Source organism: Miscanthus floridulus, chromosome 18 (assembly GCF_019320115.1).
Source record: "Miscanthus floridulus cultivar M001 chromosome 18, ASM1932011v1, whole genome shotgun sequence".
Lineage (NCBI taxonomy): Eukaryota > Viridiplantae > Streptophyta > Magnoliopsida > Poales > Poaceae > Miscanthus > Miscanthus floridulus.
Window position 1 is genome coordinate 42,808,781 of NC_089597.1, and position 72,089 is coordinate 42,880,869.

A 72,089-nucleotide genomic window follows, 5' to 3' on the forward strand; every position below is an offset into this window, starting at 1 on the left:
TTCCCATACTTAATTTCTTGTGAAGTTATTCAACTCTTCATGCATTGCATTCACCCAATCAACATCCTTTAAAGCTTCATCAATCTTCTTTGGTTCAATGGATGACACAAATAAGAAATGCTCGCAAAATGAAGCTAATCTTGATCTTGTTTGTACACCTCTAGAAATATCACCTATGATAGTGTCCAATGGGTGATCTCTTGCAACATTGGTTGATTGGAGTATTGGAACTTGATTGCTTGCACTTGCTTGATCATTGGGTTGAGATGATATACTAGCCACTTGATCTTGTTCATTGTCATGAGAGTCGCTTGCACTAAGTTGATTTGTATCATATTGCACATTTGAGTTAGAGAGCACTTGCACTTGATCATCTTCATCATCATTCACTTGACTAGGCCTCAATTCACCAATATCCATGTTCTTCATGGCATTTGAAAGTTGAATGCCTCTAACATCTTCCAAGTTCTCATTCTCTACTTGTGAACCCTTGGTTTCATCAAATTCAACATCATGAACTTCCTCAAGAGTACCACTATCCAAATTCCAAACTCTATATGCTTTGCTTGTAGTGGAATAACCAAGTAGGAATTCTTCATCACATTTTTTTGTCAAACTTGCCCAATATAGTGCCTTTCTTCAAGATATAACATTTGCAATAAAAAACCTAAAAATATGCAATGTTTGGCTTTCTACCATTCAAGAGCTCATATGGTGTCTTCTCTTTCAATCGGTGACAATAGAGGCGGTTGCTATAATAGCAAGCTGTGTTGATAGCTTCGGCCCAAAAAGATTGACTCATATTGTACTCACTAAGCATAGATCTTGCCATATCAATGAGTGTTCTATTCTTTCTCTCAACAAGGCCATTTGATTGAGATGTGTACTTGGTCGAGAATTGATGTCTAATTCTAAATTCATCACATAACTCATCAATTCTAGTGTTCTTGAACTCACTACCATTGTCACTTCTAACTCTCTTGATGGTTGTTTCAAACTCATTGTGAATGCATTTGACAAATGATTTGAATATTGCAAATACATCACTTTTGTCCACTAGAAAGAATACCCATGTGTATCTTGTGTAGTCATCCACTATTACAAAGCCATATTTGTTTTCACCGATACTAGTGTATTGTGTTGGCCCAAATAAGTCTATGTGCAATAACTCAAATGCTTTACTAGTGCTCATCATGCTTTTCTTAGGATGGGTGTTTCCAACTTGTTTGCCGGCTTGACAAGAGCTACAAAGTTTATCCTTTTCAAACACAACATCTTTTAAGCCTTTAACTAAGTCATGCTTAACTAATCTATTCAATTGTTTCATTCCAACATGACCAAGCCTTCTATGCCATAACCAACCCATGCTAGACTTAGTGAACAAGCATGTAGATAATCTAGCTTCACTAGCATTGAAATCAACCAAGTATAGATTCTCATATCTAAAGCCTTTGAAGATCAAATTAGAGCCATCTACACTTATGATTTCTACATCATCTACCCCAAATATGCATTTGAATCCAAGATCACATAATTGAGCCACGGATAGCAAATTAAAGTTCAAGCTCTCTACTAGCAACACATTGGATATGCTCATGTCATTGGATATTGCAATCTTACCAAGCCCTTTGACCTTGCATTTGCCATTATCACCAAATGTGATACTATCATAACCATCATTGCCATTGGTGTTGATTGAGTTGAACATTCTTGCATCACTGGTCATATGTTGAGTGCACCCACTATCAAGAACCCAATGCCTTCCTTCGGTTTTGTAATTGACCTACAAAAGAAGATCAATTCTTTTTAGGTACCCAAACTTGCTTGGGTCCTTGAAGGTTAGTTACTAAGCTCTTTGGTACCTAAATTGCTTTCTTCTTTGAGCCCATCCATGGTTTACCAATGAACTTACCCTTTACACCATTTGTACCCTTAGTAAGCACATAGAAAGAATTAATCTTAATTGAGGATACATTAACATTTTTGCTCTTGTTTTTGCATTCATGCTCTTTATGACCAACTTGCTTGTAACTAGTGCAAAACTGACCATTGTTCTTTACAAAACTAGTCTTGTGAGGAGCAAAGGCCGCCTTTCCTTTCTTGGGGGTATAGCCCAATCCCTCTTTGTAGAGAGAAGCTCTTTGGCTACACAAGCACATAAGCAAGCGGTCCTCACCACCATAGGCCTTAGCCAAAGTGTGAGTGAGCTTAGTGACCTCCTTCTTGAGGTTCTCATTCTCAACCATTAGTGAGGCATCACAAGTGAGATCATCACTACTAGATGAGGTGGAAGTAGATGTACTACAAGAAGGATTAGTAGGAGCAACAATGATAGGTATAGATAGTGATGTATCAATTAAGTCACAAGCTACACCTACATCACAAGTTTCAACATCTTTTTATCTTGTTCATTAAGCAAAGTGGAATGAGCCTTTTCAAGCTTTTTGTGAGCCTTGCCAAGCTTCTCATGGGCTTCCTCTAGCTTCTCATGAGTTGCTTTGAGCTCATCAAGGGCTTGCTTTAGGGCTTTTACCTCCTTATTCAAGCTCTTGCATTCCCTTCTCTTAATGTCAAAGTGTTCTTTAGCATCTTCTAGCATGTTAAATAATTCATCCTTAGTTGGTTCATCATTATCACTGTCACTATCATTTTCATTTTTATGTTCATTATCATCATCATATTCTTCATCACTTCCATTATCACAAGATTGTACCTTAGTGGCCTTAGCCATGAAGCATGATGAAGATTCAAAGAGAGAAGGCTTCTCATTTATATCAATGCTTGCAAGAACCTTCTTCTTGGTGATTTTGTTGTCATCACTATCATCATCATCATCACTTGATGAAGCATCACTATCCCAAGTGACTACATAAGAACCACCCTTCTTCTTCTTGAAGACCATCTTATCCTTCTTCTCTTTCTTTTCCTTTTTGTCCTTCTTCTTGTTGTCATCATCATTGTCGCTATTGTATGGGCATTGGGCAACAAGATGATCTTTGCTTCCACACTTGAAGCACCTTCTTGACTCTTCTTTGTTCTTGGATGAAGATTTCTTTCTTTTTGCACGGTAGCCCTTCTTCACCATGAACTTGCCAAATCTTTTGACAAAGAGAGCCATCTTCTCATCATCATCATCATCCCATGAATCATCCTCTTCACTTGATGTCTCTTGTTTAGCTTTACCCTTGGATGATGTGGCCTTGAATGCCACACTCTTCTTCTTGTTATCCTTCTTCTCATCTTTCTTCTCCCTCTTTTCTTCCTTCTCATCATCATCTCTATAAGCATCATCGGCCATGATATCTCCCAAGACTTGGTTTGGTATCATTATGTTCAAATCGGTCCTCACTAGTAAGGTGACCAACATGCTAAATCTTGCGGGCAAACATCTCAAGAACTTATTGGAGAAGTTCTTATCCTCTATCTTCTCACCAAGTGCTTTGAGATCATTGACAATCACTTCCATCTGATGGAACATGTCCGGCACACTCTCATCTTCCTTCATCTTGAAGCTTGCAAACTTCTCTTTGAGAATATATGCCTTTGCACCCTTCACAGCTTGAGTGCCCTCAAATGATTCTTCCAATTCCTTCTAAGCTTCATAAGCCATCTCAATATTCTTGATTTGCTCAAATGTTCTCACATCAATTGTATCATGAATGGCACTTAGAGCAATGTCATTATTTTGGAGAAGCACTTCTTCGACCGCGGTGGGATTTTCTGGATCCTTAATCTCAATTTTGGTTTCTACCACCTTCCACACCTTTCTATTGATTGACTTGATATGTGTGGTCATCTTTGACTTCCAATAAGAATAATTTGAGCCATCAAATTGGGGTGGCTTCTTGGTGTTATTGATTTGAGCCATTTTAACACCGAAGGTTGTTAAGCCTCAAATAACGGTGACCTCGGCTCCAATACCACTTGAAAGGTCCTAATGGCTAGAGGGGGTGAATAGCCTAATAAAAAATTCTACAACAACACTTAACAAAATGGTTAGACAATTATGAGACGAAGCAAGTGTTGCGCTAGCCTACTCAAAATGCAAGCCACCTACTATAATTCTAGTTTAGATAGTGTCTATTCACACAAAAGCTATGACACTACCCTATGTTAGTGTGCTCTCAAAGGCTAACTAAAGAGCCACACCAACCAAGCAAGCAAGCTCTCACAACTAGCTACACTAAAGAGCTTGTCAACTAGTTTGCGGTAAAGTAAGGAGAGTGATCAAGAAGGTTATACCACCGTGTAGATGAAGAAACCAATCAATCACAAGGATGAAAAACAATGAAGACCAATCACCTTGGAATCAATGATGAACACAATGATTTTTACCGAGGTTCACTTGCTTGCCGGCAAGCTAGTCCTTGTTGTGGCGATTCACTCACTAGGAGGTTCACACGCTAATTGGCTTCACACGTCAAACCCTCAATAGGGTGCCACACAACCAACACAAGATGAGGATCACACAAGCCACGAGCAATCCACTAGAGTACATTTTGGCTCTCCGCTGGGGAAAGGTCAAGAACCCCTCACAATCACCATGATCAGAGCCAGAGACAATCACCACCCTCCGCTCAATGATTCTCACTGCTCCAAGCTGTCTAGGTGGCAGCAACCACCAAGAGTAACAAGTGAAATCCATAGCAAAACATGAACACCAAATGCCTCTAGATGCAAACACTCAAGCAATGCACTTGGATTCTCTCCCAATCTCACAAAGATGATGAATCAATGATGGAGATGAGTGGGAGGGCTTTGGCTAAGCTCACAAGGTTGCTATGTCAATGAAAATGGCCAAGAGAGTGAGCATGAGCCAGCCATGGGGCTTAAATAGAAGCCCCCACGAAATAGAGCCACCGGCTCAATTATTTGGCTGACTGCGCATCGACTGGACGCTCCGATCAGAATGCACCGGATGCTCCGACCGTGAATACCGGATGCATAAACACAAATGACCGGACATAGAGCCGCTGTGTCCGGTCGAGTCTAGTGAGCCCCTAGGGTCGACCGAACATGTCTGTTAGAAACTGACCAGACACTGAGCCTCAGTGTCCAGTCAAGTACAGTAAGCATCCACACTCGACCGGACATGTCCGGTCACACCAGACTGGACGCTGCCAGCGTCTGATCAACTGTTCTGCCAAACACTATGTTTGCTGATTCACACTAGACGTGTTCGGTGTGGCGACCGGATGTGTCCGGTCGCTGAGTTCATCGCCAAATACCAGACGTGTCCTGTCACCATACCGGACGCATCCGGTCACTTTGTAACTAGCGCGACTAACTCCTTTTCAACTCTATCTTCTTCACCCTTGCTCAAATGTGCCAACCACCAAGTGTATCACCTTGTGCACATGTGTTAGCATATTTTCACAAACATTTTCAAGGGTGTTAGCACTCCACTAGATCCTAAATGCATATGCAATGAGTTAGAGCATCTAGTGGCACTTTGACAACCGCATTTCGATATGAGTTTCACCCCTCTTAATAGTACGGCTATCAAACCTAAATGTGATCACACTCTCTAAGTGTCTTGATCACTAAAACAAAATGGCTCCTACAATTTATACCTTTGCCTTGAGCCTTTTGTTTTTCTCTTTCTTCTTTTCCATTCCAAACACTTGATCATTACCATGGCATATTTGCAAAGGAGAAGAAGTTGGTGATGAAAACGAGTGAGTCGCGCTGGTTACAGAGTGACCAGATGTGTCCGGTATGGTGCCCAGACACATCCAATATTTGGTGGCGTACTCAGCGATCGGACGCGTCCGGTCGCCACACCGGCCACGTCTGGTGTGAGTCAGAAAGGCAATGTTTGGCAGAGCAGTCGATCGAACGCTAGCAGCATCTGGTCTGGTGTGATCAGACACGTCCAGTCGTCCATGGGTGCTTACTGTACTCGACCGAACGCTGAGGCTCAGCATCTGGTCAGTTTCTAACAGATGCGTCTAGTCGGCCCTGGAGGCTTACTGGACTCAACCGGACTCAATGGCTGAGCGTCTGGTCATTTTGGACTATGCGTTCGGTCATCTTGTCAGAGAGCCATTGGAGGCAATGGTAGAACACGTGGCGGTCAAATAGCTACCGTACACGTTCGGTATAGCGACCGAACATGTCCGGTATTCACGATCGGTGCGTTCGGTGCAGCGTCCGGTGCTGCGTCCGGTCGACCTGAAAAACACCCAGTGAAGGGGTAACAGCTTTATTTGTTCATGGGGTTATAAATAGAAGTCGTGGTCGACCTTTGGCTAAGAGCTTGGACAAAGGTGAGCACACTAGAGCCTTGGGGGCTTGTGTGGTAGTGCTTGGAAGCCCTCCATCTCACACATACTTGATAGTGATCATCTGATTATGTGAGTGAGTGATTCTAGTGCAATTGCATCGTGAGGTTGCATCGAGTGGCACTAGGTGATCGAGTTGCAAGCCAGTGGTGCTTGTTACTCTTGGAGGTTGCCACCTCCTAGATGGCTTGGTGGTGGTCTCTATCGAAACCCGCAAGAAGCTTATGTGGTGCTCTAGAGAAGTGCTTTGTGAGGGGCATTGTGCTCGCCCTGCGGGAGCTGCGAAGAGCAACTTTAGTAAAGTGTGTCATTGAGCTATCCTCACTTCTAGGGTAGGTTCTTGTGGTGCCCGACGTGCGGGCTTGGCGGGTGATGCCAATTAGCCGCCGAACCACCAAGTGAGCGGTTGACACAACGGGGACTAGTGTGTTGGCAAACACGTGAACCTCGAGAGAAAAATCACCGTGTCAACCTTGTTCTTCCTGTTGGTTTGCATCCTCGTTACACAAGCTTGTATTTACTTTCATATACATTATGCTTGTGTAGTTGCTCTTATAATTAGTTAGCTTGTGTAGCTCACTAGTTATCTTCTTGCTTGTGTAGCATAGAAGTAGCTCCCTTGTGTGGCTAATTTGGTTTTTGTAACCTTGTTAGTCACATTGCTTAGTTTGTGTAGCTAAGTAATTACACTCTTTAATTGGGCATTGGTTGCCTTGTTATTGAGCATTGCTAGTGAGCTTAGTTGGCTTTATGCTTTTGCTTACTAGCATGTGTAGGAGCTCTCTTGTAGCTTAAAGTACTAGTGGTATAGGTTTGTGTGACCTTGCTTCTAGAATTGGTTAGGAGAGCTCTAGCTATCCCGGCACCTTTGTTGCTTGATTAGTATCTGTAGGGGTATTAACCCCTATACCCTTATGGCTAGGTTTGGGCCAGCCTAGACCAGGGGGTCCAGCCCACTAGAAGACGACGCATGGCTCAGCCGATCTGCTCGGAGTCCCGCGCAAGGAATCAAGGCAGACTTGGAAATCAAGCAAGATCCTGGTCAGTTAGAATAGGAATCCTTATCCAGCCACCTATGGCAATTGTAACTGGTTAGGATTAGTTTCCAGATCTGTAACCCTACCCCCCCAGACTATATAAGGCGGGCAGGGGACCCCTCTCAAAAATCATCTCATTTGCACACAGCAATACAATTAGACGTAGGACGTAGGTATTACACCTTCACGGCGGCTGAACCTGTATAAAACCTCGTGTCTGTCTTGCATCACCATCTCGTTCGTAGCTTGCACACCTATCTGCCAATAATCTACTACCTTGGGCATACCCCTAGATAGACTACCGACCATATTTTGTCGACAGTGGCGTGCCAGGTAGGGGGTGTGCGTACTGCTCCCCAGATGAACAAGATGGTCATCATCCCTGGTTCCATGGCTACGCCGAACGGCCTCTTGTTCACCATCAACCAGATCACCTGGACCACTGGCCCCAACAACTTCATCGCCATGACCACAGAGGAGGCGTAGATCCAATCTGCGTCGACCACTACTTCACCAGCATCAGCTATGGCTCCGACCACGTTGGATCTGGCTCCGGCCACACCAGCATCGTCTTCAGCCACGCCAATAACCCGTCGTTCGCTTCCTCGCTACAAAGGGAGGCAGATCGACAACACTGACCTGCTCGACTCCATCGATTAGGTCGGCACCAAGCTTGCTAAAACCCTAGATCTGGTAGATTCGATTCAAAATCAACCTACCGAGCAGGTAACCACTACCCACAATAGATCTACCTGACCAGCTTGGGCCAGTCGTCCTGCACCACTCGGTACGGATCTCGTGGTCACATCTACTCCTGAAGGGTGCTTCATTCGTCGCTGACTTGCCCCCACAATGGGTCTCTAGCTCTCCAAGTGTGAAGCCTTGATGCAGAATTACCAGGCTCAGCCCTACGGCCTGCGAAACACTCCTTCCAACTACGCGTACAATATACAATGCTGCTCGGATCTGTGTTCTATACATCGACCTCGGCCAAAGCCACGCAACTTCATCAACATGGTTTGGATTGAGGAGTATCAAGAAGGGTCAGTCCACACAGTTCAAGAGGGTGGCTCAAGCCCCCTGTCCAGCATCGCATCTAATGGCTTCGTCCACACTAAGCTTCAGCATCATGAGAATGAAGAAGTTGAATACGATCTGGATATCCCAGACCACTCCCTGGGGTTCCCACGATTCCCATCCTTCCCACCAAGGCGAGGAGACTTGATTAATGTCGTTAGTAATAATGAACCACCAGTAGTTGGCAAAACAGAACAAGAAAGGCTAGCACGCGAAGTACGCAATATTGACCAGTTTAATCACAGACAAGCCAAAGCCAAGGCAGAAGAGGAGGCATGACGCATAAGGTTCCAGCCACGCGATCTCAACAATGCCTTTGATAGGGTAGGGGAAAAGCAGGTCTTCAGGACTCCAAGCGCCAATGTAGCTGTTGCTATGGCGACAATGCAACGACTACCCAATACCCTGGAAATCCAGGCAATTCGTGATGATGTATAAGCCTACCTGACGACTGCTATAGCCCAGACCGCAGAGATTGCAAACAAAGCCTAGGCTCCATCCATCTCAGTCGAATCAAGCCACAGTCGCCAGTACTCAAGTCGCCCACGGCCACCCAACCAACGTGGCTCGCGCAACAACGACACACCAAACAACCGTCAAGGCGGAAACATTGGTCATGATGGTGGTCGGGACGACAACCGCCGCGACTACTAGGACAACAACCGCCACCACAACCGGGACAATAATCGACGCTTCTCAGAGATGCGCATCAAGGTCCCATCGATCTCCGACAATGAGATAATCAAAGCTTTCATCGATGGTCTCCGCTTCCATGATGCCCTAAGGGACAAGCTCCTCCGCAAAGGACCTAAATCGGTCACAGCGCTCCTAGCTACTGCTAAAAAATATGTGGACACCGATGATGCTAAAAAGATAATCATTGAAGAAGCAACAAGGGTTCCACACTCCGACCACCCCCCACACCACGACGACTACCGTGGCAACCATGGTCGGAACAACAATTTTGATCGCCACAACCAGCGCAACGATTTTCGCGACCACCACGACCAGCGTAATCAGTAGCGTAATCGCCGTGACGATTATAGGGGCAAGCGTGCTCAAGAAGATGACGGCGAGGTCAACATCATTAAAAAGGTGGCGAACGTCGCAACTATGAAGAAGACTATGCCAAAGCATTGAAAGGACTCTACTAGTTCCATCCCAAGTCAAACCATACCATAGAGAATTGCCGTGTTCTCAAATCCATCTACATGCGCCAACAGGCTCCGGATAAATCCGACAAGCCTAACGATGCAGGGGAGCAGCATAACGAGGACAACAATGACGAAGACACAGATCCCCATCACAAGTACATCAAGCCAACCAACCACATCCACACCATCATTGGGGGCAGAGTGTCCATCAAGACCAAACAAGAGCGCAAGCTGCTTACCTGCGCTTGCTTGAACATGGCCAATGCCGACAACCTCATCGTCGATCCGCGGCTCCCTCCTTGGTGTCACTGTGGGATCTCCTTCAGCAGAAAGGACCAATGGGCTGCAATACCTAAGCCAGGGCATTTTCCTCTGGTTCTCGATCCTTGTATCAACAAGGTTCAGTTCGATAGAGTGCTGATTGACGGCGGCAGTTCCATCAATATACTGTTCAAAAAAAGTTTGTCAGCCCTGAAGATAACCCAAGCTGATCTCAAGCCATTTGAGGCACAGTTCTAGGGTGTTCTCCCTAGATAGAGCTCCACACCTCTCAGGCAGATCACGCTACCTGTGCAATTTGGTACACCAGACCACTTCCGCACCGACTACGTCAACTTCATGGTCGCTAACTTTGAAGGCACCTACCATGCTATCCTTGGCCGACCAGCGCTCACCAAGTTCATGGCCATACCTCACTACAGGTATTTGGTGCTCAAGATGCCTACTAAGAAGGGGGTTCTAACTCTCAGGGGCAACGTATGCGTAGCTTACACCTGTGAGGATGACAGCTTCAAAATAGCAGAGGCTCATGATCTCTCTATTCGCATGGCTGAGACTACGCTCGACGCCAAGCAGACCCCAGCCGACCACCTGGAGATCCTAGAGCTTGAGGCCCCATGCAAGAACATCAAGTCTAAAGAGCACAAAGAGATCCAGCTGGTCGACGGTGATCCCAGCAAAACGGCCCTTATCGGGGCCAACCTGGATCCTAAATAGGAAGACGTGCTCGTCAGGTTCTTAAGGAGCAATGTGAGTGTGTTTGTATGGAAACCCGCTGACATGCCTGGTGTACCTCGAAACTTGATCAAGCACTCCTTAAATGTCGATGGCAAATTGTGGCGCAAGAACACGAAGGAGGAAATCTTGATGAAGTGTATAACCTAGGAGGATGGTGAACATCTCCTAGACAAAATCCACTCTAGCTCCTGTGGCAACCATGTGGCCTCGAGAATGCTGGTCGGCAAGTCTTTCCGAGCAGGGTTCTATTGGCCGTCAGTCATAGCCGATGTAGAGAAGCTTGTCTGCCATTGTGAAGGTTGTTAGTTTTTCGCCAAGAGAATCCATGTACCAGCACATGAGATTCAGACTATACCATCCTCTTGGCCCTTTGCATGCTGGGGACTGGATATGATCGGGCCTTTCAAACTGGCCCCTGGAAAATTTACATGCGTCTTTGTGCTGATCGACAAATTCTCCAAGTGGATAGAGTACATGCCCCTGGTCAAGGCATCTTCAGAAAAGGCTGTCACGTTCCTCGACCAGGTCATCCACTGCTTCGGCATACCCAACAGCATCATCACTGATCTAGGTATTCAGTTCACCGGGAATGCTTTTTGGGACTTCTACGATGAAAGGAGCATAGTAGTAAAATACCTCTCGGTGGCACACCCTAGAGAGAATGGACAGGTCGAGCGGGCAAATGGTATGATCCTGGATGCACTTAAGAAGAGGATGTATAGAGAGAATGACAAAGCTCCTAGAAGATGGCTCAAAGAGTTACCAGCCGTGGTCTGGGGTCTCAGAACCTAGCCCAATCATAATACTGGCGTATCACCATACTTTATTGTTTATGGCGCTGAGGCAGTGCTCCCAGCAGATATAGCCTTCAGATCAGCATGGGTAGAGAACTTCGACGAAGACAAGGCCAATGAAGTGCGGGAGCTAGAAGTGAATAGTGCAGAAGAAAAGCAGCTCGATTCTTGCGTACGTACAACCAAATACCTTGCTGTTTTGCGCAGGTACAACAATAAGAATGTCAAGGAGCGTTTCTTCATGGTCGGGGACCTAGTCCTAAAGTGGAAGACAAATCAGGCTGGTGTCCACAAACTCGCAACCCCATGCGAAGGACCCTTCATGATCAAGGAGGTCACACGCCCTACGTCTTACAGGTTAGCTCGCCTAGACGGCACAGACGTACCCAATTCCTGGCACATCAACAAGCTTAGGTGTTTCTATGCTTAGCTACTAAGATATGTACCCCTCTTGTACTTTTGATTTATTTCAATAAAGCTATTATGATTTCTCCGACCACTCTAATGTGTCACTTCAAAGTCTATTGTTATTCTAACTCTATCAGTTAAAACCGACCACCATTCCTTCTCGGGTTTTCAGAGCAGGCCCTATCTCCGGTTCCCCCCAACACATGCATGGGATCCACTCTCTACGCTACGGGTGATCGGCAGGTGCTCTCTGGTTTGACTTGTGTGTTTCTATGTGTGCACAAGCTACGCACCTCACACTCCAAAAGCAAGTCAAACTAGGGCCATACAAACCTTTTAGGATGACGTGTCGACTAAACCGGTACAACTAAATAGAACGCCAACATGTTCTAACTTAGTTACACCAACATGATATCCGAGCTTAAACATGTTTTCTACAAAACAAACAAGCTTATGTTGATATACAGTTACATTATTACAAGCTTGCCTGAAAAGGTCCAAGTTTACAATAACCCAACTACATCTTCTTCTACAGCTATGGCCTACACTATTGGCTGGTCGAGGCACGCGGCGCCTGCTGCTTGCAGGGCCTGACATCATGCTCGGGTCTCGGGGACTCTGGCATTGATCGAGCTGAAGAAGATGGCCCTACCGATGCCTGGCTGGTCGAGACCACATGCTTCGTTGGTTGGCTTGCAGATGATGGCGCTTCTAGCTGACTTGTTGACGGCTTTCCTTGTATGGGTGGTGTCGCACCTCCACATAGGTTAATATCACCAATTATTTTCACCGACAAGTCCAGCTAAGTCATCCGTAGCTCCTCGGCCTTGTCTGGATCTACTTCCTTCGGGTATCCAGCCTCTAGGCGCTTGAGATCGATCAGGCGCCTCTTTGTTGCTAGTGTGGGAGGGCCCACGCTGACGCACCTACTGACAAGTGCCATGCAACTGTTTGCTTGACAAGACAAAAAGGCAGTATGACGTGCTATACCCGTCTACTTTTTTGATCAGACGCTCCGTCTAAAGCTAAGTCACGCTTTAATATTCTTCTAAATATTCTTTGATCTTCGTATATCGCCATAATGTTTCTCTGAGTTGTTTTCTCCATATTTGCTCTCCAAACGATTTTTTGAACCCCTGAACAGTCATGTTGATGCTTGGACGCCTCTAGAGATGGCCCTGTCTCCGGTTCCTCCCTACACGTGCTACGGGCTCCGCGCTCTACGTTATGGGTGGTCAACAGCGGCTCCTTAGTCACTCATGTTCCTCCTACACGTGAACGAGCTCCGCGGTCCACATTATGGTTAATGGACTAGCTAGGGCTGGAGACTCAGCTACACACTAACTGTTCGGCCGTTTATATTAAATATAAATATACCTTCACGCCAACTGATCGTCGAACTGCATACGCCGTTTCATCACCATTGCTAATTTTTCTCTAGAGTTTATATATTTTTACATCATGTACTACCCGTTCTACATGTTTGCATTGCAGGATCATCGTCTAGGTGATCGAATCACCTAGTGCTCGGGCTTCCCCACCGATCAACTAGTCGGACCGCTCGGTTCATGGACTCCGTCGCCGACCAGTTGATCGGACTATTCGCCACTCGTGCTTCATCGCCAACTACGCTGGTTACTCCTCGGCACACGGATACTTCGTGCTCGAGGACTAAGTGGCATATGGTTTTTTGCCACACTTTTTGTGCTTGGGGACTGTCCCGACCACCCTCGTGCTTGGGAACTGTCGCGACTATCCTTGTGCTCGGGGACTATCCCGACCACAATCGTGCTCGGGGACTGTTCCGACCACTCTCGTGCTTGGGACTGTCTCGACCGCCCTCGTGCTCGGGGACGGTCCCGACCACCTTTGTGCTCGGGGACTTTCCCGACTACGGTTATTCTCGGGGATTCATCATTTTCCCCATGCTACGCTCGAGGACTGCCCCGACCACTCTCCGACCATTGCTCGGGGACCGCTCTCCTCGGCTACATGTGATTTGTACTCACATACAGTTGAGAGGCATTTATTTTTAGACCTTGTTACAAGGCTGATACCTCGCCTTCCAGCAAGCTTGGGGACTACATCGGTACGATGCACCTGCCAGTGCAGCTCGTATCGCTCGTACGACGATTGGATTCTCAACTTAACTGGGAATTCTTTTTAGACCCTGGCACCACGTGTCTACGCCACCTACTACCAGGCTCGGGGACTAAGTGGACACACTTCACCTTACGATGAATGTGCTTATTTTATCGACCCCTACGCTCTGACTGTTGGCCATAACTACTACTGTACAAGGGTCACTTATATTTCTTTTCAGAAATACAAGTGGGCACACTTGATTAGGAAAGAAATCTTTTTTTTTCTTTAGAGCACCATGCATTCTTCAGACAACCGGAATCTTCGGCTATAATCGTGGTCTACTCCTCTCTATGCTGACCAGAATACTGGCACATTTGCTTGATCAATGTTTCAACCAGTTGGAGATGACATGAAGACAGACCGCATTAGCCGGAGAAGATCAAACGGCGTGTCACAATAGAATACATGGTGCTCGGGGAGTAGCTGTGGGGGTATTAACCCCTATACCCTTACGGCTAGGTTTGGGTCGGCTTGGACTAGGGGTCCGGCCCACTAGAAGACGACGCGTGGCTCAGCCGATCTGCTCGGAGTCCCACGCAAGGAATCAAGACAGACTTGGAGATCAAGCAAGATTCTGGTCGGTTAGAATATGAATCCTTATCCGGCCACCTATGGCAATTGTAACTAGTTAGGATTAGTTTCCAGATCTGTAACCCTGCCCCCCAGACTATATAAGGCAGGCAGGGGACCCCTCTCAAAAATCATCTCATTTACACACAGCAATACAATCAGACGCAGGACGTAGGTATTACGCCTTCTCGGCGGCCGAACCTGGATAAAACCTCGTGTCTGTCTTGCGTCACCATCTCGTTTGTAGCTTGCGCACCTGTCCGCCGATAATCTACTACCTTGGGCATACCCCTAGGTAGACTACCGACCATATTTCGTCGACGGTATCTTTGCAAGGTGCTAGTGAACATAGATAGATGGGTGTAGTCTTGGCTAGACCGATAGTTTTAATTCCGCACTTATTTCGGTTAGCCAACGTAATTAAGTTTTAAAAAGGATTATTCACCCCCCCTCTAGTCGCCATCTCGACCCTTTCACCCACGTTGTTTCAGAGGACGGAGAGGTGGTGGACGTCAAACTTACGCTGCGTGGTTCCGCCTCGCTGGTGTTGCTGTGCCCGGTCCTTCGGCCGATTTGCTTTAATTATCTAAGTAATCAACATATCAACCTGCTTTTCAGTACGTGGTCTTTCATTAGTTAGATTTTTCCTCAACTTTAGGAAAACGTGCAACACTTTCTGAATATAATATGGTCCTCTTTCTGTTATGATCGGTTTGTGCTTCTTTGTTGATTGAAAACAACTGAACAATTTCAGTATTTATTGTCATCAACTGCAACTGATCCATTGGTTTTTGTGTCCTTTTGCATATATGCTCCTCTTTCTGATGATAAAACTGCCTTTTCATTTCTTGGAACTCATCATCACCATAATTTTTTAATTATTGAAAACAGTTCCTGAGCGCTTGGCACTGTCCCAGACCACTACTGCTCCAAGTACTATGGCTCCTATCACAAGGACAGACGACCACAAATGGAACGGCAGTGCCTGCCTCTTCTGTGTCCTCTTTCTTCTCTCTCTTCCATGATTCCCGAGACAAAGCCACATAGGAGCAGCGCAGGACACTGCCTGGCACGCAGCCTCTGCGCCGTAGACGTCCATGCTCGGGCTAGCGTGGGCCCAACAGATATTAAAGGCTCGGCGCCAGAGTGACTGGCGCCGAGCCCTCTTGCAGGTCATCCATCGTATCCAGGAGCTCGGCGCCAGAGACGTTGACGCCTACGTTAGCATCAATGGTGCCGAACTAAAGGTCAATTTTCTAAATTTTTTTTACCAGAGGTCTATTTGTGTAAAATAAAAGGCTAAAATGTAAAAAATACGGTCATCACGGATCCACGGCACCACCCTCCGCCGTCGGTTGCAGGCGTGTAGCCGCGCGTAGGCTTGTCTTTTTCGCCACTCTATTGCTCTTCTACAAAAGTGGGCCCCGCTGCCAGTACCAAGGTTCGAGAAGATCAGTACAAGAGGATCGATCGAATCCCCCGGAGCACGACGTTTCCCGCTCATCGTGCGCCCCTTTCGAAGTAGCCAGCCCCTCTGCTCCACTCTTGCCGCCGACGGGTGGGACCAGTAAAACTCCGGGTCCGCGTGTCATAGGCAAAGCACGGCCTTCGGCTGGGCCGCCGTAGCCGGGGAGGAAACGGCTTGGCTCCTGCTCGTGCGCCGGCCGCTTCTTTCCAAGCGCGAGCAAACGACGCGAGGCCGTTCGCGCGAGCGAGGCCTGGGCTCCGTCACGCCGTCCCCGCCGTGATCCACTTGGCCACACTCGCCAGGTACACAACAAACTCACACAGTCCCCACTCTGCCAGTCGCCACTCTACCGCTGCCCACCTGCCCACCGCGTGCGTTGCGCTCCCGTGCGGCACCGGCGGCGCGACCCCGTTGGACGAGCTTCCGCCCCGATCGATCGACCACCGATCCCGCCGCGGCCATGTCGTCGGCGGCCGTGTCGTCCGCTTCCTCCAGCTTCTTCCTCGCGCTCGCCTCCGCCTCCCCCGGGGGCCGCAGGCGGACCTCTGCAGGCTCCCCGCCGTTCCACACCGGCGCCGGTCCGAATTTCGCGTTCTGGCGGGCGCCGCCGCAGCCGCCGCCGCCGCGCGCCCCCCGGCACGCGGCGCTGGTGCGCGCGGAGGCTGAGGCCGGGGGCAAGGACGCGCCGCCGGAGAGGAGTAGTGGCGACGCCGCCAGCAGGTTGCCCCGCGCTCGGCGCAAGGCGGTTAGTTGGTCGACGCCTATCTTCTACTATCTATACCCCCTCGATTTGGATCACCGTTTGTTTTCGGAAACCGACGTGCGTTGCATTCATGCGCAGGTCTCCAAACGGAGGGATCCTCTTCAGCCGGTCGGCCGTTACGGCTCCGGGACGGGAAACACGGCCAGCAGGAGCGGCGCCGCGTTGGCGGCCGTTGAGATCAAGTCCATCGTCGCCGCGCCGCCGACGAGCATAGTCAAGTTCCCAGCCCCGGGCTACAGGGTGATCCTTCCCTCTGGGGACATAGTGCCGGAGACTGTCCTCCCAGTCCCGAAGCCGCTTCTGCATGAATCGCCTGGGGCAAACTCCGTGCGGCCGGCTTCCATTCCCAATCTTGACGACACCGATGGTAATGTTGAACTTGCTGAAAAGAAACCTGCACAGGTTGACGGGGATTCAAATGGAGTTGCTGCACCTCCTCCAGCTGAGCCAGTAGTACAGGAGGCCACTTGGGATTTCAAGAAATACATCGGTTTTGACGAGCCTGTGGAAGCGAAGGATGATTCCAGGGTTGCTGCAGATGGTGCTGGTTCTTTTGAACACTACGAGAACAATGATTCTAGGCCTTTGGCCGGGGAGAATGTCATGAACGTGATCATGGTGGCCTGCTGAATGTTCTCCATGGTGCAAAACAGGCAAGGACATTACTCTTTGTGGATTCTTTCAGAAGTGCTTTTCATTTCAGTTTCCCTGAGTTACTGGTGTGAGCAATTGTTGAATATTTTTAGGTGGCCTTGGAGATGTTGTGGGAGCTTTACCCAAGGCTTTAGCGAGAAGAGGACATCGTGTTATGGTAGTACACTTTCCCTTCTGTTTTCTTTTGGTTTCATGTTTTTTCATCATCTTACATATATGGTGAATCTATAAGTTGACAACTTGAGTTGCTCATAGTTGGATACTTGGATCTCATGAGATGCAAGGTGTTGAATCCACGTAAAAAACAAGATCTGACAGTGTCATTCCTATCCTTAGATAATAAACATCTGAAACCCTGATCGTACAAAAGTTTAGCACGATTAGATGTCTTGTCAGAAAACATTGCTTGAGGTAGCATTTGTGTATTTGTGTTACATAGCTAACTATAAAACATCACAGCCACATATTGCGAATTTTGAATCAGGTATCCTGATGAGTATCTTAGATGGTTTGATCTAACACTATGAGGCATGCTTGTTTCAATCCTTAGGTTGTGGTACCAAGGTATGGGGACTATGTGGAAGCCTTCCATATGGGAATCCGGAAATACTACAAAGCTGCAGGACAGGTATGTGTAAACCTCTAGATAAAAGGGAACTTGACATAGGAAAGGCCAAGGCCTAAACTTGCAATATATTCAATTTAATTGCCTTTTTTAGCATACATTGCCTTTTCTTTTTGGAACTGCTTTTAAGAAAGCAAAAGAACTTGGTACAACTGTTTAGCTGGGGATTCCAGAGTCAAAATAAAGCAAAACATCCTGAATCCAGATAAGCATCTTGTCCTATTACATCATTAGATTTCCATGATTTTGACAAAAGTTCTTTGCAGGCTAGTATGCACTTTCTAATGGAGTCAATTTTGGCTTTTGTTTATTTTCAAACGATTATTAGCTTTTGTTTTTTGGTTTCAAAAAAAAATATTAGCTTTTGTTTTGACTTGCAGGACTTAGAAGTGAACTATTTCCATGCATTTGTCGATGGAGTCGGATTTTGTGTTCATTGATGCACCTCTTTTCCGGCACCGTCAAGATGACATATATGGGGGAAGTAGACAGGTGAAGCTTCTATCTTTCAATTGATTTTTCACAATTCACTTTCACTGCACTTCTAATCTAACCAAAGCCATAGCCTATTGATTGAGATAAGAATTCCCATTTTATTTCAGGAAATTTTGAAGCGCATGATTTTGTTCTGCAAGGTTGCTGTTGAGGTATCCCCCTGACTGTGAACCAATTTGAAAATATCTTAATTTTGTGGGTTTCAGACATGTTGGTTGTTTCATGCTAAGTGTGGCATAAGTAAATCCAAATATAACCAAACGTTCTATGATTGGGCTGCTGGGATCAACTTTTGCACTAGCGGATATTTTATTATCTTGATTTCTCCCTACTCATGTTACTGTTGTTCTTCAATTGGCATGTTCTTCTATATTCTGTACCTGAATATTGTTCTGTTATATATGTGACTACTCCATAACCTGCAGGTTCCTTGGCACGTTCCATGTGGCGGTGTGTGCTACGGAGATGGAAATTTGGTGTTCATTGCCAATGATTGGCACACTGCACTCCTGCCTGTTTATCTGAAGGCATATTACAGAGACCATGGGTTAATGCAGTACACTCGCTCCATTCTTGTCATACATAACATCGCTCACCAGGTTGTTTCCTTCTCCTAATCATGAATCTGCTGTGCCACTGCTTATTTTTTTCTTTAGAAATTAAGATGGTTTAATTCTGATCGTGGCACATTGCTCTGTTGGTCAATTGTTTCTTTCAGATTTGCAGTCCAACATTGATCCAGAATTCACTGTCCTGCGTCCTAACGGCTTCCCTCTTGTTTGCAGGGTCGTGGTCCTGTAGCTGAATTCCCGTACATGGACTTGCCTGAACACTACCTCCAACATTTCGAGCTGTACGATCCCGTCGGTGGTGAGCATGCCAACATCTTTGCCGCGGGTCTGAAGATGGCAGACCGGGTGATCACGGTCAGCCGCGGCTACCTGTGGGAGCTGAAGACAGTGGAAGGCGGCTGGGGCCTCCACGACATCATCCGTTCCAACGACTGGAAGATCAATGGCATCGTGAACGGCATCGACCACCAGGAGTGGAACCCCAAGGTGGACGTGCACCTGCGGTCGGACGGCTACACCAACTACTCCCTCCAGACACTGGACGCTGGAAAGCGGCAGTGCAAGGCGGCGCTGCAGCGGGAGCTGGGCCTGGAAGTGCGCGACGACGTGCCGCTGCTCGGCTTCATCGGGCGCCTGGACGGACAGAAGGGCGTGGACATCATCGGGGACGCGATGCCGTGGATCGCGGGGCAGGACGTGCAGCTGGTGATGCTGGGCACCGGGCGCGCCGACCTGGAGCGGATGCTGCAGCACTTCGAGCGGGAGCATCCCAACAAGGTGCGCGGGTGGGTCGGGTTCTCGGTGCCCATGGCGCACCGCATCACCGCGGGCGCCGACGTGCTGGTGATGCCCTCCCGGTTCGAGCCCTGCGGGCTGAACCAGCTCTACGCGATGGCGTACGGCACCGTCCCCGTGGTTCACGCCGTGGGCGGGCTCAGGGACACCGTGGCGCCGTTCGACCCGTTCGGCGACGCCGGGCTGGGGTGGACTTTCGACCGTGCCGAGGCCAACAAGCTGATCGAGGCGCTCAGGCACTGCCTCGACACGTACCGGAACTACGGGGAGAGCTGGAGGAGTATCCAGGCGCGTGGCATGGCGCAGGACCTCAGCTGGGACCACGCGGCTGAGCTCTACGAGGACGTCCTAGTGAAGGCCAAGTACCAGTGGTGAACCCTCCGGCCTCCGCATCGCATCGATATGTCGAGCAACTTCTGGTCGTGTGGTTTTAATACTTCGGTTTGAATCCATTGTGCATTGCGCATTCGACAGGTCTCGGTGAAGAACACTTCATATGCAGTGTCGCGCCGCTGGGGGTTGGTGCGTGGTCAGAGGTGGCACTGGCAGCGTCTCGCGGACATACTCGACCTGTTTTGGGTTTTAGGCTACTGAGCTGTGTGCTGTCGAGTTCCGACTGGATTCGTACTTTTTGTAGAACAGTAGTGGAGGTTGTATTGAAGTATGCAATTTTTCTTTTCGAAAAGTGAAGTATGCAATTTTTGGTTTCCGCTACTGATGCTTGGAAGCTACTATGACTCTGAGGGACAAAAGGGCTTTCCAGATAAACTACGTAAATAGAGTAAAAGCAACGGTCAAAATAAGCTGGTCTGATTTGGCTTTTATTTTTTATTACAAATGTGAGTTGTGGGAATAAGCGTGGCTAGAATAAGCTGCTGAAAAGCATGACGTTTGGCTGTGAATTTCAGCTTATTTTGGCCATAAGCAGCTTATAAGCTGCAAACAGGCCCTATGTCCGTCGACGGAACCTTTACTTACAGTATTTAGGTGATACTCCTTCGTCCTATAATATTTGAGATCTTCAATGGTTAGATCATGTGTTATTCTAAACGCTAAATAGTAAATAGTCGGTCACTTTTTATTTAGCATTTATACCGTTAACATAGTGCTTAAACAAAGGTAAATGGCTTAAACGGTTTTATATAATAACACAAATATAAATATTTATGTATGTATATATAAAAATCAAATATGCTAGAAAAATATACATACATATATGCATGTAAAAAATCCACCAAATATTTTTTTTGGAAGAAAACCAAATTCCATTTCACCTCATATACTTAAGATGTTAATTAGTTGGGTGTCGAATCATAGATCCAGTTTGGTGGGCGTCTGCTCGTTTCCAAATGAGCAAAAATGCCTTTTTATTCTCCTTTTATTTTTTATTTTCTATTTTTTTCATTTGACTTTTTATTTTGTACTAGTAAAAATGTCCGTGTGTTGCTACGAGACGTATAGTTTATAGTCCAATCACTTCGATGACATGAAGTTCACAAGATTTGTTCAACAATCACGTCATGCGTTCTCATTCATCTTGGAATCAAACTCTATGACATGTCCAGACACGCTCTACTTGAATTCATATAGGTAAAGAACATTTGAAGTTTTATCAATGATCGGGTCATCAATTTCAATTTGTCTTGTAATCGAATTCCCCACCGTGTCTTAACACAGTACTCTAACTCATAAAAGCACGGGAGAGAGCAAATGGTAACAAAAACACTAATATTTACTAAAAAATATTTCATAACCTGAATTTTCATACTATCCAATTGTTGGTATAGCTAAATATCGAGTTTTGTGACTTACTATGACGATCCATAAAAATATGTAGTACATCTTATTAAGCCCAAATTTATTTACTTGTTGTAAATATATCCTAACCTTAATTTCCATACTATCCATGTGCTAGTACAGTTCAATCTTGTTTCTGTTTTTTTTTCTATTTGGATTAGATTAGAATTCCTATTCAGATTATTCATAATTGAAGAGATTTAATTGGATTAAGATTCCTATCAATCCAGACTACCTTAAGTAGTCCTACATTATTATATAAAGAGAAAGGCTATATGCGATTTTCATATTAATGAAATTAGTTAAGGGAGGGCCGGACGAAAAAAATAGGTGAAGATAAATTTTGCCTCTTCAATATTAGGTATAGATATAAATACATTAACAATCTATTTTATATAATCGTATATTGAAAGTGCAATCGAGCCATAATTATGGGTTTTGATGATAATGACCACGCAATTAGAGAACTAATGAGATTTATCAAGATGACAAGCAGAGAATTCATGTTTGAGGATGCTACACGAAACGGAGATGCCCCCAATTACAAATGTAGATGGCTTCAAACTCAAATGAGGTTTAGATTATTTTATATTTTGAATTTGAGTATAGGAAGAGCCGTCCTATAAAGGGGGACATAATGCCTAAGCTAATATATGCTACAAAGTGCTCAAATATACACATGCATCCTCAGATTCACAGCCAAGACAGTCTACACTTCACTCTTACTCTTACTGTCTTGCGTGGTGCGGCACTGCCGCACTTGAAGAGAGGCACTGCCGTAGTGCGGCACTGTTGCACTTAAGCCGCGACACTGCCGTGACTTAAGTGACCGTTGGGGCTGATGGGGTATTTATACCCATCCTCTTCCTCCCCAACGTCTCTCTTATGGTTCCTGCTCTTTCCAGCTCGTCCAAGAAAGAAAAGGAGCTCTCTCTCTCTCTCCCTTCATTGTTGACCTTAAGCCCCCAAGCAAATCCATTGATTTCCCCATCCATCCTTGAGGAAAAGGGTCCAAAACTCGATTAGAGAGCAGCTCCATTGATTTCTCAACTCTAAAGAGCACTTGGTTTATGTTTTGGTCGACGGTTGTGTGTGTTACTCTTGGAGCTTGGCTCCTAGCCAGCTAGAGCGTCGCCCGTGGAGCTTGCCAATTTGTGTGGCAACCTCGGGAGGTTTATAACCATCTCTTGAAGCTAGTAAACTCACCCCTCATCTCAAGAGTTAAGTCTCTTGACTTAAGAATAAGGAAGGGTTGGAAAGCCCTAAGCCTTCGTGGCTAACCTCAACAACGTGGAGGTAGGCGAGCCTTGGTGGTGAGCCAAACCATGAGATAAATCATTATGCCACTTGTGCTTGATTTACATTACTTGCATGACATATTATGGTTGAGGTGATTTCTAGGGTTTCTAGTCGGTCTACTTGTGTGTGGTGTTCCTACTACTTTTAGCTCTTGATCTGTGTTTGTCATACTTGCAGTAAGTTAGGAAATTACTCTGATCTAAGTTTTCGTTCACAGATTTTGAACTGTGACTCAAAGTTGTCTGTAGGTGCGGTAATGTCGTTGTTCTGTCCCAGCAGTGCTACAGTCCGATAGTGCCGCATAGTGAATTTGATAAAAGTTTGAGTGTTTGTTTTGACAGGCCTATTCACCCCCTCTAGGCCAACCATAGATCCTACAAGTGGTATCAAAGCAGGTTACCTCATATACGCTTCACCACGTGAGGTATGGAGGCCGAAGGAGGAACTAGTAGCGTGAAGCGAGTGGATGTCGACACGAACATCAACGAGCTGAGCGCGTCGACAGCGAGCAATACCACACTACCACATCTTGAAGCTACCGATGCCAAAAGAGCTCTCGATGATAATGAGAGAAGAAAAATGAAGGAGGTAAGAAAGCTAAAAAGACAAGCAAGAGAGAAGAAGGAGGAGGAGCGGTTACAGGAGAAGAAGCAATGGAAAGAAGAAAGAAGACTTAAGAGAGAAGCAAGAAGAAAAAGAAGAGAAGGTAGGAAGAAGAAGGAAGAAGAAGAAAAGGCAACAAGTGCATCATCAAGCATATCAAGTAGTTTCGAAGATAGAGATGATGATGAGTCATACCAAGTGTCGGAGGGGAATAAGGAGAAGAAAGGAAAGGGCAAGGCCAACAACAACAAATTTGTCGTCGTATTCTTTAACTACTCTTCTATTCCTATGACTAACCATGATCGGAGGTCTTTCATCAATGTGTCTACGGGCAAGTTACCTCATTTCAATGGGACTAACTTTGCCAGGTGGAAGCACTTGATGAGAGCTTATCTTATAGGTCTTCACCTCGGCATTTGGGAGATTGTTTGCAATGGATTTGAGCCATCGGTTGATCTCAAGAACCCAACACTAGAAGAGATATGTCGGGTTCATGAACCCGGGGTCCCTCGAGGACCGGCTTTCATGCCTGGGCTCAGCCTAGGAAAACAACATATAGTTCATGGGCCGGCCCAAAAATCTAAAACACAGCGGGCCAGAAGGGTAAGTCCGGTCACCGACCGGAAGGTCTACCCAAAAGAACAAGCGCCCGCTCATCAAACTTCTTCGGCCCACCTCTCCGACCAGAGCACTCGCTTCAGGCACCAGCCGTCTCCAAGCAGTCTCTCCAATCGGAAGGCCTGGCCTAAAATGCTGCTTCCTACTCTGACCCCGTGACTCTAACCCCGCGACCAGGGCTCATGGGAACCCTGCTCACCGCTCTTCTCCGACCGGCGCACTGAGAGCCGACTGGAGCCATCCGACCAGGGACATCCCATTCAGAAGGAACCAGAAGACGTGCGGAGAAAGGCAAGGCATGGCTCACAAGTCAAAACCACTGTACCAGGGACCATACCCTGCATGAAACAGTGCTCTGCAGCCACCCTAACACAAAGTATTGTAGGGGCCGCTAAAAACTCCCATATGGTAAGCCCCCCCACGTGTCTCTAGACATCGATCGCAGCATGTGCTCCAGGATTTGCCATACCGAGTGAACATAGCGCGGCTCCTCACATGCCACTAGGCATCAAGAAGTATTTGCAGGTACCAGCGTTCATCCTTCCTAAAGAAGATAGCTCGACCTCCCATCAGCATCTGACATTCTATAGCGACATCAACAGTGTTGAGGGCATCTACCATTATCCAGTCTTCATCAGCGTGGGCAACAAGGCTTAGAAATATCCGTACTCTCTCCTGCTCACCTATAAAACCATCCCCTTCATCTATAAAAGGGGATGCGCTCCCTCCTATGAAGGGGGCGGACTACTTCAAGTTCAGACTCACTAGATCGATAGCTCACAACCGCAGGACCTCCAAGTTCTGACCGCAACCCTTCCGGCCGGAGCCGACCGGACCTCTTGAACACCCCTCCTTTCTCCTTCTCGTTTGTAACCCCACTACAGACTTCGAGCACCTAGGCTCGGGAATAAAGTCACCGATCGACCCAAACTGGACGTAGGGCACGTTGCCTGAACCAGTATAAATCCTGTGTCATTGAGTGATAGACCACATCCGATCACAACGTACACCAAAACTACAAATATTTACTAGTTGGTCACTTTCTGCGCCGACAGTTGGCGCCATCCGTGGGGAAGACGTTGTACGTTCAACACTCTTTTGGTCATCAGATGACCCATTTTTCCGCCACCCCCGCCATGGCGGGCTTGGACGATACGATTCGTTTCGGCTCGCTGTGTAACACCCTGGTGTTACGCAAGCATTTAGGCACTACAAATCATGAACATAATGCATCATCAAGCATCATAATCATACATGCATAATCATGTTAAATAATAACTGAAACAATGCTTTGAAACATATGAAACATGCTCGTGAAACCTGTATGTTGCATTACTGTTTAAATGAATCTGGGTCGTGTTTGTGCTTGTAATGATGTTTAACATGATTGTTTGGGAGTACAAATGACTTAGAAATGTTTCACATGCATTTTGGAGCAAGGTGTATATTCAAAGTTTTCTCAAATTTTGCTTTTGAAAATAATCTTCCAAAATACGGTTTTGAAATTTAATTGACCTTAATTTTGTAATTCAAAATCTAGTGGGAATTAGCCCTAGCTCCTTTTGACAAAGTTGTAGAGAATAAATTTTAGAACAACTTTTATTTTTGGGCCAGAGTTTTAAACTGATTGAAATTGCTCAAAATTTGCATTTGAATGTCATAGGAATAGAAAATAATTTGAAAAATTCAATTTTTCTTCTTACCGGGCCGCCGCTCCACTTCTGGCCCGCTCGCGCAATCCGGCCAGCAGCGCCCACGCTCTCGCTCCCGCGCTGAGCGCTTCGCTCTGGCCCAGCAGCAGCTTCGCTGGCCTAGGCCCACGCCGCGCCTCCCGCTCGCCCACGCCCGCGCTCCGACCGCGCCAGAGCACGCAAGCTGCGTGGCGGCCATATGCCGGTGAGATCGCCGCGCGGCACCACCGGCCTACCCCGTTCCGACTGGCCCTGCCTCACCTTCAAGACCCCTGTCCGAGCCTCCCTCTCCTTTCTCGCGCTTTCTCCTAGTTTCCTCTACCGCGCCAGCAGCAGAGCACGCGCTCGCCTCCGCCACCGCCGCGCTACCTCGCTGGAGTTGGCTTGCCCGGCCACCATCGCTCGCCGTCAACCGCTCCATCTCACCAGCAGCTCCGTCTCCACCTCGCGCACCCTGTGCTCGCCTCGGTAAGCCATGGGAAGCTTCCCTTCCTCAGGAATCGCTCACCGGAGTGAGCTCCTCCTCGCCGGAATACTCCACTCCATGGACCTCGCCCCTCCGTCCTCCTCGCTCTCTCTTCACATGCACGAGCACCGCTCGGGCTCGGTGGAGCTCCCACGCCGCTCCCGCGCCACCCCATGGCTAGAGACGCGCTCCTGCCAGAGAGCCAAGCCGCCGTGCTGCCATGCACACCGGCGAGGTCGCCTTCCGTGCACCTCTGGCCATGCCCGTTGCACAGCTGAGTTTGCCTTGAGCCGTAGAGCATGTAGGTCACCTTCACTGGGCTAGAGACCTCACCGTCGGCGAGCTCTTGCCGCCAGTGATCTCCTCTGTTTCGGTTCGGCTAACGGGTGGGGTCCCGCTGACCCCTAGGCTCGTTTGTCAGCCCCTGTGTGTGTACGCGTGTGTTCAGATCCGGGTGGATCTAGCATTTTCGAGCTGGGATTTTCAGAAAGAATAAAATAAATGATTTATAGATTTTGTTTAAATGCTTTAGAAATTTATAAATTGACAAATATTGCTCCAAATTTGATGAAACAAATTTTGCTAGGTTTCTTGTGACTAGATCTATCTGTTAAAAATATTGCATGTCAAATTTGTGATACTTTTCTGTGTAGCTTTATTTAAATTGAATAAATGCTAATTTCTTAGAAAATGTCTAGTAAATAGAATATACATTAGAAAAATATAATTCCAATTTGGTTGATCTATTCTTGAGATGTACTTTGTAGAAAAAATATATGTCATGCATGTTCTGTAGAGAAATATTGATGTGTAGTTCAAGTGTCTTTAATTGATAATTTTTGTTATTTTAATAGAGAGCAAAAATTGTATAAAACATGTGTATGATAATTTTTGTGCAGTGATTGTTTACTATGTAGAACATAGGAAAAATACCAAATCTGTTGTTTGACACTTTTTATAGTACAAAGTATTTTCATGCTTAATTATCAACCATAGCTTGTCATTTTTGTGTAGGCTATATTACTTATCCAAATGCCATGAAAATTTTATGGTAGTCTACTTAGAGTAGTACTATGCTATTGTAATTTTCTCAGATTTTTATGAGCACCAGAAATATATGTTGCTGTTGTAGCCCTAGCTTAAAATGAAATAAAATAATCTTCTTTAATGCATGTTTAGTTAATGATGTTTGCTTTGGTGTATATTTGAAGCGTCTTAACTTGCTGTGGTGACTTGGTATGTTAGTACAGTGGTTGTAGTAGTAGTATAGTAGTACATGTTCTTGGATGATGTTGGCTACCTTGTAGAAGAGCTTTACTTCTACTATGTCCAATAAAGTTAAACATGTTCATCTACATTTCATGCATCATGATCATTACATGTCATCTCTCCGATGCACCTATGCAATAGTATTTATACATCTGCATCATACAGGATCGTAGGAGGAGTTGCTAGTAGTAGTTCAGGAAGAGCAGACCGGGATAGATCCACAAGAAGTCCAGGCACAGGAGGTGCTAGAGGAAGAGGAGCAAGGAGAGGACTTGCCCGAGTGCGTGGATCATCAACCTAGTTCGTTCGAACGAGGCAAACCCCAGAGTATTCTAAGTCTCCTACTTCATAAAAGCAATTCTTTCTATATATATGAGTTTATATACTATTGCATTAAGTTGTAGGAGTTGATTGAAACCGTTGATGCATTTATTACTATCCTTGCCTACCTTATTACCTTTTTACCCTGTTAGGTTAGGATCAAATAACTGCTTAGCCTTGCTTAGACCGGTAGCGATCGGTGATTTCCGGTCACCGACATTATAGGTGGTTACTGAAAGAATTTAGCTATGGAAAGAATGATATCCTAGAATTAACCATGTGTGATGGATAATTGGAGACCGGACGGAAAAAGTTGGAGGCAACCAGACAGGGTTCTGGGGTGCTGTTAGTTTTTTGTCTATGTCGATTAAGGACTGATCGTTGCTCGTCCCTCTTGTCATGTTGAACGCATGCCTCACATTTAGCTGGCCGAATAAAGTACCTTCGACCACGAAGCTAGTGACACTATTTGAGCCAGGATAAACTCGGATTGGCAGACTGGTGCTGAAGGGGGTATGATGGGGACGCGAAGAGTGAGCCCAAGGTGCGTCCTGGTTGTCGGGTGGTCCCTGGGTAGTGCGGTCCCTGACTGTTATCCCACGGCTACTTGGAAAGTGTCATTGGTGATCTGTAGCTCACTTGATCGGTGAGTGTGGTTTGTGTAAGGAATAAATCACCAGCTGGTTAGGAATCAATTCGAATCGCCATCGCTCCTGGATAGTGAGCACTTGACTCGAGCTATAGCATCGTAGTAATTATGATGGAACACTAATGGTTATCTGGATGGTATGGGATATGCTAAATCTAAGTTGGTAACTGGATGCTAATGGTTAATCAAGTGATTGCTATAGTATAGGTGCTTACCTAGATGGATAGGTCATAATAAAGATGATGCAAAGTACTTAAAATGGTTTCTTCATGATAGCTTATGCTTTTCGCAAACAAGTCAGCTAGCCCACTAAAGAAAGCCTTACATAATCCTTGGTGTCGCTTTGTTTTGGTTTAAGGCGGGTAAGTCTAGCTGAGTACCTTCTTGTACTTAGGGCGTTGTTCCATTGTTGTTGCAGATGGTCAAATGTACTACGACTATTGCATTAACTGCCTGTACCCAGTGATGGGTGACAACTAGGACCAAGGGCAATGGTCACTCCGTATCTCTTATCTGATGCTTTTGATGGAGATGACTATCTACTGGCACTGTATCTAAACCAAAAGTGTGTGTGTGGCTTTAAAACTATTTGTTTCCGCTATTTCAGTTTGAACTTGGGTTGTAATAACTTTATGTTCTAAACTCTGAGGTATCCAACTGTCATTGCAAACTTTATGTAACATGTGACGGTAATTGCTAAACTTGTACGATCTTGGTTTGTATGTCGATTGGTTTGAAATCCTTCGTGGTTTCATGAACTATCGGGTTATACGGGCTTAAGTTTGCTAAATTATCTGCTTCGGCGGAAGATTTCCTTACTTAATCTCGTATAATTGGTCGGTTCTGTTACAGCTAGTATCAGAGCAAGGTTTAGCAGGTTACTGTTCCCATGAGTATTTAAAACCAAAATTGTGTTTAAAACTGAGTTTTAAAACTTAATAGTTGTCAGTGGTCATATCCTTTATGCCCAGTTAAGGACTCTAGGTGGCTTATTTAAGTACTAACTTGGGGGTCTTTGCATCATATTTCTATTTCGTCGCTCATACGGCGTGATATTGTATGAGTGCCATTCACTTGAGTGGTAATGTATGGATCCATTGCCTCTACGCCTCGGTAAGTGAGAGTTGTGAGAGCATGATCGGATACACAACCGATCTAGGGAAGTGCTTATATGATGCCGGATTATTTACATGCCATACGCATGTTTGTATGAAGGTATCTAATGTGTGGGGAATTCCGTCCTGTGGTGACGATGCCGTCGATAGGACGATGGTTCGGGTAGTTGCTACCGTTGTACGTGTATCTGGGGATGCGTGTAGAGCGAGTAGATTACTTTACTGCGTCGTGCATATTTTTCATACTGTCAGGGTTTGGGCTGAAGTGGATCTTTTGCAGGTACATAACAGCGCTATCGTGTAGTACGTATTAGCTACGTTTATCAGAGACCGTTGTATGCCACCATCTATGCTGCTAGCAATTATTATTTTTCCTAAGTTTGTGAGAACATACAGAACATGCATGCATCATGTTGTTACATATCATTCATGGCATTGTTCCTCCCCTTATAAGTTGATTATCTCATTTTGATAAAAATGACAACTTAACCTTGTTCTCACGTGAGTAATAAAACAAAATTTGCTACAGATGGCATGCACAAAGCAGACCGCTCGCAAGTCCACCAGAGGCAGAGCTCCTCGCCATCTGCTTGCTCCACGTACCCATCAGCACCACACGTTTCTTAGAGAGTTTAGGATGCCTACACTTTTGTGGAGAGTGCTCAGCTATGTAGGCTATCCTAATGGAATGGAGCCCTGCTATTTCTGGACAAATGAGCAGTTGGGGGAAGGTCTCTTGGTTACTGTGGAGGCCATTGTTCGTCCCCGAGGTGACGGTTCTGAGTGGACTGGTTGGCGTTATGAGTCAACTGGTAGGACCGCTGAAGATGCAGCTGACAGGGCAGCCTTTGGGATACTGAGGGATATCATGGATTGTTTTCCTCAGGAGTTGGTAGCCGCTATAGTTGGAGTCTTTCCGAGGGGCAACCCCTCCACTGACTCGTGGCAGCAGGCAAGAGGAAGATCTCTAGAGATTAGTGCAGCAGAAGGACAGAACAGTGATAACCCTACTATGAGCGCCATGTTCATAGTGATGAAGGCTTTTGATGGAGTAGAAGGTAGCCTAAGACGTGTGTCTAGTGCTCTTGGTCAGGCCCACGATGACCGGCATCAGCTTTAGAGGGACCACGATGTCGAGATTGAGAGGCTCAATGCAAAGATGGCTCAGTTGACTCGTCAGAGGGATCAGGCGACTAGAGGACTGGAGCCTATGAGGGAGACGTATGTGCACTAAGAGAGCAGGTTGAGCATCTGACCACCGCCAATAGGAACATTGAGCGCATGTTGATCCATGTGCTCCACCAGAGGAATGAGGCCTGGTCCATAGAAGATGTTCTGAGAGCTCGACAGGTTAAGCTGGAGTAGCAGCTGGCCAATGCAGAGGAGTACAATGACAACCTACGTGAGGAGGTTCATCAGCTGAATAACCAGCTCCACCCTTACGTTCCTCCTAGAGCAGTAGAGATGGATCTAGATGAGGACGAGGATCCCAAAGAGCTTGAGGCACCAGCTGATGATGACAACGATGATGTGGATGGTGACAATGTCGACATCTTCGACTTAGACAACGACCACGATGAGTAGGCTAGTAGTTGTTGCACTAGCTACTAGGGTTTCGTTTGCGATAACCTTTTGCATGGTTGGCATGTAATAATGAGTAGAAAGACTAAGACCTTGATGTAATGTTGGAAAACTTGGATGTGTTTGTGGTGACATCTGAACGTCAAAAGTCCAGTGTATGTATGCTGGCAGTTTGGTGGTAATGGACACGATGTGTGCACTTAAGTAATCTATTTAGTGATGTTGTGTTAATTGGAATGACTTATTGTGCCCCTGTTTTATTGTATGAATTTATTCTCTCTAGTGAATTTAGTACGGAATAATTTTTCATTCACCTGCAATTTCTACAACATCGCCTAATAATTACTATTGCTGAAATATGTAGATGCCGAACACTCGTCGTACCGTGTATGACGCTACTGAGGCAGGTGGTAGTGCCACCGGGAATGAGAACCGTGATCCACCCCCACCACCACCTCCTCCACCATACTCTGTGGAACAGTTCTTCGCACAGTTCCTTGGAAGTCAACGCAACATGTAGGGCATGCAGCAGAACATGGAAGCTACATTGCGCCACATTGCTGACAACATCCACCATGGGTTAAACCCAGGTGGACATGAAGCAAATCAGCATAGCAGTTTCAAGGACTTTATGGACACCAGACCACCAATTTTCAAAGAAGCGGCAGAGCCATTGGATGCAGAAGAGTGGATAAACACCATGGAAGATAAGTTTCGTGTTCTAAGGATGATAGAAGTATTGAAGACTGAGTATGCAGCTCATCAGCTACAAGGCCCTGTAGGAATGTGGTGGAAGCACCACCGCACCACTTTTCCCCTCAATGCCCACATTACTTGGAGGGAATTCGCTGAGGCTTTTCGTGGAGTTTACATTCCACCTAGTTTGATAGAAATGAAGTTTGGAAAATTTCTAGCACTGAATCAAGGCACCAAGACTGTGACATAGTATCTACATACATTCAACAATCTAAGTCGCTATGCCTCTGACATGGTGAATACCAATGCCAAAAAGATCACTAGTTTCAAGAGAGGTCTGAATCCCAAGATGATGAAGCACGTGGGTACCAACACAAGAACTGGTTTCAATGACTCTGTTAGTGACTATTTAAAGCAAGAAAAGAACAACAATGTATATGCTACATCCAAGACTCGCAAGAGGGCTTTTGAGTCAGGTCCATCCCAGTCAAGGGCCCCGATGGCAAATTGTTTTGCGTATCGTCCGCCTGCCCCTGGTGCAAGGTTCGGGCCACCCCAGTGGAGGAATCAGAATGCTCAGCAACCTCAGAGGAATCAGAAGCCATTCAAGATGGCGGTGCCACAAGCCAAGACCGGACAAGGCAGTTCATCTAGAGCTGCTACTCAAGTAAGAGGACCATGTTTCAACTGCACTCAACCTGGGCACTTTGTGAAGTTTTGCCCATATCCCAAGAAGCAGCAAAATCAGTACCAAGCTCATGTGCACCACACCACCATTGATGACATCCCAGAAGGAGAGCCCATGATAGCCAGTATGTTTTCTATCAACAATCATCCTGTAGTTGTTTTGTTTGATTCTGGATCATCTCATTAATTCATAAGTCAAGCATTTGCAAGAAAGTATGAGCAAAAGATAGTTGAATTGGAATGTGCTTATCGGATCAGTTCAGCTAGGGCTGATCTGTTAACTAATTAGATAATCCAGGGGGTAACCCTGAGTATAGCAAACAGGCAGTATAAGCTTAACTTGATAGTTATGCCAGGGCTAGTTCTGGATGTGATTATAGGAATGAACTGGATGAATAAGATGGGAGTAGTAATTGATGTTGGAGGAAGAAGCATTTCTCTCAAAGAACCTGTTGGAGAAGGTACATTTCAAGTAACCTTACCTCGGAGAATAGATCTGGCCAGTACAACTTGTGCAGTCCAAACTACTCTTCTAGCCAAGATTCTAGTAGTGTGCGAATTTCTAGACGTGTTTCCAGATGAATTACCTGGTCTTCCACCGGACAGAGATGTTGAGTTTACCATTGAGTTAATCCCTGGAACACCACCGATCTCAAGGAGGCCTTATCGGATGCCTCCAAATGAATTAGCTGAGTTGAAGAAACAACTACAAGATCTGTTGACTAAGGGTTTAATTCATCCAAGTTCATCGGAATGGGGATGTCCCACACTATTCGTAAAGAAGAAGGATAACTCCTTACGGATGTGCATGGACTACCGGCCACTGAATGCGGTGATAATTAAAAACAAGTATCCTCTACCTTGGATTGATATCTTGTTTGATCAATTGTCAACAACCAAGGTGTTCTCTAAGATAGATTTGAGATCAGGGTACCATCAGATCAAGATTAGACCACAAGATATACCCAAGACCGCGTTCTCCACCAGATATGGTTTGTACAAGTATCTTGTCATGTCCTTTGGTTTGACAAATGCTCCTGCATACTTTATGTATCTGATGAATTTGGTCTTTATGCCGGAGTTGGATAAGTTTGTGATTGTGTTCATTGATGACATTCTAGTATACTCAGAGAATGAATAGGATCATGCAGAGCATCTAAGAATTGTCTTGACTAGACTCAGAGATCACCAACTGTATGCTAAGTTTAGTAAATATGAGTTCTGGCTGAAGACAGTTCGTTTTCTTGGTCATGTGTTATCTGAGAATGGAATCTCAGTGAATCCTAGTAAGGCACAAGAGGTTATGGATTGGAAGGCACCAAGCACAGTTCATGAGGTTCGGAGTTTTCTTGGATTAGCCTATTACTATTGTCGTTTTATACTGGACTTCTCGAAGATTGCTAAGCCAATGACAAGTTTGCTATAGAAGGATCATAAGTTCGTTTGGACAGAGGAGTGTGAGGTAGCTTTCTACACCTTGTGGAATTTGCTAACCACTGCTCCTGTTCTGGCGCAACCAGATATAGAAAAGTTGTTTGATGTGTTTTGCGATGCATCAAAGAATGGTTTAGGATGTGTTCTGATGCAAGATGGAAGGGTCATTGCTTATGCCTCACGTCAGTTGAGGAAGCATGAGGTTAACTATCCTACGCACGATTTAGAGCTTGCGGCCGTTGTGCATGCTCTAAAGATTTGGAGACACTACTTGCTTGGGAATGTGCGCAATATCTTTACAGATCATAAGAGTCTCAAGTACATATTTACTCAGTCTGAGTTGAATATGCAACAGAGAAGATGGTTAGAGCTGATAAAGGATTATAATCTGAATGTGCACTATCATCCGAGAAAGGCAAATGTAGTGGCAGATGCCTTAAGTAGGAAGTCACATTCTCTTGCTGTGCAACCGTTGTTTGAAGATGGGTTCAATTTGTTGCATCCTACTGTGTTGCATAATATCTAGGTTAGTTGTACCTTGGAGAGCAAGATCATTGAGGGTCAGAAAACAAATAAGGGAATATTCCATATCAAGGAGAAAATGAAGAAAGAACCGACCAAGCACTTTACAGTGGATGAACAAGGAGTGTTATGGTTTAAGGACCGTATGGTTGTACCTAAAGATCGAGAGCTCAAGAACAAATTGATGGATGAAGCTCATCACTCTAAGTTGTCTATCCATCCTAGAAGTAGCAAAATGTACCAAGAATTGAGACCTTGTTATTGGTGGACGAAGATGAAGAAGGAGATTGCAGCGTATGTTGCTCGATGCGACATGTGTTGTAGAGTGAAGGCTCTTCACATGAGACCCACAAGAATGTTGCAACCTTTGTCAGTACTAGATTGGAAATGGGATGATATAAATATGGATTTTATCACCGGTCTTCCCACCACACCAAAGGGGAATGATTCGATTTGGGTGATTGTAGATCACCTTACCAAATCAGCTCACTTTTTACTAGTCAAAACAACATTTCAACCACCTTAGTATGCTGAGAAGTACATTGCAGAGATTGTCCGATTACATGGTATACCAAAGACTATCGTGTCTGACCGTGGGTCATAGTTTACCGCTCATTTTTGGGAGCATCTTCATAAAGGTTTGGGTACTAGCTTGATTCAGAGTATAGCTTACCTCCCATAGATAGATGGGCAGACAGAGCGAGTTAATGCTATTCTTAAAGATATGCTTAGAGCTTGTGTGTTATCGTCTAGGGGTTCATGGGAATCATGGTTACCTTTGGCAGAGTTCGCTTACAACAACAGTTACCAAGAAAGTATCAAGATGGCTCCATTTGAAGCATTGTATGGTAGGAAATGTAGGACACCGTTGAATTGGGTTGAGCCTAGAGAGAGAAGGTTTTACGGAATTGATTTTGTTGACGAGGCTGAGAAAAAGGTCCATATTATTCAACAAAACATGAAAGCAGCACAGTCACGCCAGAAGAGTTATGCCGATAAGAGAAGGAGACCGCTTGAGTTTGAGGTAGGTGACTACGTTTATCTGAAGGTTACTCCAATGAAGAAAGTACAATGGTTTGGAGTAAAGAGAAAACTTGCTCCTAGGTTTGTAGGACCGTACAAGATCATAGAGAAGAAGGGTCCCGTGGCTTATAAGTTACAGTTACCAGAAGCGATGGGTTCGATCTTTCTAGTCTTCCATGTATCACAGTTGAAGAAGTGCTTGTGTGTTCTAGAAGAGAGAATAGAACCTTAGAGCATTCAGCTCAAATCAGACTTGGAATACCGTGAGCAACCGGTTCGAGTTTTGGACACTAAGGACTGAGTCACTCAGAATAAAGTGGTGAGAACATATAAGATACAGTGGAGTCATCACGATTATGGTGATGCAACGTGGGAAACAGGAGAATATCTGCAAAATGCTTATAAGGATTTTTATAACAAATGGTTCGTAACTCAAAATCTTGGGACGAGATTCTTATAAGGGGAGAGGGTTGTAACACCCCTGTGTTACGCAAGCATTTAGGCACTGCAAATCATGAACATAATGCATCATCAAGCATCATAATCATACATGCATAATCATGTTAAATAATAACTGAAACAATGCTTTGAAACATATGAAACATGCTCGTGAAACCTGTATGTTGCATTACTGTTTAAATGAACCTGGGTCATGTTTGTGCTTGTAATGATGTTCAACATAATTGTTTGGGAGTACAAATGACTTAGAAATGTTTCACATGCATTTTGGAGCAAGATGTATATTCAAAGTTTTCTCAAATTTTGCTTTTGAAAATAATCTTCCAAAATACGATTTTGAAATTTAATTGACCTTAATTTTGTAATTCAAAATCTAGTGGGAATTAGCCCAAGCTCTTTTGACAAAGTTGTAGAGAATAAATTTTAGAACAACTTTTATTTTTGGGCCAGAGTTTTAAACTGATTGAAATTGCTCAAAATTTGCATTTGAATGTCATAGGAATAGAAAATAATTTGAAAATTTTGATTTTGCTTCTTACCGGGCCGCCGCTCCGCTTCTGGCCTGCTCGCGCAATCCAGCCCACAGTGCCCGCGCTCCCGCTCCTGCGCCACGCGCTTCGCTCTAGCCCAGTAGTAGCTTCGCTAGCCTAGGCCCACGCCGCGCCTCCCGCTCGCCTGTGCCCGCACTCCGACCGCGCTAGAGCGCGCAAGCCGCGTGGCGGCCATGCGCCGGCGAGATCACCGCGCGGCACCACCGGCTTGCCCCGTTCCGACCGGCCCCACCCCGCCTTCAAGACCCCTGTCCGAGCCTCCCTCTCCTTTCTCACGCTTTCTCCTAGTTTCCTCTACCGCGCCAGCAGCAGAGCAAGCGCTCGCCTCCGCCACTGCCGCGCTGCTTCATCGGAGTTGGCTCGCCCGGCCACCACCGCTCGCTGTCGACCGCTCCATCTCGCCAGTAGCTCCGCCTCCACCTCGCGCACCCCGTGCTCACCTCGGTAAGCCATGGGAAGCTTCCCTTCCTCGGGAATCGCTCACCAGAGTGAGCTCCTCCTCGCCGGAATACTCCGCTCCGTGGACCTCGCCCCTCCATCCTCCTTCTTGCTCTCTCTCTTCACGCGCACGAGCACCACCCGGGCTCGGTGGAGCTCCCACGCCGCTCCCCGCGCCACCCCATGGCCGAAGACGCGCTCCCGCCAGAGATCCGAGCCACCGTGCTGCCATGCACACCGGCGAGGTCGCCTCCGTGCACCTCTGGCCATGCCCGTTGCACAGCTGAGTTTGCCTTGAGCCGTAGAGCACGTAGGTCACCTTCACTGGGCTAGAGACCTCACCGTCGGCGAGCTCTTGTCGCCGGTGATCTCCTCTATTTTGGTTCGGCTGACAGGTGGGGTCCCGCTGACCCCCAGGCCCGTTTGTCAGCCCCTGTGTGTGTATGTGTGTGTTCAGATCCGGGTGGATCTAGCATTTTTGAGCCAGGATTTTCAGAAAGAATAAAAGAAATGATTTACATATTTTGTTTAAATGCTTTGGAAATTTATAAATTGACAAATATTGCTCCAAATTTGATGAAACAAATTTTACTAGGTTTCTTGTGACTAGATCTATCTGTTAAAAATATTGCATGTCAAATTTATGAAACTTTTCTGTGTAGCTTTATTTAAATTGAATAAATGCTGATTTCTTAGAAAATGTCTAGTAAATAGAATATACATCAGAAAAATATGATTCCAATTTGGTTGATCTAATCTTGAGATGTACTTTGTAGGAAAAATATATGTCTGGCATGTTCTGTAGAGAAATATTGATGTGTAGTTCAAGTGCCTTTAATTGATAATTTTTGTTATTTTAATAGAGAGCAAAAATTGTATAAAACATGTATATGATAATTTTTGTGCAGTGATTGTTTACTATGTAGAACATAGGAAAAATACCAAATCTGTTGTTTGACACTTTTTATAGTACAAAGTATTTTCATGCTTAATTATCAACCATAGCTTGTCATTTTTGTGTAGGCTATTTTACTTATCCAAATGCCACGAAAATTTTATGGTAGTCTACTTAGAGTAGTACTATGCTACTGTAATTTTCTTAGATTTTTATGAGCACCAGAAATATATGTTGCTGTTGTAGCCCTGGTTTAAAATGAAATAAAATAATCTTCTTTAATGCATGTTTAGTTAATGATGTTTGCTTTGGTGTATCTTTGAAGCATCTTAACTTGCTATGGTGACTTGGCATGTTAGTACAGTGGTTGTAGTAGTAGTATAGTAGTACATGTTCTTGGATGATGTTGGCTACCTTGTAGAAGAGCTTTACTTCTACTATGTCCAATAAAGTTAAACATGTTCATCTACATTTCATGCATCATGATCATTACATGTCATCTCTCCGTTGCACCTATGCTTTAGCACTTATACATCTGCATCATACAGGATCACAGGAGGAGTTGCTAGTAGTAGTTCAGGAAGAGCAGACCGGGATAGATTCATAAGAAGTCCAGGCACAGGAGGTGCTAGAGGAAGTGGAGCAAGGAGAGGACTAACCTGAGTGCGTGGATCATCAACCTAGTTCGTTCGAACGAGGCAAGCCCCAGAGCATTCTAAGTCTCCTACTTTATAAAAACAATTCTTTCTATATATATGAGTTTATATGTTGTTGCATTAAGTTGTAGGAGTTGATTGAAACCGTTGATGCTTTATTACTATCCTTGCCTACCTTATTACCTTTTTACCCTGTTAGGTCGGGATTGAATAACTGCTTAGCCTTGCTTAGACTGGTAGCGATCGGTGATTTCCGATCACCGACATTATAGGTGGTTACTGAAAGAATTTAGCTATGGAAAGAATGATATCCTGGAATTAACCATGTGTGATGGATACTTGGAGACCGGACGGAAAAAGTTGGAGGCAACTAGACAGGGTTCTGGGGTGCTATTAGTTTTCCATCTGTGTCGATTAAGGACCGATCGTTGCTCGTCCCTCTTGTCATGTTGAACGCAAGCCTCACATTTAGCTAGCCGAATAAAGTACCTTCGACCGCGAAGCTAGTGACACTATTTGAGCCAGGATAAACTCGAATTAGCAGACTAGTGCTGAAGGGGGTATGATGGGGACACGAAGAGTGAGCCCAAGGTGCGTCTTGGCTATCGGGCGGTCCCTAGGTAGTGCAGTCCCTGACTGTTATCCCACGGCTACTTGGAAAGTGTCATTGGTGATCTGTAGCTCACTTGATCGGTGAGTGTGGTTTGTGTGAGGAATAAATCACCAGCTGGTTAGGAATCGATTCGAATCGCCATCGCTCCTGGATAGTGAGCACTTGACTCGAGCTATAGCATCATAGTAATTATGATGGAACACTAATGGTTATCTGGATGGTATGGGATATGCTAAATCTAAGTTGGTAACTAGATGTTAATGGTTAATCAAGTGATTGCTATAGTATAGGTGCTTACCTAGATGGATAGGTCATAATAAAGATGATGCAAAGTACTTAAAATGGTTTCTTCATGATAGCTTATGCTTTTCACAAACGAGTCAGCTAGTCCACTAAAGAAAGCCTTGCATAATCCTTGGTGTCGCTTTATTTTGGTTTAAGGCGGGTAAGTCTAGCTGAGTACCTTCTTGTACTCAGGGCGTTGTTCTCATTGTTGTTGTAGATGGTCAAATGTACTATGGCTATTGCATTAACTGCCTGTACCCGGTGATGGGTGACAACTAGGACCAAGGGCAATGGTCACTCTGTATCTCTCATCTAATGCTTTTGATAGAGATGACTATCTACTAGCACTATATCTGAACCAAAAGTGTGTGTGTGGCTTTAAAACTATTTGCTTCCGCTATTTCAGTTTGAACTTGGGTTGTAATAACTTTATGTTCTAAACTCTGAGGTATCCAACTATCATTGCGAACTTTATGTAACATGTGACGATAATTGCTAAACTTATATGATCTTGGTTTGTATGTTGATTGGTTTGAAATCCTTCGTGGTTTCATGGACTACCGGGTTATACGGGCTTAAGTTTGCTAAATTATCTGCTTTGGCGGAAGATTTCCTTACTTAATCTCGTATAATTGGTTGGTTCTGTTACACGCTGGAGTTCCCCGCACTCTCGCCCACCGGGATGCGGGTTCCACCCATCTTCGAGCCATCCCAGGCCTTTCGCTTCGGGATCCTGGACTTCGTTGCCGACCGGCTCGGCGTACTCCACTTCCGCGAGGAGACTCATGACCCGGCACCCGTCGGAGGGACGTCCTCCATCGACCCCGGGATGTGTGACTTCGATGACACAGCATCTGCGCTTCATTCTGAGCAAACTCTCTGCTCAAACCCCGCTGTGAGTAATATACATGCTGTTGTTTACTTACTACATTCTATCTTTCGCCAAATACCCGGTGGGTTACCGTTGTCCCCATCGCAGCCGCCATATGGCCGGTTCCCCTATGGCCTCGTGTCTTCTACGGACGCATATGCTCGAGGACTCCAAAAGGTGCTGGCGCCGCACCCTCTCATGTCTAAGTTCGTGGGGATGGCGAGCTATGCTCCCACCTGTTTCCTCAACATCATGGATGACGATGTCGGGAGTGATGGCTCCAGCATCGGAGACATGATGCCTAGCCACCATCGGTCCTGGGAGTACGCTATGGCGGATGCCCCAGAACAGCCGCTAAGGGTAACAGAGTCCTTCTGGACCCACGCCCCACCGGCCCCTCACGTGGAGACCCCCGAGCTCACACGAGAGCACGGGGAGGACCTACGACGACAGTGGCCGCATCAGCCACCAACACGCTCGGCGCACCACACTGCACCTCATGCACATAGACCAGCGAGCGGCGCTCGGGGTCGCACCCTTCAGCCCCAGCGCAACGCCCCGGTTCGGAGGACCGAGCCCCCATAGTTCGCTTGGACCAGTCAGAACATTACCACCATGTCAATGCTCCTGCGTAGCCTGTTCGAGCCGAACGACCCTCACGAATAGGCGATCCACCGGAACCCCCAGGCACCGGTGGAGACCGCCGCCGTTCAACAAGCGGAGTGCTCCATATCACAACGCCGACTCACGACCTCGCTCCCTATCTAGGGAACATGGACGCAGCAGATGGGGCACTACACCCTGTCACCGCCACAACCACCAATTGTGGCACGAGAAGCCACAACCGCACCTCATCTTGATTTGACGACTGCCCCATGCCGACCGCCTATCTACGCATGGCTCAGGCCGAACCGAGACGCGCATAGCGTCGATCAGAGTCCCAGCCCTGATAGCCTGGAACCACGAACCTTTGTCCAACACCCCCAGCAAGCGCCTTTTCCGCCGCGCTTCAACGAGGGCCATGACAAAGGTAAGGCCAAGTGCCAGGATCAAGACAAGGGCCCCACCACATAGAGGGGAAAAAAGAACAGAAAGGATCGCTGCCAACTGGCTAACTTCACGTCGGTCGCCACGGCCGATCACATGGGCACGCAACCCTAGCAAGACCCTCCAGGCCACTTCCACGATCTGAGGAGAGCCCATGCACCAACCACGACTACCCTATCAAGCACCTCTACAAGGATTGTTAGCTCCTCAAGCGCCTGCTGAGGTAGGCTGGTAGGCTAAAGGCAGAAAAAGGCGAGGAGGCCGCGGCCGAAGAAGGGGGCGCAGCAGGCAAGGATCCAAACGACTGAAGTGATCCAACCGAAAGCCTACCGACTGAAGGACGACGACGATGCTCTCTCTGAGGACCTTGGAACAACTATATCTTTTCTTCTTTTCCTAAGTTTCAGTCTTACCTTTACTTAGCGAACGCTCCTATAAGAGCACCCTGACCCAAACACTTTTTGGCTCGGGGCGCTCGGGGGCTCCACTAGGGGGCTCTACTACCTCTCTGTTTTTGTTTTTTCCTTAAAGTACTCTTTTACTTTTGTATGGAGAAACTCCTTCTTACCCGAATGAAAGGGCACTTCGTTCCTTTGATTTACCTTACATAACTCTACTTTAGAACATTCCGACTGATCGCACCCCGCCTTTTCCTTCAGATACGACCGGCCGAGCCTCGCGGGCCATGCCCTGGGCTTGCAAAGTTGTAGCCCACGGAACAAATGGGCAGGTACGAGCAAGAAAGAAATTTAAAACTAAATTATGCTAAGGGAGGACTAAGGAATGAAAGGGAACAAGCTTCCCCGAACGGAGCAACTCCATCACAAAAACAAAAATTGATTGCAGTTATTAAAACACACAAGAACGTTTTACATAGGGGTTCCCCCCCCATGAAGTTAAACTTCTTACATTTACTAACTACTTATATTTAAAAAGGTATTAAACTGACCCGGCGGCATCTGCTGACGGCGCGACCGATGAAGGCGCAGGCTACTCGCTCCTTGGTAGCATGACGTTTGGCTCGATCAGGGCTGAGGCGACGTTCTCCCCTAACTAGGCTCTATGCTATCTATAGGCTTGGAGGCATCCTCTCCATGCATGCTTCGGGCCATGTCTTGACGGCAAACATCCATCACCCACTCGGCGGAGACTTGCTCTAACACCGACCGCGCGTGCGGCAGCAGGCTCACCCCAATTGATTGGATGTCCTCCATGCTCACGCCTTCAGCATACTCATCGTAGATAGTGGTGAAGTCCAGATTCAGGTGGTACGTCACCACTGAGGTCAGCACCCCTGACGCTCCATAAAATAGCCTACTCCTGACATGGTCCTTAACCGCATCTGGGACCTCCGCCAGCTAAACCGCGGGCATGCTAGTACTTGGTGCCGACCCAAAGACTTCCGAGACGATGAGTTGGGCAGTGTTGCGGATCTCACCAAGCTCCCCTTTGAGAGTGCATCGCTCTTCACGAGACTTGGCCAGCTCCTCAACATTCTGGCTGAAGTTCACCTTGGACGTCTCTAGGTCTCACTCCAGCGCCTTCACCTTTTCACCTAGCTCTGCAAGAAGGGCGACAAGCTCAGAAATAGGCTGGGGGGAAAAGAAATCAACACCACGAGTAAACAAAAAGGTACGCACCGATGCGAGAGGCCTCAAGGGTGGAGAGATCCTCTGCCTGCCGAGCCGCCTACTCGCGTAGCTAGGCACTTGCGTCCTCCATCCCCATCACCTGGTCCCGGAGCGTGAGCACTTCCCAATCCGCTTCTGACCGGGCCCTCTGCTCTGCCTCCAGGGCCTTCTATGCCGACTCTAGGGCGGCTTGCTCTAGCTCAAGGGCTGCCAAGGCCTCTTGGAGCACTGCCTCAGTGTTCGCCAGGGACGTCGGTAGCCTCGCCTCAGTCTTCACCTGGTGGACCTTTGCCACCTCGAGCCCTCGCTCGGCAGCAGTCGCCCGCTCTACCGCATGCTGCTCCTCCGCCCGCGCCGCAGCCGCCTCGGCCGCCTGGGCCTAGGACTCGCGGCAAGCGCACTCCACCCAGCACTCAAGCTTGGCCATCCAGGCATGTTCTGCCTGAAGGAAGTGAGACTTGCGGGACAACACCTTCCTTATTTCCTGTGGAAAACAGGCATTATAAAAACAACCGACGAAAGATTCAAAGGGCAAGGTGAAGTACTAGAAACTCACCTCCGCGGCGAGCTGTAGGTCAACCTCAACCAGCTGTCGAGCAAACTGAGCCTGCTTCCAGGCGCTCTCTAGCTTCGCAAACAACTTGGTGAGCTCGGACACCGCGGCATGCCCTTGCCCCCCAAAAATGTCCTAGAGCTGGTGCTCCCGGGAATCTCGGAGGACGAACCTCACCTTCAACAGGTCCTCGAGGAAGGGCCACTCCAGGCCACCCTCCGATTAACCACCGAAGGGCCCAGCTTCCAATCGGACCACCGCCAGCTCCCGCGGCGACACCACCAGCTCCCGCGGTGACACCAGCGGTTCCGCCACAGTATCTGCCTCGTTGTCAGACAGGATCTCCAGCACCATGTTCACATGGAACGCCACCTGGCTTCCCAACTCCGTCCCAGCCATGCTTCCCTCCTGCGCCTTCGGCTCCGATGACAAGGATGGGTCATGCCGCCCTCCACCCGGCGAGGTGGGGAGCTCACCCCCCTCGTCTCCTTCACCATGACTGGTGGAGGAGGAGCCACAAGAGTTGCCTCCAATGCCACCTCTGCCGTCGGCATCGGGATCACCGCCAACAACATCACCGCCACTGTCACCACCCCTAGGAGGGAAGGCTTCGCCACTACCACCCTGCTGCCCCCCTCGCTCAACACAGCATGCTATAGAGTGGGCCTCCAAACCTCCTACATGGAGGCCGAGGCGATGCTCAACCCTAGCATCCCTCGACCGCTGACAAAAATCATGGGTAAGCCACACTCCAAAAAGACTCGACCACCAAAAGTCGAAGAAGCAACAAAAGGAAACATACCGGGTGACGAGCGACACTGCTCTAAAGAGAGGCTTCGACAACGAAGGGCCCACCGGACGAGGACCACTCTCGGACTGTGACCCACGCCCCCTCACTTTAGACAGGGTCAGAGTCATCCCAACCCGCTCCTGCCCGGCCTACGGGTCACTATGACCTCTGGCTCGGGGCTCCCTGATTGGAGCAGCGGGTGGGGCATCCCCCGACTGCGAGTCATGCTTCGACCAGGCGCCAGTCTGCCCCTCAGGTTGCCCGGACTGTTCGACCGCACCCACGGCAGGCGAGGCCTCCTCCGGCCACAAGTTTGGCGTTGGCACCGGCTCCATCGCTGCACAGTCACCGGGCCGCGCCTCGGACCACCCGGCTCATCCAGCCACATCCGCCACAGGCAACGATGGAGCTGGCAACGCTGCCAAGGGACGCGGTGACCATGTTTGCTTTGCCGCTCGCTTGCCAACGACATCCACGCTAGCCACATGCTTCCTCGATGTAGGAACCTCCGTGCACCGCGTGGCCTCCTGCTCCTCACCAGCAGACGTCGCCGCAGGGTCGCGATGCACAGCCGAGGTCGCAGCGACCTCCTGACACTCCTCCTCGTTGGAGAAGACTGTGTCATCCAGATCCATAGGATCATCTGATGCGAGTTCTGACTCGATGTCGCTCGCACATTCCCTGGCTCTCACGCGCCGGGCGACCTCCTTCCTCTTCTCTTCTTTTCGATAAACCTCCTTGGTTTTCTTCTTCTTCCGGGCATCTACCGCCTCCTTCTGGGCGGCCTGCCAGGCTCGACCCGCTAGCCCCTTGGGAAGGTGTGGCCAGGACTTGTACCTCCCAAGCCCCTATGGAACGAATGAATCAAAATAAAAAAGAAGGGGGCAGAGAAAAAAGCACGAGCAAAATAGGAAGCATACCAGCGTGGAGACGATCGAGGCATTAAACGGTATGGGTTTTCCCACCACCGTCTCTCTAAGCCTTAGCCACAGCACTCGGCTGACACGACTCCAGATCTCGTCGTCCGGTAGCTCCTCTGGTGACGTGCGGTCTGGGTCCGACCGGCCGTCATATTCCACATCGGGTGCATCCTCTTCGCTAACGGCGCGACCCAGCGGCTATAAAGGGTGTGGAACACTCGCACCCCATCGAGGCCACCCCTTATGAGCTTCTAGAGCTCCTCCTCGATGGCCTCCACCTTGTGCTTCTTTATGTGGGCGTAGCCCCATGACCAACTCTTCTGCTTCATCGGCCTCTTGCCGGTAAACGCTGGAAACGGCGCCTCTACTGGATTCCTAATATAGAACCACTCCCCATGCCATCCCCGGTTGGAGTCACATGGGGAATACGTGGGATACAAGCCTCCCGTGTGTGGCTTCCTCTGTAGGGTGAAGCCTCCGACCAGAGCGATCTCGGCCAAACTCTAGTCCACCATAGCTCTCCCAAAGAAGAAGAGCCGGAAGAGATCCACGTGCGGCTCCATCCTGAGGAAAGCCTCATAGACGGTGATGAAGCCAACGATGTGCGGCACCCCCGTCAGATTGAGGTGCTGTAGTTCTAGACCCCACTCATTGAGGAGCCCACACAGGAACCAGTGCGTAGGGTATCCTAACCCACGCTCGTGGAAGGTAAGGAAAGAAACCACCTCATTGGGATGAGGTTGCGGGAACTACTCCTCCTTCCCAAGGACCCTCCAGTGCGCCACCTCCTACGGCGGTAGGAACCCCTTCACGACGAATGCCTCTAGCACCGATGCCCTCACGATGGACGACCTCCAGTCTGACATTTCGGTGAGTTCCTCTCTTCTCCCTTGCTCTCTCCCCTTCTTTCCTAGAAACCTCCGTGGCTCTTAGGAACGCTCACAGCAAAAAGGAGAGAAGGCGGCGGCAGACGAAGAATAGGCAAGAGAGCAGAATGAAAACCCTCTCCCCTCTCCTACTTGAGGAAAAGGGAGCAGCGGTTATGGAGGGACGCGCCGATCGGGGAAGTCGGAACGACGTGGCGAGATTTTTCTCTTTCTTTCATTTAATGCAAATAAGACACGCCCTGCTCAATGGAACGGCTCCTGATCAGATGGGATGTGGCCTGGCCGTGGCCCACCACTACCACACAATCAACCACTACCACACGATGGGCACAGGAACTGAAGCGCCACCGCACGCGGGCGGCTCCCCACTTCCCCAGGCTAGACCTAAAGGAACCCAAATGACAGGTAAGGATAAACACTGACTGATAGGTAAGGAAGCGAAGGGGCGCCCCATGTAGGCCATGCCGACTCCGTCGTAGACGATGAGCATGGGTCTCGGCCGGACATTTCCGACTGAAGCTCTCCGAACCCCATCACTTAGGTCGTTAGGGTCCTAGTTGGACTTTTTTGACTGAGGCTCTCCGAGCCCTGTCACTCCAGTTGTCAAGGTAAACATTACCAAAACCCCCTCTATTTCATTACAAATCATTCATACATCCATACACGCATTCATCTCATACGCCTAAACCCCCCGGACGGTTAGGGCATGAACCACCCAGGGGCTCGGGAACTAAGCATCGCATGTGTAGTGAAATGCACCAGAATGCTCTGTGTTGCGCCACGAAGCGGCGGCTTGCCTCATTCGACATGAGCAACCAAACAGAGCCAGGGGAGAAAACTATAGATGAGCATCGTGCGGCCTTCGCCTGGTCTAGCAAACCGGGTCATCTCAACCTTCTTGTTCGATCCTGAACCTCTCACCAAGCCCATAGAATCTCCATCAAGGGGAGGCCATTAGGCCACCTGGGTCGGTCTCCGGAACGACCTAGGCATCTGTCGGGCTATAGGTAAAGGAGTAGTGGAATGCCACAAGAGGGCTATGCCGACCTCATCATGAACGACTGTGGGGGGTACAACCTCAGATACCCATGACAGACCACATGGGCTGTGCCCCTAGGGGTGGCCCAGCCCACAAGACAAAGCCTTGCATTGCACGACTCTGCTCGGCGCCTTCCGCAAGACATGGGGAAGATATCCTAAAGATGCTATCGTGATCTATTAGGATACATATGATCCCATGATGCTTATAATCTATTATTACTTTTCGGTTATCTCTTAGATCTAACCGACTTGTAACCCTGCCCCCCGGACTATATAAGGCGAGCAGGGACCCCCTCCAAAATCATGGCATATCATACGATAGCTAATATAAACCAACAGACCACAGGAGTAAGATATTATGTTATACTGACGGCCTAAACCTGTATAACTCATATGTCTCTGTTGCCTTCTTGTTCTTGATCACGCACTTCTCTACCGATCAATCTACCTTCCTGGGATACCCCTTGGAGGACTGCCGATAATATTTTGTCGACAGTTGGTGCGCTAGGTAGGGGTGTACATGCTATTTCCTTGTCAAACAAGATGGTTTTTTCCGTAGGCTCTTCGTCCCTCCCACAACCTGGCTAGATCTTCATGGTTGGATCCATCTCGTGGGTCATCAACGCTGACGGAGTCGGAGAGCTCCTTGAGCCAGTGCAGATTCGTTCTGCACCGACCACCCCTACTCCTGTGGCTGCAGATCCAATGTTGGAACCGCTTCCAAGGTTGCCTTCATCGATAACTCACCACTCGCTTCCTCGCTACAAGAGGAGGCAGATCAACAACGACGATCTAATCGTATCCATCGATTGGGTCGGTCTGAAGCTCACCGATTGCCTCTCCGTCACTGAATCAGCTCTGGATACTATGGTTCAGCACCGACCACCCTGCCATACGCATCTATCGAAAGCCGCTTGGCAAACTCCAAGGGTTACGGCCCGACCCTACAGGCTCGACAACGCCACTGCTACATACCAACACGCCCTGAGGGGCAAATTCACTGACCAAGTGGGGGATATCCATCCTCTTGCCGACTAGATCGCCGATCAGCTCCCGCCAATAGTCAACATGCTGCACGCAAGCTAAGGCTTTAGAGCATCCCTCCAAACCATCCTGGAGGAGAATCCGGACTCCGAGTCTCAGCGCTCCACCGAGACCCTCGTCGAAACCTTCACCGAGCAACCCCCTCTCCCGCCTTTCTGGGATGGCATGATCTTCAATGTCAACATCGACAGCCCCCCCGGAACGGCAAAACTGATGAGGAACGCGCCACTCGTGAAAATAGGAATGTCAACCGCGTGTAGCGCCATGAAAATGAGCGCGCCCTTGCGATGGCCGAGGCTGCTCGTGACAACCAATCGACTCACAAGGAAGGCCACTCCATTGCAACCTCGACAAAGAATTTCTCTGTGTTGACAGTCACGACGTCTTCAAGACTCCAAGCGTCAATCTGTCGATGGCCACCAACGAACTCACCCATCTCCCACAGACGCCCAAGCTCGCCAAGGTCGCTGCTATGCTTAAAGTGGCACACTATCATGTCAATGAGATCCGAGAGGATCAAAGACCTTCATGCTCTACCAGCACCATTCGCCGATTAGCTGTGCCTAGATCCAATCGCCACCCTAGTCAAAGCCATTTCACCGACCAGTCACTACCTCTCTAGGAGGGAGCCGGGGGGCACCGAGCCGAGCATCATCGCCAGCATGACCATGAGGTCGAACAGGATGCTCGAGTGCACGTCAGTAACCTTTGGGATGCACAATGGCATATCGAGCAGCATCGCTTCGACCACCATGAAGATGAAGTACGCTGCCGCTAGGAGTACGAGTGAGAGTACAGTGATCCAGACTTGGCTTTGGAGCCGATCGCCACCGACAACGCCATAGACAACGGCGCCGACAACCCAGAAGGTCCCCCAGCTTTCACTAGGGCGCTCCGAACACTCCAGTGGCCCCGTGGTTTTAAAATCACTAGGGTCAAGCCCTATGAGGGAAGGATGAACCCAACTCAGTGGCTGTAGGCTTATGCCACTGCTATCCGTGTCGCTAGAGGAGACACCAACGTCATGGCGAATTATCTCCCTATCATGCTCATGCCCGAGTTCCCTCTAGGGGACATTCTCCGCAACAAAGAGGCTAATGGACGTATCATAAAGTGGGCTATTGAGCTTGGAACTTACTCCATCAAATTTAGAAGTAGACCTACCATTAAGTCATAGGCACTTGCCGATTTCATCGCTAAGTGGACCGAGATCCAAGAACCCATTGCCGCCACTTGCCCCAAGCACTGGTTGAGGTACTTTGACGGCACCCTTAACATCAATGGCGCTGGTGCGGGCATTTTGTTCATTACGCCGACCAAAGATAAGCTCTGCTATGTCCTCCGGATACACTTTTCGGCCTCCAACAACACCGCGGAATATGAAGCGTGTCTCCACGGTCTCCGTATAGCAGTTGAGCTTGGCGTCAAATGCCTCATGGTGTATGAGGATTCTGCGCTGGTTATCAACCAGCTCAATAAAGGCTGGTCCTGTTCCAGTGAAAAGATGGACGCATACTGCACCAAAATTAGGAGGTTGGAAGGGAAGTTATACGGTATCGAATACCACCATGTGGTACGAGATCAAAATCAGATCACTGACCAGCTTTCAAAAATAGGTTCTTCTCATGCTGCGGTTCCACCAGGGGTCTTCATTTAGGATCTCTTGGTGCCATCCATTAAAGAAGAAAAGGAAGTTGTAGAGGTTCCTCCTGCCGAGCAGTTGGTACTTGTTGTACCTTTGCCGATCGCCGATTGGAGGGAGCAGTTCATCAAGTACCTCACCCGCGCCGAAGTACCTGCCGACAAGACCGAAACTGAATGTTTAATTCGCCGAAGCAAGCATTACATGCTGGCAGATGGCAACTTGATGAGGAAAAGTACCAAGGAAGGGATGCTGTAGAAATGCATCACCCAAGGTGAAGGGGTCAATCTACTTCTCAAAATTCACTCTGGTTCCTGCAGCAACCATGTGGCCTCGAGAAGCCTGGTCGGCAAAGCATTCTGAGCTGGTTTTTACTGGCCCACGGCCATCTCCTACACGGAAGACCTCATTCGACGCTGTGAAGGATGTCAGTTTTTCGCCAAACAAATACACGTGTCGGCTCAAGAACTTCAGACCATCCCAGCTTCCTAGCCTTTCGCATGCTGGGGACTGGACATGACCGGGCCTTTCAAGCCGGCGTCAGGAGGTTTCTGGTACGTATACGTCGCCATTGATAAGTTCTCCAAATGGATTGAGTACAAGCCGCTCGCCTCAGCTACTGCTAAGAAAGCAGTCGAGCTCTTTGAAGATATCATACACATATTCAGTCTCTCGAACAGCATCATTACTGACCTCGGAACCATGTTCACCAGCCATCATTTTTGGGACTTCTGCGAGGACCGGTGCATCTCCGTTAAATACATCTCCGTTGCCCAACCTAGAGCCAATGGCCAGGTTGAACGGGCGAACGGTATGATCCTTGATGCACTCAAAAAGAGGCTATATCAGAAAGAAGAAAAGCATCCCGGCAGATGGCTTAAGGAGCTACCAGCTATGGTCTAGGAACTGCGGACTCAAGCTAGTCATAGTACTGGTGTGTCTCCATATTTTTTGGTCTATGGCTCAGAGGCCATACTACCAGCAGATATTAACTTCCGAGCACCTAAGGTGGAAAATTATGATGAAGAGCAGGCCGTAGCTGTTTGAATGGAGGACGTCGACCAGGCCGAGGAAGAATGCCTGATCACCTATGTCCGCATAGCCAAATATCAAGAAGGCTTGCGGAGATACTATAACCGCAGCGTAAAAAGTCGTTCATTCACCGTCGACGACCTCGTTCTTCGCAGAAAACAAAGGACCGAGGGGTTGCACAAGCTCTCCTCCCCTTGGGAAGGGCCTTACGTCGTCAAAGAGGTCACCCAACCAGACTCTTATCGCCTATGTGACTTAGACGGAATTGATGTTCCCAATTCATGGCACATCGAGCACCTTATACGTTTCTACCCTTGAAACGTTCAAGATATGTACTCTCCACTTTGTGATGAATATAGTTTTGATCTCGGTAATTTGGTTATATTCCTTTTCCCCTTTTGTTTTAATCTCCACGTATGGTCGCCGAGCATCACAATACTCCATATTGATCTCCAATATGAAAGCGCCAAACGATTTCTCCAAAATCGCTAAACGATTTCTCCAAAATCGCCGAACGATTTCCCCAAAATCGCTGAACAATTTCGCTGAATAAGTTTCTCCAAATCTCCAAAGCTAGCACCAAATGACTTCTCCAAATCACCGAACGATTTCTCCAAATTGCCGAATGAATCACCGAATAAGTTTTCTCCAAGTCACTGAATATTTTTTCCACAAACCGCCAACGTATTTCATCACACGTTTGTTCCAAGTTGACAAACACTTTGTCCCAAATCTCCAAGACCTTTCGCCGATCAGCGAGTGGCTTACTTTCTTTTCTATTCTCTTCAGAGAAGACCCAGTCTCCGATCTCTCCCTAAATGTGCTACGGGCTCCGCGCTCTGTGTTTTGGGTGGTCGGCTATGGTTCCTTGGTCGTGCCTATTTATCCTACACGTCTATGGGGTCCGCGCCCCACGTTATGGACTACGGGCTAGCTAAGGCTGAATGATCAGCACAGAACTAGTTGCTCGGACTCTGCTTATACGATCTATATCTCCAAGTTATTTCGATAAACCATCGAGCAGGACACGTTCCGCTTTTTCCTCTCTATGGAGAAGACCCAGTCTCTATTCTCTCCCTACACGTGCTACGGGCTCCGCGCTCTGTGTTATGGGTGGTCGGCTGTGGTTCCTTGGTCACGCCTCTTCTTCCTACGTGCACGAGCTCCGTGCTCGACGTCATGGACTATGGGCTAGCTGAGGCCATGGGGGTCTATAGCGAACTAACTGCTCGTACTCTATTTATACTCCATATAAATACCATATGGTCGTAATTACAAAGGTTTTTTTCACCGAAATACTTTCTGACTGCATGCGCATGCACTTCATAACAGTTATCATCTGTATAAATATTTTCCATGCTTTCACGCATTCTAACTATACTGTCTAGAAATTACAGATGATATCCAACGAGGAGATCATTGTGCTTCGCCACTACCGTCAGTCTCTCCGAACAGGTATATATCGCTGACCAACTTTTTTGCCACGTCTTCCACCTCATCCTCTAGCCGCTGGGTCTTTGCTTCGCTCAGCCCCTCGGCATACCCATCCCCTATCGCCTCAAGGTTAGTGGATGGATAGTGGGACCGAACAACAGCAAGGGCGTGGGTAGCGGCGGAAACAATGGCGTCATGGTTGAAGCTCTTAAAGCTTTCCCACGCTGTCTTGCATCTTTTGATGATGATATCTGGGCACGGCGGCCTATCGTTGGGTTGAGGAGCAGTTTCCGGTTCGATGCAGTCGAGCACATGTTTGATTCTGGCAACTACGGCGTCCAATTTGTTCCTCTGGGTGCGGGCGTCTTGCTCCAGCACGTCGAACTGTGCCTTGACCCTCCAATGATAGTCTACATGCATTTTGAAGTTCCATCAGGCAAGACAATTACTTCAGCAGAAAACCCGACCAGGGGGTACTCACCGTTCAACTCCTCGGTCGGTTTGTTCACTCGCCCTGTCTCATTCGCTTTCTCCTCTTGGAGTTGCTCGAGGGTCTGGCGCAGTTGGCCGAGCTTCACGTCTTGTTCTACAAGTACATCATTCATCATTGTGGGGGTATTAACCCCTATACCCTTATGGCTAGGTTTGGGCTAGCCCAGTCAAGGGGGTTCAGTCCACTAGAAGACGACGCGTGGCTCGGCCGATCTGCTCAGAGTCCCACGCAAGGAGTCAAGATAGACTTGGAGATCAAGCAAGATCCTGGTCAGTTAGAATAGGAATCCTTATCAGGCCACCTATGGCAATTGTAACCGGTTAGGATTAGTTTCCAGATCTGTAACCCTGCCCCCAGACTATATAAGGTGGGTAGGGGATCCCTCTAAAAAACATCTCTCATTGACATATAGCAATACAATCAGACGTAGGACGTAGGTATTACGCCTTCACGACGGCCGAACCTGGATAAAACCTCGTGTTTGTCTTGCGTCACCATCTTGTTTGTAGCTTGCGTATCTGTCTGTCGATAATCTACTACCTTGGGCATACCCCTAGGTAGACTGCCGACCATATTTCATCGATAATCACCAAAAGTAATCATATCCAACTATGCAAGGCATTTTTGTGGATCATACGTACCTTTCTTCTGCTCGGAGATTTTCTGTAGCTTTTCCAACTGCTCGGAAGCATCTGTAAGTTGTGTAGAGGCAGTGGTCAGCTGCTCGGACTTGCTTCGAAGTTGTTCTTTCACCGTCGCTAGGTGCTCAGCCAGGACCCCCTTCTGGTATTATAGGTCCCGCACGTTGGACTCAGCAAGGTCTCGCTCGCGCTGGGCCCTTTGAATGTTTTTCTCCGAATAGTTCATCGCCTCCTTGAGTTTTTTGTTCTCCTTGGCGAGGGGCTCCATCCGCTTAATCAACTGGTAATGGTGCTCGATAGTCTAAGTTATCCCCTAGAAATGCACAATGACAATGATGGAAGGACACCTCCAATGTCAACAAAGAATATTCAGAATTCAGTATTAACCTCGATTTGTTTTATTACTCCGCCGAGGGCAGATTTTAGCCTCCGCATTTCTCTAGGGGTGTCCTCTTCCTCAACAACTACCTCTTCATCACCACGCTTGTGGAGGATTTGAACGAATTGGGTTCGAGGCTCATCACGAATGATCTCCTCCACCTTGTCCTCCTCTTCCACAGCGGTGGGAGTCACCACAGGGGGGCTCTATGGCTGGACAGTGGGTCCGAGCATGACCTACGACGCCTCAGGGGGTACCGTTAGCTCCTTGGGCACCCCTAGTCTTGCTGACCCAGACTCTGTTGCTTCGCTGGCAACTGCAGTTTTAGCTCCCAAGGGTCTGGCGCTACTTGACGTTGTTTTGGGCATTGTCGCCAAACCTGCCTCTGCTGATGCTGACCCCTCGCCGTCTCTAGCTCCACTTGTAGTGGTCATTGAATTTTCCACCGGCTGCCGAGCACTGGGGGACTCTGACATAGGGGCCACAGGCGTTACCTCCACCTCGGGATCAGCCCAAGGCTGCTCGTCAATCTAGGAAGACAATTTCGGATCCTCCATGTGCCTTGCGCTGCACAGAACATTTGGTCAATCGCCCAAAAAGCTAAGATAAAATAGCAAAACAACACCAACTTGAGGATACTTACCGTTTGGTCTGCTGGTGCACTTTTTTAATCGGCGAGGCCTGTTTGAGCCCCCAAGTGCAGCTGTGGGGTCGACCCTCGTGCTCTCAGGTGGAGATCTATCCTCCTCTACAGTCGACCTCTGTTCTGCCTACTGTTTCGATGTTTCCTCCACCTGTAACACTAGGTAAACCTCCGCCTATTGCTCGGGGACTCCTGTCGCTTGCTCCACGGGGATTTTTATTGCTAGCTGCTCAGGGACTTCCTCGCTTCCCCTTGGTTGCTCCTCCACATGTGTGCTACGTGAAGCTGTTTGCACGCTCGGAGGAGGGGGAAATGTATCTTCGTCGTCATCAGACCACTCGATCACCACGACCCTCCGCGGTCAAGTGGTCTGGTCGCCACCCAGTGATATACCACCCGGTTTGCGGGGAGCAGCAGTCGCCGTTTTCCTCTTCTTCCAGACTAGCTCATCTGTCGCTACCCGTTTCCCCCGAGATTTCTCCAATAACGGGGGGGGACACGTCGTGTGATCAACATCGGAATCTCTGGATTCTGATGAGATACCTATGGAACTTTCTTCAGGGTGTACTGTTGGTCGGACGTCCACCGCCAACGGCCATTCAACTCTCGGCATGTCAGAAAAATACACTGCCCTGTCGTACGAATGGATCTTTGCATAAGTAAGTCAGTTCCCTGCTCGGCAATTAGAAGTTGAACAATGTAAACTAAGATGGTTACCTGAGGAGGCGGGTTCATGCAGTTGAAGGCCTTTGTTTCTTTCGGCCAGCTAAATGAGGCACATGAGGTGAATAGTTCTGTGGCGCGGCTTATTACTTCTTTCCTTGACAGCCGTTCAGGTCTCTCCCGGGTTCCGTCGTCGTCGCCCTTGTAGTCAAAAGCAGGGTAGGCCCTCTCCTTGCAAGGCTGGACATGGCGTACTATGAAGCTTGCTGCCACAAGTTCACCTCTCAACTCCACACCTTGAATCAAGTCAAGGAGCTCCTTCACTTGCTCCATGTCGATACTTCTTGGTCTCTCCGACCAGCTTCTTTGGTTCTCCGGGATATGGTGGACGTCGCAGCGGATGGCCGGGTGGCTCTATTTCATGTTGAACCACTTGGAATTTCACCCTTTTAGGGAAGTGTTCAGTGGTACGCTGATATAACCGCTGGCCATTCCATCCCAGAGCAGCAGATATACGCCGCCGACCACTTTGGATCCACCGCCGCCTTTCTTCTTTAACCAAAACAAGTGTCTAAAGAGGTTGAAGTGCAGCATAATCCCAAGAAACGCCTCACAGAAGTGAATAAAGATCGAGATGTGCAATATAGTGTTGGGGTGGAGATTGCATAGACTAATCGACCAAAATACCAACATATCTCGTAGGAAAGGATGAACAGGGAACCCCAACCCACACCAAAAATAATCTTCAAAGACTACAACTTCATTGGTGTTAGGCATTGGAAAGGGCTCATCACTGGCTGGCCACCATCCGGCGGTGACGCGGTCAAGAAGCACGCCCGTTGTCACCATTCTTTCAAGCTCTGCTTCTCTAGTGCGCGATGGCATCCACTCTTCGTCATGACTAGCTCCGCCACCTATCTTCTTTGGGCTTGCTTTCTTCGGGTTCATGGCTCTCCTCTTCGGCACCATCACTCAGATCTGGATGCGGTCTGACGTCGGCAATGTGTGTGGTTGCGAATTTGGGGGTGTGGTGGCTAAGGTAGAAGATGAAATGGCGAAGTGGCAAGGGTGGGAGAATGGGGGTAGTGGTACTGTTATAAAGCACTTTCCCCACTTTTATGACTCAAGGGTTTTTGGGAAACCGTTCCTATGATCTGCGCCTCTCTGAATTCTCCGATGCGGCTTAATGGGCTGTTACCTAGATTTTCGCGTAACCACAGCCCACGCCGCTCATTTGGTGCTACCGTCAGTTGCTACTCGCTGAGAAAACGCCAACTTCTCCACCATTTAACGATTCTCAGTAACGGTTACTGTATAGCTGTCCCTCTGATTTTATCTCCATGATTTGATTTCTCTAATATCTTTGCTTTGGCCTCAGGGACTGGCAGCCTGCTCGGCTGGTTTTCATTAATTCTCTATTTCTGACCCTGGCACCACATGACTATGTCATCTACTATCAGGCTCAGGGACTAAGTGGGCACACTTCACCTGGTGGTGAATATGCTTTTTAGGTCTATGTGTGGGAACTGTCTGCCTGCTCGGCTGGTCCTCTGTTCTTCTACTTTGGACCCTGGCATCACATGACTCCATCACCTACTATCAGGCTCGGGGACTATGTGGGCACACTTCACCTCATGGTGAATGTGCTTGTTTTTTCCTAGAAGACTCGATGCCTCTTGAAGCTGAACAAGACTAATTCCTCCTCTCGTGGTTGGATTTTAAGTGGGCACACTTCATCTGTTGCGAGAAAATTTTTTATTCTAAATTGGAGCTCCTTACACCCTTATAGCAAGCCATGCTTGGGTTATGCTGCTTGGCTGTGTTTCATGCTGCTCGGTAATAGCACACGCAGCGTGGCAATTGCTCACAATTGCTTAGCAACTCATCACAGTGGTCGAACCATGAGTTCAATTGGTCGGCTTTGATCGCACCTGCTCGGACAAGCTTAGGATGATGTTGCATAAAGGATGCAAGGTGCTTGGGGACTAGCTGTGGGGGGTACAACCCCGGATACCCATGGTAGACCACATGGGCTACACCCCCAGGGGCAGCCCAGCCCACAAGACGAAGCCTTGTGGGGCATGACTCTGCTCGGCGCCTTCCGCAAGACATGGGGAAGATATCCTAAAGAAGCTACCATGATCTGTTAGGATACGTATGATCCCATGATGCTTGTAATCTGTTATTACTTTCCGGTTATCTCTTAGATCTAACCAACTTGTAACCCTACCCCCTGGACTATATAAGGCGGGCAGGGACCCCCTCTAAGATCATGGCATATCATACGATAGCTAATACAAACCAACAGACCACAGGAGTAAGGTATTACGTCATACTGATAGCCTAAACCTATATAACTCATGTGTCTCTATTGCCTTCTTGTTCTTGATCATGTGCTCCTCTGCTAATCAATCTACCTTTGTGGGATACACCTCGGAGGACTGCCAACGATATTCTATCGACGATGACGGACCCGGATTCCACTAGATCACACCCGTTAGCGAGCTCACTGAGCTAGTCTTCGAGCCTGAGCGATCGGGACAGGCAACGAAACTCAGTCCCTCCAGTTGTGAGGAACCGGAAGAGGTAGCGCAAAACGACTCACACCAACCCCCACGAAGGCCCAACAAGGCTCGGGGGCTCAAATGCCAAGGGACCGCGACTTCAAACTCGTGTCGACTGGATCAGCGACATTCGGCTACGGCTCTTGGGACCGTGACTCCGAACTTGCGTCGACTAGATCAGTGACATCCAGCTATGGCTCTTGGGACCGTGACTCCGAACTCGCATCGACTGGATCGGCGACATCCGACTACGGCTCTTGGGACCATGACTCAGAACTCACGTAACGGCTTCACTAACTAAAACTAACTCTCTCGATCCACGGTGAGCACCGACGCCTGGGTCTACTCACGACTCCACCTTACCCGATCCCACGACGCGCACCGACGCCAAAGATCAAACTCTGTTGCATCCAAAACTAAGCTATCTCCATTCATGGTGTGCACCGACGCCAGGGTTTTGTCTAAAACTAAACTTCCTCACCCGATCCCCAGCGCGCACCGATGCCGGGATCAGTAAGTTCTGTCTCAATCCAATCCCCGCGCTTAAAAACACCTCGGCTGCACAACGATGCCATGGTTAAACAAAATTCCATCTCAAAAATAAAAACACGCGCACCCACAGACACGACACAAAGAACCCCCTAGTCGGTTCCGCCTGAACCACCCGGAGGCTCGGGGGCTACACCCGCGGGTGCGCTCGCGCGCACCCGCCAGCAAGACAAAAAATCCTCCAGACGATTCGGCTCAAATCGCCCGAGGGCTCGGGGGCTCCTGTCGGGTTCATAAACCCGGGGTCCCTCGAGGACCGGCTTCCACGCCCGGGCTCGGCCCAGGAAAACAACATATAGTTTATGGGCCGGCCCAAAAATCTAAAACACAGCGGGCTAGAAGGGTAAGTCCGGTCGCCGACCGGAAGGTCTACCCAAAAGAACAAGCCCCTGCTCGTCAAACTTCTTCAGCCCACCTCTCCGACCGGAGCACTCGCTTCAGGCACTAGCTGTCTCCAAGCAATCTCTCCAATCAGAAGGCCTGGCCCAAAACGCTGCTTCCTACTCTGACCCCATGACTCTGATCCCACGACCGGGGCTCGTGGGAACCCTACTCACTGCTCTTCTCCGACCGGTGCATTGAGAGCCAACTAGAGCCGTCCGACCGGGGACATACCATTCGGAAGGAACCAGAAGACGTGTGGAGAAAGGCAAGGCATGGCTCACAAGTCAAAACCACTGTACCAAGGACCATACCCTACATGAAATAGTGCTCTACAGCCACCCTGACACAAAGTATTATAGGGGCCGCTAAAAACTCCCATACGGTAAGCCCCCCCATGTGTCTCTAGACATCGATCGCAAACATCCGTACTCTCTCCCTCTCACATGTAAAGCCATCCCCTTCATCTATAAAAGGGATGCGCTCCCTCCTACGAAGGGGATGGACTACTTCAAGTTTAGACTCACTAGATCGATAGCTCACAACTGTAGGACCTCCAAGTTCTGACTGCAACCCTTCCGGTTGGAGCCAACTGGACCTCTTGAACACCCCTCCTTTCTCCTTCTTGTTTGTAATCCCACTACAGACTTCGAGCACCTAGGCTCAGGAATAAAGTCACCGATCAACCCAAACTGGACGTAGGGCATGTTGCCTGAACCAGTATAAATCCTGTGTCATTGAGTGCTAGGCCACCTCCGATCACAACGTACAGCAAAACTACAAATATTTACTAGTTGGTCACTTTCTACACCGACAAGATAAGAAACATTCACCTCAATGGTCAAGCCACAAGTGTGTTGCTTAGTGCCTTGGATGGTGATGAGTACAATAGAGTGATTGGAGTTGATGTTGCCAAGCAAATATGGGACACTTTGCACCTAGCACATAAAGGGGTTGACAAAGTGAGAAAGGCAAGAATTGACTTGTTGATGTCAAAGCTCAACCGGTTTATAATCTTGGATGGAGAGGGGCCACAAGAGATGTTTGATAGGTTGATGACAATGGTGGCCAAGATTATATGCTATGGTTGTGATGAGCTAGATGATCACAAAGTTGTCAAGATTATGTTGGAAGCTTATTCACCTAGAAATGAGACCGTAGTCACTCTAATTAGAGACAAGAAGAAGTTTGAGTACTTCACACCAAATGATGTACTTGGGAGGATCTTGACTTTTGACATGCAAAAAGAAGAAGCAAATGAGAGGAAGAAACTTGAAGAATTGCAAGCAAAGTTAGAGGGCATCAAGATCAAAGATGTAGCTCTCAAGGACAACAAATCAAGTAAGCAAGGCTCTACAAGCAAGTCCAAGATCAACCAACAAGCTTCAACTAGCAAGCCCAAAGCAAGCAAGCAAGTTCAATAAAGAGTAGAGACCACATCATCTTCAAGTGAAAGTAAAAATGATGATGATCAATATGAGAAAGTTGATGATGTTTCTCTCTTTATGAAGAGGTATCACAAGGGGCTAAAGAAGCAATGCTACAAGGTAGTGAAGAGAAGATTTCCAAACAAGAAAAAGAGGACATGCTACAATTGTGGAAGCACCGATCACTTCATTACCAAGTGTCCATATAAGATCAAGGACAACAAATACAAGGACAAGAAAGAGGAGAAGGCCAGCCATAAAAAGAGCAAGAAGTACATAGGAGAGGCTCACATTGGGCATGAATGGGACTCAACTAAAGAGAGCACAAGTGAAGAGGATGAGAAGGTTGCAACTATTGCTATTCACAAGTCATCCCCTACACCGAGGCTCTTCAACGACATGTCTGATGATGACTACTACTCCTCTCACATTTGTCTTATGGCAGAGGGTGAGAAGGTAAAATCCAAATCAAAGGCCAAATCTCCTCGACCTCCTAGTGATATCTCTAGTAGTGATATTAGTGATAGCTCTAGTGATGATAAATCTAGTGATGAATAAATAAATATGATAACTAAAAATTTGGATGGAAAGACCAAATTATTCATCACTAAGCTAATGGAGGATTTAGAGAGTGTCCAAGCCAAGCTAGAATCTAGAGAAGAGACTCTTATCCAACAAGAGGATCTCTACATTGCTAGTAAAGAAGCTCTTGCATTAGAGAGAAGTGAGGTGGAATCCTTGCGCAAGTCTTTGGCCAAAGAGCAAGAGGACCATGCTATTACAAAGAAAGCAAATAAAGCTCTCAAGAAAAAGTATTGTGACTTGGATGAAAAGCACAAAGAACTTGAGATGCAATATGACATTCTTTGGGATAGCAACTCATATCTCCCTAAGGCAAAGGAAACCTCTACTCCCTCAACTAGTCAAGGTTGTGGAAAATGTTTTAATCTTGATTTGAATGCCTATTCCACTAACCTTGCAAACATGGAGGCTATAAGAAAGGAAATTGCTAGGATCAATGAAGTCATTGAAAAAGGGTGGATAGGTAAGACCCAATCCAATGACAAAAAGAATGATGAATCAAAAGGGCCACAATTCAAGCAAGGAAGACATCCTTCAATCAAGCATGGGCTTGGACACACAAAAGAAGCCAAGACAAATGGAAGAAGGATAGTGAATGGCTATGAGTGTGTGTAGTTTGAAAGGAAGGGCAAAATTGGTACAGATCAGCCTGCATAGAACGCGGTAGTGTCGTGCAGCGGCAGTGCCACGCCCCACAAAAATGGGAAGGCTACCAATTCTGCTTCTGATCAAACTAAGCCCAAGAAGAAGGTGTACCAAGAGAAACAGGTTTTCCAGAAGCCTAAGGAATCAATGTGGGCCACCAAAAATAAGTATGCCTATCAACCGAAGACCTATGTATCTCAACAAAGCTTGACATCATGCTTTGTTTTGAGAAACAATAGCAGTGGGAAAGTGGTTGCAAAATATGTTGGAAAGGAAACCAACATATATAGGAATACTTCTATTTGGGTTCTTAAGATTCTTATGACTAACATGCAAGGCCTCAAGTCAAATTGGGGACCTAAATCTAGCAACTAAACTTATTTTGTAGGCATACTCCTCTGGTGGATCAAGTTGGGTGCTTGATAGCAGATGTAGAAATCATATGACCGGAGAAAGGAGTATGTTCTTATCATATTCCCTGATGACGCACTCAAATGAAAATATTGTCCTTGGAGACAATTCAAAAGGGGACGTGATTGGTCTTGGTAAAATTGCTATAACCCTTGAGCATTCAATTACAAATGTATTACATGTTGATTCGTTAAGTTACAATTTGTTGTCCGTTTCTCAATTGTGTGAGATGGGCTACAATTGTCTCTTTTCGGATAAGGGTGTGGAAGTCTTTAGAAGGGAGAATTCCTCTATTGTCTTTATGGGTCAATTAAAGAACAAGCTTTACTTAGTTGATTTCAACAAAAGTAAAGCTAAGCTTGAGACTTGTTTAGTGGAAAAATCTAGCATGGTTGGCTTTGGCATTGTTGACTAGCCCATGTTGGGATGAGGAACTTGGCCACACTTTTAAAAGATGAACATATTCTTGGACTAACAAATGTTCACTTTGAGAAAGATAGGATTTGTAGCGCTTGTCAAGCCAGAAAGCAAGTTGGGGCACCTCACCCACCAAAGAGCATCATGACCACCAAGCAACCATTGGAGCTAATACATATGGATCTCTTTGGACCGGTCGCCTACCTAAGTATCGGGGGTAACAAATATGGTCTTGTTATAGTTGATGACTATTCCCATTTCACTTGGGTATTTTTCTTGCATGACAAGTGCCATGTTCAAGAGAAGGTGAAGACATTTGTTAGAAGAGCTCAAAAGGAGTTTGGTCTTCCCATCAAGAAAGTGAGAAGCGACAATGGGACCAAATTCAAGAATACTCTAGTTGAGGAGTTTCTTGATGAAGAGGACATTAAGCATGAGTTTTTAACTCCATACACCCCTCAACAAAATGGTATAGTAGAGGGGAAGAACCGTACACTCATTGGCATGGCAAGGACAATGCTAGATGAGTATAAGACGCTGGAAATCTTTTGGTGTGATGCCATCAACACCGCTTGCCATGCCATCAACCATCTCTACCTACACAAGAAGTTGAAGAAAACTTCATATGAGCTTCTAACCGGTAACAAGCCTAAGGTGTCTTACTTTGGAGTATTTGGGTGCAAGTATTTCATACTTAACAAGAAACCCAAAATCTCTAAGTTTGCACCTAAAGTTGATGAAGGTTTTCTTCTTGGTTATGGATCAAATGAGCATGCCTACCGTGTCTTCAACAAAACCTTCAGGAGAGTTGAGATTGCAGTAGACGTGATATTTGATGAATCTAATAGCTCTCAAGTGGAGCAAGTTGATTCAAGTATTATAGGAAAGGAGGATCCACCATGTGAAGCAATCAAGCAATTGGCTATTGGTGATATCAGACCAAAAGAAGAAGTCACTGAAGTGGAGGTTCCTCAAGTTGATGATGCACCTATTTCCATTGACGTACCTGATGCTACACTGTAGCAAGCTTATGCTACAACTCCAGAGCATGGCAGTGCTACACTTGAGGGTGGTAGTGCCACACCTACATAGTCAGCAGCAGCTGATTTGACTCTAGCTCAAGGACAAAACCTACAACCCATATTGGAGCAAGATGATGATGAAGATCTAGAAGATGAACAAGAGGCCATTGAGCATCCAAGGCTAAGGCAAACAATTTAACAGGATCATCCCATTGATAACATCATTGGGAGTCTTCGAAAGGGAGTAACAACTCATTCACATATTGCAAACTTTTGCCAATTTTACTCATTTGTTTCCTCTTTGGATCCTCTTAAGGTAGAACAAGCACTTGGAGACCTGGATTGGGTGATGGCCATGCAAGAAGAGCTAAACAACTTTGAAAGAAACTAAGTGTGGACTTTAGTGGAATGACCCAATACCAATGTCATTAGCACTAAGTGGGTCTTCTGCAATAAGCAAGATGAGAATGGAGTTGTGACAAGGAACAAGGCGAGGTTGGTTGCTCAAGGTTTCACTCAAGTAGAGGGCTTGGACTTTGAAGAAACATATGCACCGGTGGCAAGACTTGAAGCAATTCGAATGCTTCTAGCCTATGCCGCTCATCACAACTTCAAGCTATATCAAATTGATGTGAAGAGTGCATTTCTCAATGGCCCTATTCAAGAACTTGTCTATGTTGAGCAACCACCGGGCTTTGAAGATCACAAGTTTCCCAACCATGTCTACAAACTCCAAAAGGCGCTCTATGGGCTTAAGCAAGCACCAAGAGCATGGTATGAATGCCTTAAGGAATTCTTGCTTAAATAAGGCTTTGAAATAGGCAAAGCCAATCCTACCATTTTCACTCACAAAGTTGGTAAAGATATATTTGTGTGCTAAATATATGTCGATGACATAATATTTGGTAGTACTAATCATTCTTTTTATGAGGAATTTAGTAGGATCATAACCAAGAGATTTTATTAGCTAAACGAAGTACACCCATGATATGCTCAGGAAGTTTGACATGGTGAATGCCAAGCCTATCAAAACTCTCATGCCAACCAATGGACATCTAGATCTCAATGATGAAGGGAAAGCCGTGGATACTAAGGTATATCGCTCCATGGTTGGCTCTCTATTTTATTTATGCGCATCTAGGCCCGATATTATGCTTAGTATGTGCATGTGTGCTAGATTTTAAGCTAACCCAAAAGAGTGTCACTTAGTGGCCATTAAGAGAATCTTGAGATATCAAGTACACACTCTTAACCTTGGCTTATGGTATCCTAAGGGCTTTAGGTTTGATCTACTTGGGTATTCGAATTCCGATTATGCCGGTTGCAAAGTAGATCAAAAAAGCACTTCAGGGACATGTCAATTCCTTGGACGATCCCTAGTGTCTTGGAGTTCTCAAAAGCAAAACTGTGTAACCCTTTCCACCACCGAGGCTAAGTATGTTGTAGCCGGTGCATGTTGTGCTCAACTACTTTGGATGAGGCAAACCCTTCAAGATTTCGGATGTCACTTCACAAAAAATCCCACTCTTGTGTGACAACAAAAGTGCCATAAAGTTAGCCAACAATCCCGTAAGCCACTCAAGTACTAAGCACATAGACATCCAACATCATTTCTTGAGAGACCACAAAGCTAAAGGAGATATCGAAATTCACCATGTGAGCACCAAAAAGCAACTAGCCAATATCTTCACTAAGCCTCTTGATGAGTCAAGGTTTTGTGCTTTGTGTATGCTAAATATACTTGATTCTCGTAACATGGTTTGAAATTTAGCATGCCTCTTATTGATCAACTTGTATCTAGGCAAAAGAGTTGTGAAATTTTATATTGTGCTTCAAAGTGGTTTAGAAAAGGCAACCTATGTATCATAATCATGGTCTGTATTGTTTATCTATTGCTGGTCATGATATATAAGTGATATGTGTCCATATCCTATGTAGAATGAGTCTCTTAGATAGTAGCTAACTCCCACTGTTTTGGAGAGTATGGTAGTGTCACGCCTTGTGTGTGGCAGTGCCTCTCTACGGTAGTGCTAGGCTAGGTGTGCGACAGTGCCGCACTTTAAATCTCTATTAAGATTCGGCCCACAATGGTTTTACTGTGGGGCCCATCTACATTATCTCTTTACCTAGGCCCACGGTAACTCCCTCTCTCCCTCATTCTCACTCGATGCCAATGCTCGCACCTTCTCTTCCTCTCGTGCCCGCGTGTCTCCATCACCTGGCCGCGTGCTACCGGTCTCCGGCAGTGCCGTGGTGGTTGTCGGCCATCTTCCAACACCGCGTGGTGACTGCTGCTGCTCTTGGCCTGAGTAGTTGCTCTTCTTCCCTCTCTAATCCTTGTTTGAGAAGGTATAACCCTAATTCAACTCGATCTATGCAATGTGAGGTTATTTGTGATGGATTCATGTTCTTAGTGGTATTATGAACGAGTCGGAGGGAGATTTGATGGACAAATTGAATCAATATGTTGATTTATTAGTGTGGGGGCACACAACATGTGTGGTAGTGCCACGCTCAGGTGTGGCAGTGCCGCACCCTGTAGCTTGAATCTACACCTAGCTGTGAGTTTCCACAAGATGACTCGATGTATTGCTTTGATTTGCTCACCACATGCTCTCTCCCACTCAAATTGCTGCTGCTACTCCCATTCATTGCATGACCTCATGTGTTTATCTTGAACTATGAGCTATGAGATCGTGTGGTGATGTGGGAAAATATTTGAAGAATAGATTTGGTAAGAAAGAAGGAGGTCATGAGCTCATGGAGATGCTGAGTGCGGTAGTGCTGCTCTTAGGGTGCAGCGGTGCCACACTGCCTGAGCAGCACTGCCCAAGTGGTCTCCCAAGTTCATGATCTAAATCCTTTTTTCTTATTAAGACTGTTCTACGGGTGTTTTTCTGCCTCCCATTCATACAATTTCTTATCTAGTTTCATTACAATGCATAGATGGAGCACAAAGATGATGACCGTAGAGGAAAGGGGAAGATGGTTGAGTCAAGAGACAAGGATCCCCCTAGCCATGGTCATGGAAGATCAGCAGCAGCTAGCAGTGTGCAGCTCTAAGGGGTCGTGGTGACAGGGGGAGGCGTGAGCAGTACATCAAAGATGAGGAAAGGTTGGAGATGACTGGCCGCACCACGGATGCCTGTCCGAACACTCCCCTTGACTTGACCGAGTTCGACAGATCCTACATCAGAGAGGTTGATGGGGAGATGCTTATGAGAGTACCAGATGACTCTCATCAGCATCTAGTCATCGACTATTCCAAGAGTTGGAAGTTGGTCGAAGAGGCAAGACAGATAAATCCTTATGCAGTGCACAAAGATTTGGGCATCGACTATAGGTTTTGGAATGAGTTTCATTCCAACTTCTATGCCACTGCTATCCTTGGTGCGAGGAAGACCAAGATAAGGAAGATGCAATATATTGACTGGGATGAGATATATAAAAAGGAGGAGCCTGAGCTTAAACAAGGTGATGAAGGTCTGTGACCACTTTGAGCTCTCTGATATCATGGGTTTCTAGTATAACTGGAATGAAGAGGTACTGGCATAGTTCCACGCCACCTACTTCTATGATTAGTCCACTAATGAGATACATTGGATGACGGATGGTTGACACTACCGTGTTGATTTTGTCACCTTCTGTTGGATTCTGGGTTTTGGGGAAGAGCATCGGACTTACACTCACATTCATGATGAGCCTAGAGCAGAGATCCGTGACATCAGATACATGTGGAGAGATAGTAGGGCTGCTGATGGCAAAAGGAGTGGGCTGCATAGTTACTATTACATCCTAAACAACCTCATTAGGAACACTATCAATCCCAAGGATGGAATAGCCTCAGACATAAATGGATATGTGAGGAACGTGCTAGCTTGCTTTGCTCCAGGAAGGGATAAGTTCAATATACCTTAGTTTATTTGGCATGAGCTGAAGCTTGTTATGGAGGATGGGAGGAAGAGGTTGCCCTATGCTCCTTACCTCATGTTCTTGATTGAGAGGGTCATAGGGATTAACTTTCTAAAAGATGGGATGCACACCGTCTACAAGATTGAGAAGACCTAGCCTACAGCAGCTAGCTAGGTCGTAGGAGGCTCCCATGCTTATGAGGACATTCCCAAGTCCTCTCGCTCTAGATCTTGCAAGGACAACAAGATGAAGAAATTTGGAAAGTGGCTCAAGGCAATATTTAGCAAGTGCACCTATGCAGCTGAGCGAGCCTACGAGATAGCTAGAGCAGCGAGAGCAGCATGGAGATCACCTTCCACCGCTTCCTCCACCACCACCTCCTCCACAGTATGACCTTCCTAGTCTTTCAAACATAGACTCAGATGATGATGATGATGATGAGGAGGAGCAGTAGGGACGTGATGTGGGCTGGCAGGAGACCCTTGCTGAGTACTCTCAGAGACAGGGGGTGAGACATTCTAGGCACTTCACCACCACCACTCACCGATAGGGTCGTGCCCGTATTGACTTCAACGACGAGGATGATGATGTGGTAGAACCACCTAATCTAATGCCTCTTAGGAGTACTTGTCTTCCATTAGACACTAAGTACTCAAGGGAGGACACCAAATTACGCAGTTCCATCGAGCACATCCCAAGGGAGAACCTAAAAATTCATATTTTCCCATCAGGATCACAAATGAGAGAATAAAGCTTACATCATTATTAGCCATTTCTTACATCACTTTTAATACAACATCAGAGTTATGAACAATTTAATTTAACAACGAAATATAAACATGTGATCAGAATTATAGTAGAAATAAATATCTATTCATGACATGATGAAGCATTGGTATATAAGCTATGACAACTGATTATAAAACTACCATTTATAAAAAACCATTTAGTGAGAGTTATAAATAAAGACTATGATCCCAGCGTAAGGAATCCTCTCTGAGCCCATCACGAGGGATCCACACACAAGAGTCAGCTCTAGCATCCACCTGTCACCTGCAACAGGGGAAAATAAACCCTGAGTACTCAATTGTACTCAGCAAGACTTTCATGATAGGAGGAAAGAAAAGACTCTAAGGGTATGCAATGCTATCTGGCTTGTGGGTTTATTTTATCTACAGGAGCATTACTAAACATGCATCCTTATATTCAATTTTATTAGCAGTCATCATTAGTTTATTAACTAACCATTCTATGTAAGCACATGTGCTACTTTCAAGCAGGTGGTAAGCAATCAGAATTATATTATCATCTATCATCTTCTAGTTCTTACTACGTTGCTAGACTATAGACAAGTCGTATCAGATCATTCGGCGATTCATGAATCAATGTGCCCAGCTGGGTAATCTGAAACACACGCCTCGCTTGTACCCTGGGCACAAGTAGGACCAGCCCACCACCCTCCTGTCATGGGGTCTAGGTCCCTATTCAAACTTGAACTCCAATCCCCTGCCCCTGAGTCCCATACTCAGTGCGGTGCTAGGACCTCCACCCAAAAACCACCATAAAAGTTGGTTCAGAAAGAGCCGGAACCTACGACAAGAGAGCAATAAGCCTTCCCTGCACCCATACACAAGTATGTGCTCAGGATAATAAGTCTATGACCTGCCTAGAACCCAATGCAATGGTCGGTCCTTAACCAACACAGACAGGGAAAATAGTGTAACCAAGCTATGCCCTATTGGCCGTAGGACATAACCTCTTAAACCCACCAATACCCAAATCATATCCCTGCCCAGTCTCCATTTATCATTCACATATATATTCCAAGTGATAATAATTTAGTAACAACAATAATATATTTCCTATCTCTCGCGAGTGACAGGCAATCACTCGACTTCTACCAGAGTCCTATAGCATAGCAATCTACACAATCTTGTCATACTAGTAAGACTCATAGGATAAAGATATATATATGCAAGTAGGTTTCATTCAACTCCATAAAACTTAATACACAAATATAATTTAAAATGCAGAAAAGTAGGTGTTATGCACCAGGGCTTGCCTGGGTAAAATATAACCAAAAGTTAGTATTCCATCTTGGTGACATGATCATCGAGACACCATCTTTTCTAATACTCCAGATGACTCCACGATCCATCATCATCCCTATTATGGTATGCAATGCGATGCACAGATGATGCAACAGTTAATTAACTAGGCAACAACAACTCTTAAAACTGAGCACATACTATGAACTAACAAGCTAGATCTAATGACTAACGTACTAATCTATGTATCAACATCATCGAGAAAGGTGCCATCTCCCAACAAGTGTTTTAGTTATATAATTCCAAGGTGTCTCTTTATACCATTCTATAGATTTAATCTTTACTCGAAATAGGGCATCATTATCTATCTAGCAAACTAATTATTCAGGAGCTACAAAATTACAGTGAGCAGCTAATAATATTAGTAATTTACTGTAAAACTTTTAGAGTCAACACTATCACCGAATTATCACGGAAATTCCTACAAGTTCACATTTTAACAATATTAAACATTTTAAAATAATTAGAGCAACCCTAGAAATATTTTAAAACTAGATGAACCAAATACGCTAATCGATAGATCATGATTTTAAGAGTCTAACAAAATTAGTTTCACAATTTTTGGTTATCTACAAAATTTATCTTGAATTCACACTTTTGCCTTGAAACTAAATTAGAAAATGTTTTATAGAATGAAAAGGGCCGATGGCGGCTAAGCGGCCCAGCAGCCCCAACGTGAACGGGTGGCCTAGGCGCGACGGCGGTAGGCTGGTAGCATGACTCGACCCACAGGCGTGCGCGTGGCCCAGGCGGCAGGTGGACCACAGCACAACACGAGCAGGCCGGCCCATGCATGGATGAGAGTGGCCCAACAAGCCGGCCCATGCGGCCAGGTCAAGGCGACGGCGGTACATTTGTGAAGAGGCCCCTGAGCTTTCCTCAAATCAACCTACAGTACTATAGGTACTATGCATCACTATTCATATGAGTCACAGTTATCACACCTAGCACCTTATATTAGTTTCTATTTACACCTTCTCACCTTCTCCCTCCCCAAAAGCAGAGCACGATAGAGGAAGCACTCCACCGGCCGATGGGGTAGCTTGTCGGCAGCAGTGCTGTCGTGGGGTGGTGTGTGGGCATCAGCGGCTCCAACCTCACCTGTGGACGGCAATAGCATGGGCAGGCAGGACCAGTGGAGCACCCGCCACACGCGCAGTGGCGGGGCAACGGCGGACTGGTGCGATGACAGCGATGGTGGCCGGGCTTAGGCTCACGTAGGACAGTGCTGCGGGGCACAACAGCGGAGATGGAGCGGCATGAGGAGGTGCGCGGCCATGACCAGGCTCGCCTGGCCATGACACGGACCAAGGCGAAGCTCAGCGCGGCGGCCACATGCGACCACAGTAGAGGAGGCAGCGACAGGCGGCCACGGTGCCCCGGGGGTGGCTGCGGCCTCACTAGAGGCGTCCCGAAGCGGTCCAGCCGTGAGCGCCGATGGCTAGCTGGCCGCCACGGTGAATATGCAGTGGTAGAGGAGCAGGGATGGAGTCATGCGTGGGCACCGTTGGGCAACGTTGTGGAGCCGCAGGTCCAGTGCGGGGCCATGCAGGCTCGTGCGCACTCACGTGCTCTCGTGAGGGGGCAGGGCAACGGCGGGTGTGGCCTTGGCGGGTGCAGCGGGGCAGCGAGCATGGCGTGCGCTGACTCCGCAAAGGCCAGTAGAGGGAGGTGAGCTTGGGAGGGAGTGGGGTGATGATGAATGCGCAGTCTACGTTGGCTGTCTGGCTACCAGAGGCAGAGTGGAGGCCAGCAAGCAGAGAGAAAGCCGAGGAAAAGCAGAGGGAGGAAGAAGGCAGTACGCGACAGCAGCAGCTCGAGTAGGTGGGATGAACGGCTATGATCGAGCTGGGCGAGGTAGTTGGGATGAGCGGCTGAGATCTCTTGCTATAGTTGTCGGTTCAAGAACAGAGCACCAACGACACGGTTCAATGCGTTCTAGCGAATTTTGATCAATTTTTGCGTGAGCATCGTAACTCTAATGTAACCACAACCTGCACCGCGTCCTAATAAACACCTAATTGCAACTGGTCGTGTGAAAACATAGATGTAGTGCTTAACCATTTTTGTTGGAAATCGAATGCCAAAATGGCATTGTCTACTATCATTTCATACTTAAAAAATTCAAGGTTCCAGTTAGAACTACTACTCCAAGCACTTTTGGTTGAATTTTTAAACGGTCAAAACTTTATCAAACTTTACCAACAACCATTTCACAACATAGCACACACTATATACCAAACAATAGAACCAAAACATCAGGGCATTATTTAACTATTTTGCATTTTAAAAATCGCCAAAAATTGTACTTTCAACACAACTTCGAATCTTTTTGCCGATTCAACGAAAAGGGCAAATTTTAATTTCCAATTTTATTTTTGAGCCATCAGAAATACCATGGAACAACATCTAATCACCAAATCAATGGTCGCATTTTCATCTACTAAACTTGCACTTCAATTTTCATTTAAGTACCAATTACAAGTTATATTTTATTTTTCGTGCCAAATGATTAAATCTACCCGTCTATTTCCTTATCGGGATTTTCATTAGCACCTTAATGCGAGTTTTAACTCTAACACCCGAGGAACCTACCTTGATAAATTCTCTTAGGCCTTAATCTAGGTGCTAAGCGAGCTCATAACACCAGAGGTGTTACAACGAACCCCCCTAAAAAGAATCTCATCCCGAGATTCGAAGCAAGAATAAGAAGAGGGGAAACACGATTACATTTCGTAGATCAGAAATTACATGAAAGATTACATAACTTCGAATGCTAAACCACACAGAGATTTAGAGATACATGGTTAAGAGCAACCTAATCCAACCGAGAC

General features: G+C 47.1%; 1 pseudogene; it reads left to right on the top strand.

The window, feature by feature from the left end:
* Positions 1-16,200: 16,200 nt before the first annotated feature.
* LOC136520155 (soluble starch synthase 2-3, chloroplastic/amyloplastic-like) lies at positions 16,201-20,568 on the top strand (annotated as a pseudogene).
* Positions 20,569-72,089: the final 51,521 nt, after the last annotated feature.